We start from the raw sequence: 72,089 nt of genomic DNA, 5'->3' as shown, positions 1-72,089 counted from the left end.
TGTATGACATCCGTTGTTTACAGATCCATTGCAATTTTTAAATTTGTCTGGAAGGCTTGTCAACCATCCGGATATTTCAGGGCAGTCCATAAAAACAGGGCTCTTTTTTTGCCCTGTCTGTAAAAAAAAATGTTATGACGCACATTAATTTTTTGAAGCTTAAGAAACATATGCAGATAACTTTTACTGTAATTATCAACATTTTACAGTTTAGAGTGAATGCCACTGATGTTTTCATATCAGAATTATGGGCTGTAGACATGTATCGCTTATAATCATAATAATTATGATTTTCCAATGTTTTCTTAAAAAATGTTGGTCATCTGTGATTTTTTTTTTATAGGCTGTTTAGAAAAAATAAAAGTTAAGTTAGTAACCCTGGTGTCTGGCAAAAAGAAGTTATCACTAGCGATGAGCTAACATGATCAATGACAATTGGATATCACTAGAGTAGCTTAGTGTTTGGATGTGCTTGGCACTTGACAAGTATTAGCCGGTGTTCGATTTTGAAACTCTAATCTCTGCCCATGGCTCTTCTTATTCAGCCAATAAACATGTGAGGATTGCCTGTGAGTCACTCTTATGCTGTAACCATCTTAGTAGTCACATTACTGTGATTGGTTGACCCTATGACATCACCAAGGCTTATAAAAGGACAGGTGCAACCATGATCAGCAAATTGATGCCATTGCACAGCTCAGGGACAGTTCTTATTGGAGGGAGAGAGTGCTTGTTCAGCGCTGCATGTGCACAGATGAATGAATCAGAGTCCACTAGCGTTGTTACTGGTGCTAATTCTCAACCATCATACTAACAGCCCATGAAATGGCTATCTCTGTGCTTTACTGTTTGTTTCAGATACATTCTGAGTTTAGCCTAGAGAAGGACAGTTGTAGGAGCAGGGAGAGTGGTAGAATACAGTCTCTAGGGAGCTAATGGTTTGTAGTCCATTGTTAAATATAGATCTGCTGCACGTGACCACATGGAAAAGGGCGTGTGAAAAAATGAATTATATTTTCATCCAAAAAGTATTAAATGCTTTGTGGTACATTTTTGTGCTATACAGTCCTGCTCATCATTATTAGCAACCACGAAGTTTAACCCCTCTGTGACCTTAGACATACTATCCCGTCGAGGTGCCCTGGGCTTATCTGACCCTGGACGGGATAGTACGTCATAGCCGATCGGCCGCGCTCACGGGGGGAGCGCGGCCGATCGCGGCCGGGTGTCAGCTGCTTATCGCAGCTGACATCCGGCACTATGTGCCAGGAGCGGTCACGGACCGCCCCCGGCACATTAACCCCTGGCACACCGCGATCAAACATGATCGCGATGTGCCGGCGGTGCAGGGAAGCACCGCGCAGGGAGGGGGCTCCCTGCGGGCTTCCCTGAGCCCCCCGCAGCAACGCGATGTGATCGCGTTGCTGCGAGGGTCTCACCTCCCTCCCTGCTCCCTCCAGCTCCGGATCCAAGATGGCCGCGGATCCGGGTCCTGCAGGGAGGGAGGTGGCTTCACAGAGCCTGCTCAGAGCAGGCACTGTGAAGGCTGCAGCGCTGCATGTCAGATCAGTGATCTGACAGAGTGCTGTGCAAACTGTCAGATCACTGATCTGTGATGTCCCCCCCTGGGACAAAGTAAAAAAGTAAAAAAAAAAATTTCCAAATGTGTAAAAAAAAATAAAAAAAAATATTCCAAAATAATGAAAAAAAAAAAAAAATATTATTCCCATAAATACATTTCTTCATCTAAATAAAAAAAAAAACAATAAAAGTACACATATTTAGTATAGCCGCGTCCGTAACGACCCGACCTATAAAACTGTCCCACTAGTTAACCCCTTCAGTAAACACCGTAAGGAAAAAAAAAAAAAAACGAGGAAAAAACAACGCTTTATTATCATACCGCCGAACAAAAAGTGGAATAACACGCGATCAAAAGGACAGATATAAATAACCATGGTACCGCTGAAAGCGTCATATTGTCCCGCAAAAAACGAGCCGCCATACAGCATCATCAGCAAAAAAATAAAAAAATTATAGTCCTGAGAATAAAGCGATGCAAAAATAATTATTTTTTCTGTAAAATAGTTTTTATCGTATAAAAGCGCCAAACCATAAAAAAATGATATAAATGAGGTATCGCTGTAATCGTACTGACCCGAAGAATAAAACTGATTTATCAATTTTACCAAACGCGGAACGGTATAAACGCCTCCACCAATAGAAATTCATGAATAGCTGGTTTTTGGTCATTCTTCCTCACAAAAATCGGAATAAAAAGCGATCAAAAAATGTCACGTGCCCGAAAATGTTTTCAGTAAAAACGTCAACTCGTCCCGCAAAAAACAAGACCTCACATGACTCTGTGGACCAAAATATGGAAAAATTATAGCTCTCAAAATGTGGTATTGCAAAAAATATTTTTTGCAGTAAAAAGCGTCTTTCAGTGTGTGACGGCTGCCAATCATAAAAATCCGCTAAAAAACTCGCTATAAAAGTAAATCAAACCCCCCTTCATCACCCCCTTAGTTAGGGAAAAATAAAAAAAATGTATTTATTTCCATTTTCCCATTAGGGCTAGGGTTAGGGCTAGGGTTAGGGCTAGGGTTAGGGTTAGGGTTAGGGCTAGGGTTAGGGCTAGGGTTAGGGCTAGGGTTAGGGTTAGGGCTAGGGTTAGGGTTAGGGCTAGGGTTAGGGTTAGGGTTAGGGTTAGGGCTAGGGTTAGGGCTAGGGTTAGGGCTAGGGTTAGGGATAGGATTAGGGCTAGGGTTAGGGTTAGGGCTAGGGTTAGGGTTGGGGCTACAGTTAGGGTTGGGGCTAAAGTTAGGGTTAGGGTTTAGATTACATTTACAGTTGGGAATAGGGTTGGGATTAGGGTTAGGGGTGTGTCAGGGTTAGAGGTGTGGTTAGGGTTACCGTTGGAATTAGGGTTAGGGGTGTGTTTAGATTAGGGTTTCAGTTATAATTGGGGGGTTTCCACTGTTTCGGCACATCAGGGGCTCTGCAAACACAACATGGCGTCCGATCTCAATTCCAGCCAATTCTGCGTTGAAAAAGTAAAACAGTGCTCCTTCCCTTCCGAGCTCTCCCGTGTGCCCAAACAGGGGTTTACCCTCACATATGGGGTATCAGCGTACTCAGGACAAATTGGACAACAACTTTTGTGGACCAATTTCTCCTGTTACCCTTGGGAAAATACAAAACTGGGGGCTAAAAATAATTTTTGTGGGAAAACAAAAAGATTTTTTATTTTCACGGCTCTGCGTTATAAACTGTAGTGAAACACTTGGGGGTTCAAAGTTCTCACAACACATCTAGATAAGTTCATTGAGGGGTCTAGTTTTCAATATGGGGTCACTTGTGGGGGGTTTCTACTGTTTAGGTACATTAGGGGCTCTGCAAACGCAATGTGACGCCTGCAGACCAATCCATCTAAGTCTGCATTCCAAATGATGCTCCTTCCCTTCCGAGCCCTCCCATGCGCCCAAACGGTGGTTCCCCCCACATATCAGGTATCAGCGTACTCAGGAGAAATTGTACAACAACATTTAGGGTCCAATTTCTCCTGCTAACCTTGAAAAAATACAAAACTGGGGGCTAAAATATAATTTTTGTGGAAAAAAAAATATTTTTTATTTGCACGGCTCTGCGTTATAAACTGTAGTGAAATACTTGGGGGTTCAAAGCTCTCACAACACATCAAGATGAGATCCTTAGGGGGTCTACTTTCCAAAATGGTGTCACTTGTGGGGGGTTTCTACTGTTTAGGTACATTAGGGGCTCTGCAAACGCAATGTGACGCCTGCAGACCATTCCATCTAAGTCTGCATTCCAAATGGCGCTCCTTCCCTTCCAAGCCCTCCCATGCGCCCAAACGGTGGTTCCCCCTCACATATGGGGTATCAGCGTACTCAGGACAAATTGGACAACAACTTTTGGGGTCCAATTTCTCCTGTTACCCTAGGGAAAATACAAAACTGGGGGCTAAAAAATAATTTTTGTGGGAAAAAAATTTTGTTTTATTTTTATGGCTCTGCATTATAAACTTCTGTGAAGCCCTTGGTGGGTCAAAGTGCTCACCACACATCCAGATAAGTTCCTTAGGGGGTCTACTTTCCAAAATGGTGTCAATTGTGGGGGGTTTCAATGTTTAGGCACATCAGTGGCTCTCCAAACGCAACATGGCGTCCCATCTCAATTCCTGTCAATTTTGCATTGAAAAGTCAAACGGCGCTCCTTCCCTTCCGAGCTCTCCCATGCGCCCAAACAGTGGTTTACTGCCACATATGGGGTATCAATGTACTCAGGACAAATTGGAGAACAACTTTTGAGGTCCAATTTCTTCTCTTACTCTTGGAAAAATAAAAAATTGGGGGCAAAAATATAATTTTTGTGAAAAAATATGATTTTTTATTTTTACGGTTCTGCATTATAAACTTCTGTGAAGCACTTGGTGGGTCAAAGTGCTCACCACACATCCAGATAAGTTCCTTAGGGGGTCTACTTTCCAAAATGGTGTCACTTGTGGGGGGTTTCAATGTTTAGGCACATCAGTGGCTCTCCAAACGCAACATGGCGTCCCATCTCAATTCCTGTCAATTTTGCATTGAAAAGTCAAACGGCGCTCCTTCCCTTCCGAGCTCTCCCATGCGCCCAAACAGTGGTTTACTGCCACATATGGGGTATCAGCGTACTCAAGACAAATTGGACAACAACTTTTGGGGTCCATTTTCTCCTGTTACCCTTGGTAAAATAAAACAAATTGGAGCTGAAGTAAATTTTTTGTGTAAAAAAGTTAAATGTTCATTTTTATTTAAACATTCAAAAAATTCCTATTAAACACCTGAAGGGTTAATAAACTTCTTGAATGTGGTTTTGAGCACCTTGAGGGGTGCAGTTTTTAGAATGGTGTCACACTTGGGCATTTTCTATTATATAGGCCCCTCAAAATGACTTCAAATGAGACGTGGTCCCTAAAAAAAATGGTGTTGTAAAAATGAGAAATTGCTGGTCAACTTTTAACCCTTATAACCCTTAACCCTTTAACCCTTATAACCCTTGTGATATATCTCTGTGATTTAATTGCATAAAAATTCCGTTTTTTTCACAAATAAACGCAGGTACTATCAAAGAAATTTTACCACTATCATGAAGTACAATATGTCACGAGAAAACAATGTCAGAATCACCAGGATCCGTTGAAGCGTTTCGGAGTTATAACCTCATGAAGGGACAGTGGTCAGAATTGTAAAAATTGGCCTGGTCATTGACGTGCAAACCACCCTTGGGGGTAAAGGGGTTAAGTACATAATGTGGAATGTCTCCTGAAAAAAGGAATAAAGTTAAACAGGTTTTTTGGTATAGAGCACTTGTGTCAAATACAAATAATCAAATGATAAGCAATAATTTAACCCTGCTGTACTGTTCAGTCAAAAATGAACGTTTTTGAACTTTGATATTTTTTAAACAATTCATTATGTGGTTCTGAAACTTGTGGTTTACTTCTATTTTCCTAATTTGAGGGGTTCTTTCTAAGGGTCCTTTTTTTGGGGGGGGGGCGGGTTTAGTTTTTGCACCACATTTTTTTTACACTTGTACTGATCCCGGTCAAAAATGACCAAATAGCATTTTAGCTAATTTCAGCCGTTTTTTTTGTAAAACAAATGAATTATAATTTCTTTTGAGACTGCTTATTGCATCTACTATTGTTTATGAAGTAAACAGTTGCTTTAGGTGCAGATTTACACATGCAAACCATAAAATTAGCTAAAATGCTATTCGGTCATTTTTGACTGGGAACAGTACAAGTGTAAAAAAACAAACAAACCATATGTTAGGGCTAGCGGAATGCACCAAGTAAATATAGATGTTCGCAGCCCGGGGTCCACCATGCAGGAAAACCTGCTGCTAGCAAATGGCGTAACTATATGATGGTATGAACTAACTCTGTTATTTCACAGAGTAGCCGTGAAAGCAAAGCACTGCCCCCTGTTAGACTTCACAGAGGCACAGGCTAACTACCCAACTGAGAGCAGTCAGTGGTCATGCATGCACACAAAACTCCTCGCCGGAGGTGCCAGCATTCTAGGGGCTTTTTTCAGCCAGGTCCCTGAACACAAACTTACATGACCACACTGGCACAACGTACATAACATAGAAAGATACTAGCGCATGGCCGTGCGGCCATGCGAGCCTAAGTAGTTGCAGCACGTACAGGACCTTCCTAGAAGGACCAATGAGAGGCTGCCACAGAGCCTGAGCACCTACAGGACCTTCCTGAAGGACCAATGGCTTTAGCTGCAGTATCTGAACATGTGACCCTCGATCTCCAATGAGAGATCTTACTCTGGGCATGCTCAGAATGAGAAAAGCAGGACTTAGTCCCAGAAGCGTCTGCTCGCCGCTGCCCAGCACTGACTTCAATGGCAGAAGCAGGAAAAGCAGCAGTAAATCTTTGTACAGAGTCAGACTGAGCGAGACGCTGGGACTGATGTCTCCGCTGAGCAGGCTCCACTGCGGCAGGAGAAGAATGGGAGACCGCAGCGGAGATGGCCCGAGATTCCCCCTGTGCAGAGGTGGGAACTCGACTCCTAACACCATATTGGCTTTCAGTATAGTTCTGTGCAAACAAGCCTGAGCTTCCACAAGGTATTCTCAGCAAAAGAGGTGTACATAGTTCCATGTTTTATTTCACTCAAAACACGACGGTGGTTTCTTATGTTCCCAAAAAAAAAAACAAGTAATACTTATGAGCACAATGCACAATGATGATGCAATAAGCAATCGAGAAGATAGAATGCCGGACATGATAATGGACTAGGCAGACATGTGTATTATTGTTGTCCTGAATGTAAACAATAGAATTGTGTGAAAATTTTCTGGAAAAAAAAAACAGATTTTTTTATTTTTTTATTTTTTTTAATTATTTTTATGATTTTTTTTTCAAAATGTTTGCACGCAGTTAAATTTTATACTATAGTTTTAATTTTTATTTATAGTTATAGTTAGTTATAGTTGTTATAGTAGTAGTAGTAGTTGTTTTAGTTAGTTAGTTAGTTAAGCTCAAATTTGTAATTCATGTGCAGAATTCAATAAGCCCTTGTAACCTTTAGGCCGGCGTCACACACAGCGTAAAACAATACGGTCCGTATATTACGGCCATAATACGCTGAAAAGTCCCGAAAAAAGTGGTCCGTAGCTCCTCCGTAGGCAGGGTGTGTCAGCGTTTTTTGCGCATGGCATCCTCCGTATGTAATCCGTATGGCATCCGTACTGCGTGGTTTTCTCGCAGGCTAGCAAAACCAACATACCGCTATAGAAGTGATCCATGTGTCCCAAAAAGAAAAGAAAATATATATATACTGTCTATATATATATATATATATATATGTGTGTGTCAGTAGACACATATATTAGAGAGAAAAGCCGGTAATTCAGTGCGGTGTACAGTAAAATCACACTGACAGCTTACAGTAGAATAGGTAGAATAAATGTGTACACATAGAATAGGTATATATATATATATATATATATATATATATGTCAGTGAGACACATATATGTATATATATTAATATTTATTCCAGCGCTAGACAGCTTGAAAGCCGGTAATTCAATTACCGGCTTTTTCCTTCTCCTTCCTAAAACCCGACATGATTTGAGACATGGTTTACATACAGTAAACCATGTCTTCTCTCCATTTTTTTTGCAGATTCCACACTACTAATGTCAGTAGTGTGTATCTGCAAAATTTGGCCGTTCTAGCTCTTAAAATAAAGGGTTAAATGGCGGAAAAAATTGGCGTGGGCTCCCGCGCAATTTTCTCCGCCAGAGTAGTAAAGCCAGTGACTGAGGGCAGATATTAATAGCCTGGAGAGGGTCCACGGTTATTGGCCCCCCCCCTGGCTAAAAATATCTGCTCCCTGGCTTTCTAGGTAATTTCCCACGATTTATGAACAGCCAGCAGAGGGCGCCTCACCGCAAATGAAGCTAAATATAGATCATTGATCTATTTTTAGCCTCATTCCCTGGGGTTTTGCAGCGAGGAGCAGCGTGCATTAGCACAGCTCCTTGCTGCAAAATGTTTTAACCCCTTCAGAAGGATTTACATCGTTGGACGTTACAGATCTGCGGAGGGTAAGTATATTGTTGGTTTATTATGTTTTTTTACTCACAGAACGAGGGTCTTCAGTGACTGGATTGGGCGTTGAATAAAATACTGCAACAACCATTGTTTTTATTTCATTAAAATAATTTTAAAAAATGTGTTTGTGTTTTATTTAACCCTTTACTAGTATTGGATTAATAATGGATAGGTGTCATAATTGACGCCTCTCCATTATTAATTAGGCTTAATGTCACCTTACAATAGCAAGGTGGCATTAACCCTTCATTACCCCATATCCCACCGCTACACGGGAATGGGAAGAGAGTGGCCAAGTGCCAGAATAGGCGCATCTTCCAGATGTGCCTTTTCTGGGGTGGCTGGGGGCAGATATTTTTAGCCAGGGGGGGGGCCAATAACCGTGGACCCTCTCCAGGCTATTAATATCTGCCCTCAGTCACTGGCTTTACTACTCTGGCGGAGAAAATTGCGCGGGAGCCCACGCCAATTTTTTCCGCCATTTAACCCTTTATTTTAAGAGCTAGAACGGCCAAATTTTGCAGATACACACTACTGACATTAGTAGTGTGGAATCTGCAAAAAAAATGGAGAGAAGACATGGTTTACTGTATGTAAACCATGTCTCAAATCATGTCGGGTTTTAGGAAGGAGAAGGAAAAAGCCGGTAATTGAATTACCGGCTTTCAAGCTGTCTAGCGCTGGAATAAATATTAATATATATACATATATGTGTCTCACTGACATATATATATATATACCTATTCTATGTGTACACATTTATTCTACCTATTCTACTGTAAGCTGTCAGTGTGATTTTACTGTACACCGCACTGAATTACCGGCTTTTCTCTCTAACAGCGCTGCGTATTTCTCGCAAGTCACACTGCTTGTCCGTGTGTAATCCGTATTTTTCACGCTTCCATAGACTTTCATTGGCGTATTTCTTGCGCAGTACGGTGACAAACGCAGCATGCTGCGATTTTGTACGGCCGTAGAAAGCCGTATAATACTGATCAGTAAAATACGGCAAATAGGAGCAGGGGCATAGAGAATAATTGTGCCGTATTTTTTGCGAGTTTTACGGACGTAGATTCTGCGCTCTTACGTCCGTAAAACTCGCAAGTGTGACGCCGGCCTTATAAACATAAAATAAATAAAAAAAATGTAGTTTTTTACGTATTTTTTTTTTATAATGACCAAACATGCTCACATACAGTATAATAACGCAACAGGTATTCAATTTTTTTTTAAAGTAGCTAAAACAGCATTTTATTAGGTCCGGTCAAAAATGACTGGGGCAGTACAAGTGTATAGTGGAAACGAACAGAACAGCAGGGTTAAACCCTGCTGTTCTGTTCGGTCTGGGGAGACCTATTTTGAACTTTGGTATTTTTTGGGGTGTTCAAGATGCGGTTCTGAAACTTGTGGTTGATTGACTTAAATGAGGATGGGTCGGTCGGCCACGGGTTTCAGAGCCGCATCTTGAATATTTGAAAGAATATTGAAGTTCAAAGTCGGTCATTTTTGACCAACAGAACAGCAGGGTTTTAAAACAAAAAGCAATGGTAAGGAAAAATAGAAAAACCTATAACTTGCTGTGACACTGACATTGGCATCTTTTACATTAAATTAGTATGGATACACATTTTGACTTTGTTTATTCACAAATAAGAATCACCTGTGATTAACTGTCAGTACCCATTGTTAAGGACTGGCGGAACGCACCAAGTACAAGATGAAATGGAACTAGGTGCGTTCGCAGTCCGAGGTCCACCGTGCAGGTAAAAACCCTGCTGCTAGTAAAGACGGACTATATGGCGGTACTATAAGAATACACACATGGATTAACTTCACCCTGTGTGAAGGAAGCGACCCTGTTGCGTCACAGGACCGCGGTACCGCACATAGAGCGCAAGCAAGGAGTCAATAATCTCAAACCCGAGACTGAGGATTTGAGTTCAGAAGACCCCATGCGCTCGACACCGCAACTGGGGTGTCAGAGGAACATAAATAATAATATAAAGGCACAAGAGTGCGTGCGGTGCTGCACTGATTGACGCCACTAACCACCCAGGCTTGGGTCAGGAAGCGCAGAGCAAGCGCACGGCGCCGTACTGGCGGACACAGCAACTGGTAGCTGTAATGTGTGTTACGTGCTGTTGGATAAGTCGGGCACTAGATAGCAAACATACACCTTCCGCGAACAGTCATCCAATAGGGAGGGTTATTTAAAGAGCGACTTTCACTCACAACACACACACATATTTACAAGACAATACTAGCGCATGACCGTGCGGTCATGCGCAGTTTATATAGTTGCAGCACAGGAAGCTGCTACCGAAGTTTTGCCCTTTCAGGACCTTCCTGGAGGACCAATGGAATGTGCTGCAGTACCTGAGCATGTGACCCTCGATCTCCAACGGGAGATCTTGCCCTGGGCATGCTCAGTGTGTGAAAATAAGGACTTAGTCCCAGAGAAGCCTGCTCGCCGCAGATCAGTGCAGGGTACAACAGGAGAGCCAGAAAAGGCAGTAGTAACCCTCTGCACAGAATCAGTCCCAGCAAGACGCTGGGAGCGACGCCTCCGCTGAGCAGACCCCACTGCGGCCGATTCAGAATGGGAGACCGCAGCAGACACGGATCGAGATTCCTCCTGTGCAGCAGAGGAAACTCGACTCCTAACACCCATGTGACATGAGTTAACCAATGAATGATGACTTGTATTTTAAAAAGTCACATGGTAGGCCATGTTCCTCAGTCACAGTGGTGAAAACAAAGGAGCTTTCTGAGGACATCAGAACTGCTATTAGCAAACACAAGACTTTCAGAGGGTATAAGGACATCTCCAAAGACCTTGTTATCCCAGTTACAACAGAGTGCAATGTTATTAAGAGGTTTCCCAAGCATGGAATCATCAAGAACCTCCCTGGGCATAGGGGAAAAAGGAAACTTGGCAAGAGATGTCTTTGAATGTTGGTGCTAATGGTGGAAAAAACACCACTTCAAACATCCAAAAACCTGAAGGCCAATATGGAATAGTCTGGGGTCATGGTTTTAACAAGTACCATATGCCACACACTAAACCAAGCAGAGGTTTATGGACAAAGGCCAAGGAAAAATCCATTACTAAAGAAAAAACATAAAAAGGAAAGACTTATCTTTGCCAAAGAGTACTTTAACAAACCACAATCCTTATGTGAAAATGTTCTGTGGACAGATGAAACATAAATAGATCTTTTAGGCAATGCAAGTCAACAGCTTGATTTCAGACAGCGCAATGAAGCTTATAAGGAAATCAACACCCTACCCACAGTTAAGCATGGTGTTTTGCTGCATCCGGTACTGGAGGCCTTGACTGCATCACAGTAATCATGAAATCAGAAAATTATCAAGAGATTTTAGAGTGAAATGTACTACCCATTTTAAGAAATCTTGGTTTGAGTCAAAGACCATAGGTCTTCCAGCAAGACAATGACCCAAAGCACACATCCAAATTATACAGGAATGGTTGAAAAAAGAAAAACTGTACTGTTTTAAAAAGACAAGCAATGAATCTTGACCTCAATCCCATTGAAAATCTTTGGGGGTTAGCTGAACTCTGTCTTTGGGAAAAAGAACCCATGTAAACATTCAAGAGCTTGAACAAACTGCAAAGAAAGAGTGGGTGAAAATATCAGTTGAAAAGTGCAAGAAGCTTATGGATGAATTCAAGAAATGTTTGGATTCTGTCATCAATGTCGAAGGGTGTGCAGCCAATAATTAATTAGGGTGCCTTTATTGCTAAGCATGCTGTTTATTCTGTTTATTCTTTGAAATTGCAACATATAAGTTGAAAAACAGTATTTTATTGTCATATTACTTTGGAACACTAACAAATCCTGAGGATATAACTTTGGTATATTTTCATTTATTTCTGAAGATATTATACAGTTTATGAAATAAATGAAAGGGTGACAATAATAGTAAGAAGCACTGTATAACACTACAAAAAAGCGCTGACATTTTTTTTGGATTCAATTACTCATCCATACAGTGCTCTGTGGTACATTTTGATGGTATAAAACAATCCAAAAAACATTGAATTACTCACTTATAGAATATTACATGCAATATGGTAGATTATGGTGGTATATAACACTCAAAAAATAATTGTAAAATTGTTCTTGTTTCAATTACTCATGCATACAGTATTACATGATTTATGGTGTATAACACTCCAAAACAGTGTTGAAACATTTCTCTGGATTCAATTATCCATCCATACAGTATAATATGCTTAGTGGGCGACAAAGATGGCAGAATCATGCAAGACTCTCAAAGGAGAGAGCGGTGGAATATGGGATCATTACCAAGGTGGCAGGACAGCAGAGGTGGAAGGAGCTTGTGATCCAGAACCAGCCACATTTCCAGAACCACCAAGTTCTGAGCCTAGGCCTGAAACCAGGCCGCAGCCTTCACTACTGGGGTTCCTGCGGACTGGGGAAAGGAGAGCTATAATGCAGGACCTGAGGAGCAGACTGCGGGGCCTAGAATGGTTGGAAGAAATGAAGAGGAGAACCTGGACCAGGGCTGAAGAATGCTAGTGGGCCCTCTAGCTGCAAGGTGCAGAAAGTAGGCATCCCAGGGGAGGTTGTTACATACAACCGGCAGAGATGGCAGAAGACTGCAGTCCAGAACCAACTGCTTTCCCGGAGCCATCAAGACCTGAACCAAGGTCCTAACCCAGGCTGCAAGCTTCACTACTGGGTTATTGCGGACTTGGGACAGGAGAACCACAATAAAGGAACTACTAAGAAGACTGCAAGGCTTAGGCTGGTCAGAAGAGATGAGGAGGAGAGCATGGACCAGGGTTGGAGAAATGCTAATGAGCCATCTAGCCACAAGGTACCAATATTTGGCATCCTTGGCGGAGGTCGTTAAGTATGACTGACTGCTGGGGGTCTACTGAAGAGTTTGGGACCAGTCATCACATCTCATTCAATCAGCGGGCACTAGAGACATAACAGAAACATTTGCCAGCCTTGAAGGTTCCATGGCTGGAACTGGGATCACACTTCCTCAAAATCGAGGGGCAACATCGCTGGTATAAGGTGGGTGTGATCCCAGAAGGAAAGGCGCAAGATGAACCCTTCTTGAGGAATATACGAGCCTGGGATAGGCTCCTCAAGGTGGCTCGAGATGGGGCTACTACCATCCATGAAATATTGGACTGTCCATGGGGTTTCCCACCTCCTATGCAGGGGCAGGCAATGGTGCAGGTGACAAAGCATTGCCTGAAGCCAGGTCACTTACAGTTCAGGCACCTGGGAATTGGCCTCCAAGTTGCAGGTGAAGCCAATCCCCCTAGCCTCCCAAAGAAGGTAAAGAAGAAGCGGACAGCTTAAAAGGATTACTCTATTACCATCCTTATACTTGTTTCCTTGATTTGCATTCTTTGCAAAGCCTTTATGAGTGTAGGAGTACATAAACTACACTTTATTAATATTTGAATGAGGCCCAACAGTTGTTCCCTTTCTGAGGTCTATGGATGACCTCCTAAATATTTTTTAGTGGCTTTGCACTTTCTGAAAAGACTTTGAGTGTACGAGTACAGGAATTACACTTTAAAAATATTTGAATGAGGCCTGCCAGTTGTTGCCTTTCAAGGGTACATGGTTGACACTCCTTATAATTTTTTCCTGCCTTTGCACTTTTTGCAAAGCCTTCATGAGTGCAGGAGTACACAACTAAATTTTAAAAATATTTATTTAAAAAAAAAAAGTCTGCATTAGTGATCCATACAGTTTAACCCCTTAACGACCGCCTTTTCACTGTGGCAATTAAGGGTACTTAAACCACAGCACTGTTAATTAACGATGCTGTGGAAAAAGTGTATAGTGCCCCCTAGAGTTGACATTTCTCTGGGGTCTCTGCTACCAGGGTAGCTGAGACCCCAGAGAACATGATTTGGGTTGGTTTTTATGGACCCGGGTGTTGCGATCACCGTTATTAATGGTATAATGGCGACTGAAAAAAAAGTCAGATTTTCCATTTGATTTCTCTCTCCTCTGATGTGATCACAGATCAGAGGAGAGAAATAGGGTCCCCCAAGTCCCCCAATTGCCCCCCTGACCCCTGAAGTCCATGAATCCCCCTGTGATGTCCCCTGGCATCTTCTTCTGGGAGAAAATGGCGGGCGCATGCGCAGTGCGCCCGCTGAGATCTGCCAGCTGGCATCCGGCAGCAATAGGAAAAATTTACCTGTTGGTTAATTTTTATCACTGCAACAGACACTATCATAGTGATCAAAACAAAAACAAAAGCAAATAAAACCCCCTTTATCACCCCCTTAGATATGGATAAATAAGGAAGTAAATAAAATAAATGTATTTCCATTTTTCCATTAGGGTTAGAGTTGGGCTAAAGTGAGCTGGGTTAGGGTTAGAGCTGGGGTTAGGATTAAGGTTAGAGTTATGATTGGGATTAGGGTTAGGGGTGTGTTAGGGTTAGGTTTGTGTTAGGTTTGCTAATGACAGGTGTTATGAAGGCAATCCAGAAACACAGTGTGCTTAGCGATCAGAGCGCACACAGTGATCTGACAAATACCCAAAAATACAAGAACGAGCTCTGAGACGTGGAAACTCTGTAGACTGCACACCTGATCCTATCCTAAACACAACTAAAAGCGGCTGTGGATTGCGCCTAACAACTACCTAGGCAACTCGGCACAGCCTAAGAAACTAGCTAGCCTGAAGATAGAAAAATAGGCCTGACTTGCCCCAGAGAAATTCCCCAAAGGAAAAGGCAGCCCCCCACATATAATGACTGTGAGTAAGATGAAAAGACAAAACGTAGGGATGAAATAGATTCAGCAAAGTAGGGCCCGATATTCTAGGACAGAGCGAGGACAGTAAAGCGAACCTTGCAGTCTACAAAAAACCCTAAAGCAAAACCACGCAAAGGGGGCAAAAAAAAACCCACTGTGCCGAACTAACGGCACGGCGGTACACCCTTTGCGTCTCAGAGCTTCCAGCAAAACAAAAGACAAGCTGGACAGAAAAAAAGCAACAAAAAAGCAAAAATCACTTAGCTATACAGAGCAGCAGGTCACAGGAACAATCAGGAGAAGCTCAGATCCAACACTGAAACATTGACAAGGAGCAAGGATAGCAGCATCAGGCGGAGTTAAGTAATGAAGCAGTTAACGAGCTCACCAGAACACCTGAGGGAGGAAGCTCAGAAGCTGCAGTACCACTTGTGACCACAGGAGTGAATTCAGCCACAGAATTCACAACAGGTTTGTCATTAGGGTTATGGTTAAGGTTGGAATTAATGTTAGGGGTGTGTTGGGGTTAGATTTGTGGTTAAGGTTACGGTTAGGGTTGGGATTAGAGTAAGGGGTGTATTGTGGTTAGGGTTGTAGCTAGAGTCAGGATGAGGTTTCGTTGTGTGTTGTGGTTAGGGTTGTGTTTAGGGTTGAGATTAGGGTTAGGGATGTGTTGGGGTTAGGGTTGTGGTTACAGTTGGGATTAGGGTTATGGGTGTGTTGCGGATAGGGTTGTGTTTAGGGTTGGGATTAGGGTCAGGGGTGTGCTGGGGATAGGGTTGGAGTTAGAATTGGGGGTTTCAACTGTTTAGGTACATCAGGGGATCTCCAAATGTGACATGGCGCCATCATTGATTCCAGCCAATTTTGCCTTCAAAAAGTTAAATGGTGCTCCCTCCCTTCTGAGCCATGCCATGCACGCAAACAGTGACTTTCCCCCACATATGGTGTATTGGCATAATCAGGAGAAATTGCACAACATATGTTGTGGTCCATTTTCTCCTGATACCCTTGAGAACATAAAAAAATGAGTTGCAATGTAATTTTTTTGTGAAAAAAGTAAAATGTAAATTTTTTCCTTCGATATTACTTTTGTTCTTGTGAAGCACCTGAAGGGCTAATAAACTTCTTGAATGTGGTTTTGCGCATCATGAAGGGTGTAATTTTTAGAATGGTGTCACTTTTGGGTATTTTCAGTTATATTGGCCCCCCAAAGTCACTTCAAATGTGTGGTGGTCCCTAAAAAAATAGTTTTGTATATTTGGTTGGAAAAATGAGAAATCGCTGGTCAACTTTGCACCATTATAACGTCCTAACAAAAAAAAAAATTGTTTCCAAAATTGTTCTGATGTAAAGTAGTGGGAAATGTTATTTATTAAGTATTTTCAAAATTTTCGCCGCTTTTTTGCTTTTTTCATAAATAAACTCAAGTCACATCGAAGAAATTTTACAACTTATATGAATTACACTATGTCACGAAAAAACATTCTCAGAATAAGTGGGATCCATTGGAGCGTTCCAGAGTTATAACCACATAAAGTGACAGTATTCAGAATTGTAAATATTGGCTTGATCATCAAGCAGCAAATTGGCTTTGTCACTAAAGGGTTAATGTGGTTCTTGTTACATTATGATGGTATACAACACTCCAAAAACACATTGAAAATTTGTATGTATTCAGTTAGGCTAAGTTCACATTAGCGTATCTGTGCGCAGCGTATCATCTGCATGCGCAAAAACATGCCAAAATGCATTTAAATGCATGCTTACGGTGCGTTTTTTATGTGCATCATCTTACGCATGAAGCCAAAAAAAAGCTGCATGTACTTGCGTTTGCATGCATTTTGCCTGCGCTTGCGTTGTTTATGCACATGCATTTGATATTTCCAGGAAAATTTGTGTATGTGGACAATGTTTTCCAGTAGAATTTCCTTGACATAAGCCACACACAATGGGCGTGCCTCCTGTGATTTTTATATGTAGACCCTGCACAGATGAAATCTTCTTTTGCTGCTGTATCCAGCTGCAAGATGAATCTTAGCGTGGAGAGGAGAGCATTAATTTTAATCATGTTTTGTCATTGAAATTGGCTTTTGAATTTGCTGTGGCTTGTGAAGAAGAAAGAAGAGAAAGATGGAGAAGACGTCGTCGTCGCTATTGGCAGCACCCCATTGTTGAATTACAAGAGAGCTGTGGAGCCTGCCACTCGTTATACACCGAGCTGCGTAAAAACATGCAAAAGTTTTTCGACTACACAAGGATGTCAGAACAGAGCTTCAATGACTTGCTGCAACGTGTCCGAGGATCCATCACCAGACAGGACACACCACTACGTCGAGCAACTCCTTCTGTGGAACGTCTGTTGGTGACCCTGAGGTGCGTAATTTTGAAAAAGAAACACATGTCATTAGTATGGTTTTAATTTATTGTTGTACTGATTTTTTTTCCATTTTCTGTTTGGCAGATTCCTGGCTACCAGAGAGACCTTAAGATCTCTACATTTTCAATTCGAAATTGGAGTGCCTATCCTTTCTGGGATAGTTGCAGACACCTGCCGTACTTTATGTGACATTTTGCGTGAAGAATTCCTCCCCCAACCCACAAGTGATCTCTGGATGAAAAATGCTGCAAAATTCCAGGACATTTGTAATTTTCCAAACTGTTTGGGGGCTGTGGAAGGCAAACACATTCGGATTATGAAACCTGCTGAAAGTGGATCAGAGTATTTCAATTACAAAAAAATATTTTTCGATGGTTCTCAAAAGGATTTACAACTACCGACTGACAAGGACACGAAGAACTGTGGAGTGTGCCTTTGGTTTGCTGGCATCTAAATGGTGCATTTTGGGAACAACCATCAATCTAAAAACTGAGAGAATTGATAAGGTTGTCAAAGCGTTTGTTGTTCTGTGCAATTACATCCTGGCAAAAGAGTGACAAAACTTAGAACTTGAGGAACCTGTTGCTAGCACATTGCAGGATTACCAAGACCGCCCTCTGAGGACAACAGTGGAAGTTGTCCAATTTTTTTTATAATTTTTGAAAAAACTTAATACTGAGTAGACCATGGCTAGCAGACAGAACAATGCAATGTATGCCTGCAAAGCGAAGATTTTTACACCACAGATACACCAGGCATCTGACGGAAATAACCGACTGTATACATTTTTTTTATTTTTTTTGTAATTTTTGAAAAACTAAATACGGAGTAGACCAAGGCTAGCAGACAGAACAATGCAATGTATGCCAGCGAAGCAAAGATTTTTACACCACAGATACACCAAGTGTCTGACAAAGATAACAGACTGCATACATTTAAAAAAAAGTTTTGTAATAATTGAAAAAAATAAATACGGAGCAGACAAAGGCTAGCAGACAGAACAATGCAACGTATGCCTGAGAAGAGAAAAATTTTACACTACAGACACACCAGGCGTCTGACAGAGATAACAGACTGTATTAATTTTTTTAATGTTTTTTGTAATTTTTGAAAAAAAAAATACTGAGCAGACCAAGGCTAGCAGACAGAACAATGCAACGTATGCATGCAATGCACGGATTTTGACACCACTGATACACAAGGCATCAGCCAGAGATAACAGACTGACCAAAATGTGGCCTTGATTTTTTGGGGCACACCAAAATTGTGTCAATAAGTTGGCTATGACACAAAAAAATTGGAGTACTAAAATTTTAAGATATTTAGCGCAATGATATGCGATGCGTGTGGTGTACAACTCACAGTGATAAATATAAAACCTGTAACTAAATATATTTGGGCCAGGTACAGTTTTTTGGGGCAGCAAACTGATGTCCAATAATGTTTTAAGACACTACAAAATATTAGATAGTACTGAAAAAAGGACAGATTATTTGGTGCACTCACATCTGATGCCTGGGACAAAAAAAAAATTTTGTTTAAAAATTAGAGTTGCACACTCTTGTATTGCAATGACCTGGCTGTAGTCTGCAGCGTGACCAAGCAAGTAAATGTAGAAGAAATGGAGCTATGGATTGCTTTATAATAAAATGAGCAGGTATAAGCTAAAAAAACTTCAGCTAGGTATATGGAAAATAAGCATCAGCAGACAGTAATGGAGCTTTTTGAAGTATGCAGTGAGATCTATGTACTCAAATACAGTGCCTGCAGGCCTTGCACTGATGTGGATAAAACACAAATGATACTAGCGCATGGCCCTGCAGCCATGCAAACCTTTTATAGCTGCAGCAACTTCAGGACCTTCCTATAGGACCAATGGGAGCAGCTACAGGACCTAAGCATGTGACCCCCGACCTCCAATGAGAGGTCTTCCCTTAGGCATGCTCAGAAGGGGAAAAGCAGGACTTAGTCCCAGAGACGTCTGCTCGCTGCTGACCAGTACTGGCTACAATGGCTGAGCCTGGAAGAGCAGCAGTAACCAAGCGCAGAGTATCTGCCTGAGCCAGACGCTGGGACTGACGTCTCCGCTGAGCAGACTCCACTGCGGCTGTAGAAGAATGGGAGACTGCAGCGGAGGTGGTTCAAGATTCCCCCTGTGCAGCGGTGGGAACTCGACACCTAACACTGACCCTATCTCGTCAGCAGCTCTCCCTACACTAGCTGAGTCTGGAGTAGAATGCGGCGAGTAGGGCGGCACCAGGTCTCTTGTAGACCTGATGACGCTGTGCGGCCAGCCAATTACTGTAATACCACAACAAAGATGGCTGTGGAAATACTGTGCATGGTAGACAATCCCTGCATGGTCATTGGTGCTTTAAAGAGTACTAAAGTTGCAGGGTGGAGACCCAAGCTCCCGCTAAATAATCCCAGAAATACCTGGTGCTCGCTGAGTTCACCGAGCATAGAGATACTGAGTAGTGGCGAGCATGTTCACTCCTCACTAATTACTAAAAAAAAATTGTTTATATAGTAAAAACATTACACATGGCCATGCATACAGTTTATAGCAATAAAACACAAAAGATACTCACGTTCGCCGAGCAACCGCAGGCCTCAGGAAAGACAACATGCGATGGTATTTGTATTTTGATATCTTTGGAGCAGCACCACTTTGAACCTAAATCTCCTCTCTCATATCCTTACTGAAGTGAACCTTCATCGAACGCCAATGAACTTTTACTCTCCTCACTGTGAAGGGGGAAGAAAAAAATAAGGAAAGAAATTGTAAAATAAGGCACCTACATTTACAGGTTCACTGACGCATCAGAGCACATTGCAATACTTACGAAAATCCTTTATGTCTTGTGGGGTGGCATGGTCCCAATCAGCCAACAGCAATTTCTCCACTTCTTCCTAGAGTCGTCGAATCAATCGTGAGTCAGAATGATTATGATCACAAGTATCCCACAATGCTATTCGCTCTTGCACAAGAGGAATCAGTTGGTCATTGTCAATTAAGGGTTTGTCCTCTTCATGTTGTGGAACCTATACATCAAAGAAACCAAAAAATAAAGCAAAAAATAAATTATAAGTCATATATTTTTAAAACTACAAAACTTAAACCAAATTCAATTACAACTCTGATAATGAAAAGACTACTTACACTTTGTCTTTCCTCCTCACAAACTTGATCCCGACGACCCTGGGAAGAATAATTTCCACTCGACTGCTCCTGCTCTTTTGCAGTGGAAGGTTCCTGTAAATACATGATTTACTATTTGTAGTATTGACAGTCAATACATATACTCAGCAAATCAAATCTGAGCAGTTTGCTCTAGATTACTCTGACTAGTACAGTCATACAATCACCATCTAGCATAGCCAGCTTCTAAATTTGATAAAACTTATATGATAAAAAGACAATTAACAGACAAAAAATTATAAAGTGCTCAATAATACCAGTGCACGTAATAAAATGGTATAATCTCCCCCAATTGTTGTTTCCTGTTTTTCCACCATTCATAGAGGATTAGAATAGGTAAAATCGAAGTAAAGAGAGGAAAAATAAGGGAGGGGGGGGGGGGCCTTGGGGTATGACTTCCCTGTCGTGCCCTCTGCAAAAAGACTCCCGCCCTGACAAGGGCAGTACCCAAGTATGGATCTACTTTGTGGTGCCCATGACAAATATAGTCCCCCTGAGTAGTATGTCTTCCTTTGCACTGGTATTATTGATCACTTCATACTTTTTTGTCTGTTAATTGTCTTTTTATCATATAAATTAAAGGTTAAGATTTATCAAATTTAGAAACTGACTATGCTAGATGGTGGGGGGACAGTCAATACATACAGGGGTGGATTAAGGGTAGCCAGGGCCCGAGATGTTCAGACATTGTGGGCCCCCCCCGGTCATGTGACAGGGGTCATGTGATGGGGGGTCATGTGACGGGGGATCATGTGACGGGGGGTCATGTAACGGGGGATCATGTGACGGGGGATCATGTGACGGGGGGATCATGTGACGGGGGGTCATGTGATGGGGGGGTCATGTGACGGGGGGTCATGTTATACCTGAACCTGATTATTCAAGAAAAATAGTTGCTGTGTGAAACTATAACCTGTCAAACAACCACAGTGATCAAATTATATCACATACAAGGAACAAATGCCAGACCACATATTACCACCAGTGACCAAATAATATCACATACAAGGAACAAATACCGCTACAACATGTCAAGACCACATATTACCACCACTTGGTGACCAAATAGCACATACAAGGGACAAATACCGCAACACCATTTCCAGACCACATATTACCACCACATAGTGACTGAATACTACAATACTGACAGTAATAAAAAAATAAAAAACAAAATACTGTCACCATAACTGCCAGTATTCACAGGAGATCTGTAATTAGTATGCAGTGTCTGTGTAGAGGTTATACAGCGATCACTGGCGACATTATACACAGGAGATCTGTATATAGTTTACGGTGTATAGTGTCAGTGTATAGATAACACTGACTCACCAGTGACATCTCTAGGTGAAGTCCTTCATCTTTCATCCATCACAGACCGCCATCATTTCTTCCAGCCAGGGCTCGTTTGTCGTTTCTGCAGGAATTAACACAGTTATCTCATGGTCCGCTTGCAGAACACATTACTTAATTTTTCCCAATTTCAAAATTACACCACATGAAAAAAAAGGCAATATAGTGTCACTCTGCACAGTAACAGGACTGCCCCTCCATTTAAAACAGTATACTCAAAAAATAAATAAATACATCACTGCAGTAATAATATCCCTTAATTAGCCCCTACGGAAATAATATTCCCCATCCTGGCCCCGTGTATCTCATTCCTAGCTCCTGCAATATGTTCTCGCATCCTGCCCTCTTGAGTATCCATTCTACCCCATATGATCTCCCCACCTTGCCCCATGACAGTGTGTTCAACAATCTGCCCCAGTGTGTCCAGCATATTATCCCCAGTGTGTCCAGCATATTATCCCCAGTGTGTCCAGCATATTACCCCCAGTGTGTCCAGCATATTACCTGTTATGATCTGGTGGCCTAGGAGCAGCATGAGACGGACTCTGGAGAAGATGGTCCCTGTACTGACCGCAAACCCTGAACCTAGCAGCGCAACTAGAAGTAGCCGTGGGGGGTACCTAACACTCCCTAGACCCCTCGGCACAGCCTAAGATCTAACAACCCCGAAAGACAGAAACAGGAAACCTATCTTGCCTCAGAGAAAATCCCCAAAGGATACATAGCCCCCCACAAATATTGACTGTGAGAGGAGAGGGAAATAACATATTCAGATATGAAATCAGATTTTAGCATAGGAGGCCATACTAGCTAAAAAGAAAGAATAGAACAGAGTACTATGCGGTCAGTATTAAAACACTAGAAAATATCCACCACAGAAAATACGAATCACCACATCTGACTAAAGACATGGGGGGTATATCTGCATCTCCAGAGAAATAGCTAGGCTGCAAAAAATCCTTCACAGACTAAGCTGGACAAGACAAAAACATGATAATGCACAGAACTATAAGGTCCACAGCAGGTGGACAGCAAAAACAAAGCCAGGACTTATCTTTGTAGAAAAACACAGCAAACTGGAGAGACCAGCAGGGAAGTGAATCCTTCAAGAACAATGGACAACTGGCACTGACTAAAGGATCCTGCAAAGCTATATACCCCAGTCAGTTTTGCAATTAGTAGATACACCTGTCCACTCCTGCAGTCCAGACACAACTGCATTACCCTCTACAACCACCGGAGGGAGCCCAAAAGCTGAATTCACAACAGTACCCCCCCCTTGAGGAGGGGTCACCGAACCCTCACATAAGCCCCCAGGCCGATCAGGATGAGCCCGATGAAAGGCACGAACCAAATCAACGGCATGGACATCAGAGGCAGAAACCCAAGAATTATCCTCCTGGCCATAACCCTTCCACTTGAAAAGGTACTGAAGCTTCCGCCTCAAAAAACGGGAATCCAAAATCTTCTCAACAACATATTCCAACTCCCCATCGACCAATACAGGGGCCGGAGGATCAACAGAGGGAACAACGGGCTCCACATATTTCCGCAACAAAGATCTATGGAAGACATTATGAATAGCAAAAGAGGCCGGAAGCGCCAGGCGAAAGGAGACCGGATTAATAATCTCAGAAATCCTATAAGGACCAATAAATCGAGGCTTAAACTTAGGGGAAGAAACCTTCATAGGAACATGACGGGAAGATAACCAAACCAGATCACCAACCCGAAGCCGGGAACCAACACACCGACGACGGATAGCAAAACGCTGAGCCTCCTCCTGAGACAGCACCAAATTGTCCACCACATAAGCCCAAATCTGCTGCAACCTGTCGACCACAAAATCCACACCAGGAAGGTCAGAAGGCTCAACTTGCCTAGAAGAAAAACGAGGATGAAAACCAAAATTACAAAAAAAAGGCAAAACCAAAGTAGCCGAACTAGCCCGATTATTAAGGGCAAACTCGGCCAATGGCAAAAAAGCCACCCAATCATCCTGATCAGCAGACACAAAGCATCTCAAATAGGTCTCCAAGGTCTGATTAGTTCGTTCAGTCTGGCCATTTGTCTGAAGATGAAATGCAGAGGAAAAAGACAAATCAATGCCCAGCTTGGCACAAAAGGCCCGCCAAAACCTAGAAACAAACTGGGAACCTCTGTCGGACACAATATTCTCCGGAATACCATGCAAACGTACCACATGCTGAAAAAACAACGGAACCAAATCAGAAGAAGAAGGCAATTTAGGCAAAGGCACCAAATGAACCATCTTAGAAAATCGGTCAAAGACAACCCAGATAACCGACATTCTTTGGGAAACAGGAAGATCGGAAATAAAATCCATAGAAATATGCGTCCAAGGTCTCTCAGGGACCGGCAATGGCAAAAGCAACCCACTAGCGCGGGAACAGCAAGGCTTAGCCCGCGCACAAATCCCACAGGACTGCACAAAAGAACGCACATCCCGTGACAAAGAAGGCCACCAAAAGGACCTACTAACCAAATCTCTGGTACCAAAAATCCCAGGATGGCCAGCCAACACAGAACAATGAACCTCTGAAATCACTTTACTAGTCCATCTATCAGGAACAAACAGTTTCCCCACAGGACAGCTGTCAGGCTTATCAACCTGAAATTCCTGAAGAACCCATCGCAAATCAGGGGAGATGGCAGAAAGAATCACCCCTTCCTTCAAAATGCCAACCGGCTCAAGAACCCCAGGGGAATCAGGAAAAAAACTCCTAGAGAGGGCATCCGCCTTAACATTCTTAGTACCAGGAATGTACGAGACCACAAAATCAAAACGGGAGAAAAACAGGGACCATCGAGCCTGTCTAGGATTCAGCCGTTTGGCAGACTCGAGGTAAATCAGATTCTTATGATCGGTCAGGACCACAATACGGTGCTTGGCCCCCTCAAGCCAATGTCGCCACTCCTCAAATGCCCACTTCATAGCCAACAACTCCCGATTGCCGACATCATAATTGCGTTCTGCAGGCGAAAACTTCCGAGAAAAGAAGGCACACGGTTTCATCAAGGAACCATCAGAATTCCTCTGAGACAAAACGGCCCCTGCCCCAATCTCAGACGCGTCAACCTAAACCTGAAATGGAAGAGAAATATCTGGCTGACGCAACACAGGGGCAGATGTAAATCGGCGTTTAAGCTCCTGAAAGGCAGAAACAGCCGCGGAGGACCAATTCGTCACATCAGCACCTTTCTTGGTCAAATCGGTTAGAGGTTTAACCACACTGGAGAAGTTGGCAATGAAACGACGATAAAAATTAGCAAAGCCCAAGAATTTCTGAAGGCTCTTCACAGATGTGGGCTGAATCCAATCATGAATGGCCTGAACCTTAACCGGATCCATTTCTATAGATGAAGGGGAAAAAAATGAAACCCAAAAAAGAAACCTTCTGCACTCCAAAGAGGCACTTTGACCCCTTCACAAATAAAGCATTATTATGGAGGATCTGAAATACCAACCTGACCTGTTTCACATGAGACTCCCAATCATTGGAAAAAATCAAAATATCATCCAAATATACAACCATGAATTTATCAAGATAACTCCGAAAGATATCATGCATGAAGGATTGGAACACAGATGGGGCATTAGAGAGTCAGAATGGCATCACAAGGTATTCAAAATGGCCTTTGGGCGTATTAAATGCAGTTTTCCATTCGTCACCCTGCTTGATACGAATAAGATTATATGCCCCTCGAAGGTCAATCTTAGTAAACCAGCTAGACCCCCTAATCCTAGCAAACAAATCAGTAAGCAAAGGCAAGGGGTATTGAAATTTAAACGTGATCTTATTCAAGAGGCGATAATCAATACAGGGTCTCAAGGAGCCATCCTTCTTGGCAACAAAAAAGAACCCCGCTCCCAACGGTGAAGAAGATGGCCGAATATGCCCTTTCTCTAAAGACTCCTTAATATAGCTCCGCATGGCGGTATGTTCAGGCACAGACAGGTTGAAAAGTCGGCCCTTAGGAAACTTACAACCTGGAATCAAGTCAATAGCACAATCACAGTCCTATGTGGTGGAAGGGAACTGGATTTGGGCTCATCGAATACATCCTGGAAGTCAGACAAGAACTCAGGAACTTCAGAAGAGGGGGAAGAGGAAATTGACATCAAAGGAACCTGATCATGAACCCCCTGACAACCCCAACTAGTCACAGACATGGATTTCCAATCTAACACTGGATTATGTAGCTGCAACCATGGAAAACCCAGCACAATATCATCATGCAAATTATGCAACACTAGAAAACGACAATCTTGCTGATGGGCTGGCGCCATGCGCTTGGTCAGCTGTGTCCAAAACTGAGGTTAATTTATAGCCAACGGTGTAGCATCAATGCCCCTCAAAGGAATAGGGTTCCGCAAAGGCTGCAAGGGAAAACCACAACGTCTAGCAAATTCTAAGTCCATTAAGTTCAGAGCGGCGCCTGAATCCACAAATGCCTTGACAGAAAATGATGATAATGAGCAGATCAAGGTCACAGATAACAGAAATTTAGGTTGTATAGTACTGATGGCAACAGAACTAGCGATTCTCTTAGTACGCTTAGGGCAATCAGAAATAACATGAGCAGAATTGCCGCAGTAAAAACACAACCTATTCTGACGCCTGAATGTTTGACGTTCAGCTCTAGACAAAATCCTATCACACTGCATAGGCTCAGGGCTCCGCTCAGAGGACAACGCCACAGTGTGCACAACTCTGCGCTCGCGCAAGCGCCGATCAATCTGAATGGCCAGAGACATAGAATCACTCAGACCAGCAGGCGTGGGGAACCCCACCATAACATCTTTAACGGATTCAGAAAGACCCTTTCTGAAAATTGCCGCCAAGGCATCCTCATTCCATTTAGTCAGTACAGACCATTTTCTAAATTTCTGGCAATACAATTCTGCCGCTTCTTGACCTTGACACAGGGCTAATAAGAATTTCTCAGCCTGATCCACAGAATTAAGGAAAAAGGGCAGCACACTGCAGCGCCAAAACATGCAAACTTGAAAACACGAAATTTGAACTGCATTACTGCACTAGAAATATGAAAAATGAGAGCTTTTAGCGCATAAAAATGGCCATATTTATGTGTACCTCGTAGCCACTTTACGGCATCTCTCTTATATGAGGTCCTACGCTTGACCTACCTCACCGAGAATAAACGTCTCCATCTGAATGGGTACATGTGAAACCTCTTCTTGGACTCAAATTCTCTCTTTCTGTGGAGGGGTATTGGACCTACTATAATTAAAACACCTGTGGCTAGGAGGCGGGGAGTGCACGATCAGAAGGCCAAAGAATACATTTCAAAAACCTGACCTGCACATCCAAACATAGACTGAGTGTGAACAGGTGCTGAACCCAGAGTCGCCAACTCTGACGTTTATTCTCGGTGAGGTAGGTCAAGCGTAGGCCCTCGTATAAGAGAGATGCCGTAAAGTGGCTACGAGGTACACATAAATATGGCCATTTTTATGCGCTAAAAGCTCTCATTTTTCATATTTCTAGTGCAGTAATGCAGTTCAAATTTCGTGTTTTCAAGTTTGCATGTTTTGGCGCTGCAGTGTGCTGCCCTTTTTACTTAACTATATACGAGTTGGCGACTCTGGGTTCAGCACCTGTTCACACTCAGTCTATGTTTGGATGTGCAGGTCAGGTTTTTGAAATGTATTCTTTGGCCTTCTGATCGTGCACTCCCCGCCTCCTAGCCACAGGTGTTTTAATTATAGTAGGTCCAATACCCCTCCACAGAAAGAGAGAATTTGAGTCCAAGAAGAGGTTTCACATGTACCCATTCAGATGGAGACGTTTATTCTCGGTGAGGTAGGTCAAGCGTAGGACCTCGTATAAGAGAGATGCCGTAAAGTGGCTACGAGGTACACATAAATATGGCCACTTTTATGCGCTAAATGCTCTCATTTTTCATATTTCTAGTGCAGTAATGCAGTTCAAATTTCGTGTTTTCAAGTTTGCATGTTTTGGCGCTGCAGTGTGCTGCCCTTTTTACTTAACTATATACGAGTTGGCGACTCTGGGTTCAGCACCTGTTCACACTCAGTCTATGTTTGGATGTGCAGGTCAGGTTTTTGAAATGTATTCTTTGGCCTTCTGATCGTGCACTCCCCGCCTCCTAGCCACAGGTGTTTTAATTATAGTAGGTCCAATACCCCTCCACAGAAAGAGAGAATTTGAGTCCAAGAAGAGGTTTCACATGTACCAATTCAGATGGAGACGTTTATTCTCGGTGAGGTAGGTCAAGCGTAGGACCTCGTATAAGAGAGATGCCGTAAAGTGGCTACGAGGTACACATAAATATGGCCATTTTTATGCGCTAAAAGCTCTCATTTTTCATATTTCTAGTGCAGTAATGCAGTTCAAATTTCGTGTTTTCAAGTTTGCATGTTTTGGCGCTGCAGTGTGCTGCCCTTTTTACTTAACTATATACGAGTTGGCGACTCTGGGTTCAGCACCTGTTCACACTCAGTCTATGTTTGGATGTGCAGGTCAGGTTTTTGAAATGTATTCTTTGGCCTTCTGATCGTGCACTCCCCGCCTCCTAGCCACAGGTGTTTTAATTATAGTAGGTCCAATACCCCTCCACAGAAAGAGAGAATTTGAGTCCAAGAAGAGGTTTCACATGTACCCATTCAGATGGAGACGTTTATTCTCGGTGAGGTAGGTCAAGCGTAGGACCTCATATAAGAGAGATGCCGTAAAGTGGCTACGAGGTACACATAAATATGGCCATTTTTATGCGCTAAAAGCTCTCATTTTTCATATTTCTAGTGCAGTAATGCAGTTCAAATTTCCTGTTTTCAAGTTTGCATGTTTTGGCGCTGCAGTGTGCTGCCCTTTTTACTTAACTATATACGAGTTGGCGACTCTGGGTTCAGCACCTGTTCACATTCAGTCTATGTTTGGATGTGCAGGTCAGGTTTTTGAAATGATCCACAGAATTAGGCTCATCATACAACAACCCCAATGCCTGAAAGAACGAATCAACATTAAGCAAAGCAGAATTGCCAGATTCCAGGGAAAATGCCCAATCCTGTGGGTCACCACGCAGCAGAGATATGATGATTTTAACCTGCTGAATAGGATCACCAGAAGACCGGGGTCTTAATGCAAAAAACAGTTTACAGTTATTTTTGAAACTCAAAAATTTGGATCTGTCACCAAAGAATAAATCAGGAGTGGGAATCTTAGGTTCTAAGGCAGGAGTCTGAACAATGAAATCTGAAGTACCCTGTACCCTAGCAGCAAGCTGATCCACCCGAGAAACTAACTCCTGAACATTCATGTTAATAGTAGACTCCGTAGCCACCCAGAGGTAAAGAGGAAAGGAAAGACACAACAGACTACAGAAAAAAAAATGGCTCAGCTCTTTCCTTCCCTTCTTCTGAGATGCGTTTAACTCATTGTTGGCCAGTTGTACTGTTATGATCTGGTGGCCTAGGAGCAGCATGAGACGGACTCTGGAGAAGGTGGTCCCTGTACTGACCGCAAACCCTGAACCTAGCAGCGCAACTAGAAGTAGCCGTGGGGGGTACCTAACACTCCCTAGACCCCTCGGCACAGCCTAAGATCTAACAACCCCTAAAGACAGAAACAGGAAACCTATCTTGCCTCTGAGAAAATCCCCAAAGGATAGATAGCCCCCCACAAATATTGACTGTGAGAGGAGAGGGAAATAACATACGCAGATATGAAATCAGATTTTAGCATAGGAGGCCATACTAGCTAAAAAGAAAGAATAGAACACTATGTACTATGCGGTCAGTATTTAAACACTAGAAAATATCCACTGCAAAAAATACGAATCACCACATCTGACTAAAGACATGGGGGGTATATCTGCATCTCCAGAGAAATAGCTAGGCTGCAAAAAATCCTTCACAGACTAAGCTGGACAAGACAAAAACATGAAAATGCACAGAACTATAAGGTCCACAGCAGGTGGACAGCAAAAACAAAGCCAGGACTTATCTTTGTAGAAAACACAGCAAACTGGAGAGACCAGCAGGGAAGTGAATCCTTCAAGAACAATGGACAACTGGCACTGACTAAAGGATCCTGCAAAGCTATATACCCCAGTCAGTTTTGCAATTAGTAGATACACCTGTCCACTCCTGCAGTCCAGGCACAACTGCATTACCGTCTACAACCACCGGAGGGAGCCCAAAAGCTGAATTCACAACAATTACCCCCACACAGTGTGTCCAGCAATCTGCCTCAGTATGTCCAGCATATTACCAGCAGTGTTTCCAGCAATCTTCCCCAGTATGTCCAGCATTGCCCCCAGTCTGTCCTGTCCAGCAATATGCCCCAGTGTGTCCAATTGTCCAGCATTGCCCACAGTTTGTCCAGCAATCTGCCCCAGTGTGTCCAGCAATCATCTGCCCCAGACTGTGTCCTCCAGCATTGCCCCAGTGTCTCCTGCATTGCCCCAGTGTGTACAGCAATCATCTGCCCCAGACTGTGTCCTCCAGCATTGCCCCAGTGTCTCCAGCATTGTCCCAGTGTGTCCAGCAATCATCTCATCTGCCCCAGACTGTGTCCTCCAGCATTACCCCAGTGTCTCCTGCATTGCCCCAGTGTGTCCAGCAATCATCTGCCCCAGTCCCCAGACTGTGTCCTCCAGCATCATTGCCCCAGTGTGTCCAGCAATCAGACTGCCCCAGACTGTGTCATGCTCCCAGCATTGCCCCCCGGTGTGTACAGCAATCTGCCCCAGTGTCCGACTCCTCCACCGTTAGGTTATCAAAAAAAACATTTTCCTCACCTTACCAGCGATCCAGACAATGACGTCAGATGCCGGCAACGTGTGCGCTGCGCCTGCGGCCGACTTCGGCTGCCAGCCTCCAATTGGCTGGCGGCTGTTGATAACTATTGCCGGACGTGCGCCGGCACGGCAATAGGAAACCGCCACAGGCAGCGCCGGTAGGGGCCCGGTGAGCAGATGAGACGGGCCCGATGCGGGCTCCCTCTCTCTGCCCACCGGGTCCGGGGGGGGGGTGCCCGGCATGGCACGGCAGGGCACATCACATAAGTTTGATGATAGGTAACTCTGTAACGCGTCGCCACTAGTGTTGAGCATTCCGATACGGCAAGTATCGGGTATCGGCCGATATTTGCTGTATCAGAATTCCGATACCGAGTTCCGATATTTTTGTGATATTGGAAATCGGAATCTGAAGTGTTCCCAGTCATCTTCGGCGTGTGCGGTGCGTATGGTTCCCAGGGTCTGGAGGAGAGGAGACTCTCTTTCAGGCCCTGGGATCCATATTCATGTAAAAAATAAAGAAACAAATAAAAAATATGGATATACTCACCCCTCCGGCGAACCCTGGCTGTCACCGCTGCAAGCGTCTGCCTCCGTTCCTGAGTATACCAATTATACGAAAGAAAACACATACCAGCGCCTATAATCAATATTCAAAGATCATAAATCGTAGAGTTCAGGCACTGGAAAAGGACTTATAGTGGACAGACTGCAATTCAGAATACAATAAAAAAACACAATAACAAAAGCAGTCCAAAAAGTCCAATTATATGCAAAATATCAAAAATGTTTATTAAGAATATAGGTGAACAGACAGCAGGGAATGGATTCCCCATGATAGCCTCAACACATCTAGAAAGGGCACAGATAGGTGTGCAGCAGAATATCCCATACAAGGCATAATATACAGCCCATTCAGAAAGCACATATAACAGTCAAGTGACATGCATCGCTATAAAGCATAAACATATGAATGGTACATACCCGTAGATAAAGATAGTGGTCACTGCGCACACCTAATCGCGCCCACCCCAACGCGCGTTTCGGCGGATGCCTTTCTCAAGGGGTCCGTTCCTGAGTATGCAGAGTGTGAAGGACCTTCGATGACGTCGCGGTCATGTGAGCGGTCAGGTGACCGGTCATCTGATCGCGACGTCATCGAAGGTCCTTAACTCACTGCATTCTTGGGGACGGAGGCAGACGCTCGCAGCGGTGACAGCCAGGGTTCGTCGGAGGGGTGAGTATATCCAGATTTTTTATTTTTATTCTTTATTTTTTACATGAATATGGATCCCAGGGCCTGAAAGAGAGTCTCCTCTCTTCCAGACCCTGGGAACCATACGCACCGCACATGCCTGAAGGAGAGTTTCCTCTGGGATTTGGGAGGTGCTGAAATCAGTTCCTGGACATGCTCTGTCTGAAGTACGCATGCACATCGAACGCATACATACGCATGCCCTTGTGTACCAATGCATTCCCATAGACAGTCATGCGTTGTTTTGATGCACTCATCCGCATGTGCATGCCTGTGCATAAATGACAGCACAAAAAATGCAACATGTTGCAGTTGGCGGGAACCGTAAAACGACGCACTGGTACGCATTCGCATACAAACTGATGCCAATGCATGTCCCTGCATACACAATGTTAAACATATGTACGCAAGATACATGCAGATCTTAGGAAAGGACTACGCAGGCCTACTTGGCGCACAGATACGCTAATGTGAACCCGGCCTTAGTCATCCATAGAGTATTAGGTTCTTTCTGCAACAGTAGGGTGGCATATATGACTGCAAAAGAGCATGAACAAATCTATCTGGATTCACTCAGTCATACAGAATATCAGGTGCTTTTTGTTACATTTGTCTGGATGCAATTAGTCATCCATAGAGCATTAGGTGCTTTCTGTGATATTAGGTAGTATATAACACTCCACAATAGTGTTGAAAAATGTTTCTAGATTCAAATAGACATCCATACAGCATTACATGCTTTGTGTTAAATTTTAGTGGTAAATAACACTAAAATAAACCTTAATTTTTGTATGGATTCAATTAGTCATGCATACAGTTTAACGCGATTTTTGTTACTTTACAATGGTATAAAAAACTATAAAAATGTTAAAAAAATTTTATGGATTCAATTAGTCATCCATACAGTTTAACACGGTTCTTGTTACACTACAGTGGTATATAAAACTCTAAAAAGCCCTTCAAAAAATCTTATGGATTCATTTAGTTATCCATGCTGTTTAACAAGGTTATTGTTAGATTATGGTGGTATATGAAACTAAAAAAAAATCAAACATTTTTTAAGGATTCAACTAAGCATTCATACTGTTTAATGCGGTTCTTATTACATTATGGTGGTATATAAAACTAAAAAAAATCTTTCAAGCATTTTTATAGACTCAATTATTGATCCATACAGTTTAACATGCTTTGTGTAACGCATGTTTCACACTTCCGTCTTTTAGCTCCTGACGAAATCCGTCGATTTTTTTAAAAAACAGGATACAGCAAGTTTTTAGGCTGGATCCTGTTGTTTCCCATAGACTTGTATTAGCGACGGAATGTGACGGATGGCCATCCGTTTCATCCATCGTGCACTGGATCCATCGGAAAATTGCTGTCTATCAGGCGAAGAAAACATTCAGAGGAACGTTTTTTGTGCACATCAGAAAATCGCTCAGCGAGTGGTCCTGCGCAGCCCGTCGTCTGCTATAATGGAAGCCTATGGACGCAGGATCCGTCGCTGACCGCCAAAAGCAGGAATACATTAATGTATCCCGTTTTTGTATTTTGAGCATGCCTGGAAGGATTTTCTAGTCAGGGGTCTCTCTCCCTCTCTCTCTCTCTTTCTCTCATTCAGGCAGCGCCTAATTTGACGCATCCATCAGGAAACTGGATGTGTTATATCCGTTTTTCACTATTTTTAAGACATCCGTCGATACGTCGCATCGACACATTCTGACAGCCACCTGCCAAAGGAAGTGTGAAAGAAGCCTAAGGCCCCTTTCTCACTTCTGTCTTCTGGCGTCAGTCTCAGTACGTCGTTGAGACTGAGCGACGGATCCGTCAAAAATAGTGGAAAACGGATACAATGGATCCAGTTATTTTACAGATCCACTAGATGGATCTGTCGGAAAACAGGATCTGTTGCATACGTCAATCCGTTTTTTCCATCCGTTTCATCTGTTTTTTTGGCAGATCCATTTTTCATACCAAACCTCCAAATGGGAGGCTCTCAAATGTGATTGGCTACTGGAAAATAATGGAAACCTATTTATTGAGTGTTTTAACACCCCATGTTTGAGAGGTTTTAGAGCAAGTGGAAGAAATGTAAGGAGTTATAGCAAATATTGTGACCATCTATGCGGATTTTGCTTTTGAGGCCATTAGGTTGGCAGTGATTGTTTTTGAAAAGGAGGAAACAAGTGCATCATTCGTCAGCGACATCGCCGACGCCTTTGGATCCATCCGATCTCTGCACAGCGATTGACCCGTGGTGTCTATTCAATGTTGTACATGGAATTGAGAAAAAAATACGAAGAAGTTCTTCAATTATGTATGCATGAGACCTGAAAACTTTGATGTTTGGTGGAAGGGGTTGGAGAACTAATCCTAAGAATAGAGGCAGAGTCGAATAGCAGTATAACATGGTTTGATATGTTTTATGTTTTTATATAATGTATGCTTGGATTACCAAACTTATTGCTGAAGTCACACTTCTGATTTTATACCTGCTGAAGTCACACTTCTGATTTTATACTTGCTGAAGTCACACTTGTGATTACACCAAGTTTTATACCTTTCAGTAAAGTTGTGTATGTTTTTTTGTAAAACAACCTTTTTTTACTTTTACAATTGTTTTGTACCTTTTATACCAAATTTTATATAAATACATTTGACAATAAATGCTTTTCGAAACCAAAGATGTTTTTATTAACTATTTTACAGATTAGTAAACAGTTGGGTGGAGATAGTATCGGAGGGGCTGGCAGGGTGGACCACGTCGATAGTAGGGGAAAGGTGACCGGGTTGAGATTGATCAGAAGTGGAAGGGGGGAGAAAACATGAGGTTGAGCAGGGAGGACAGGTTGGGCGGGGGTTGGGTTGGTGTAGGTGGGAAATTCTAAGGTACAGGAAGCTGGGTCGGGGAAGGAATATATAACTGGGAAGGAAACTGTGGGGAAGGCATTTGGAACTGGGACGGATTTTGGAACTGGGACTAGTGATGAGCGAGTGTACTTGTTGCTGGGGTTTTCCCGAGCACGTTCGGTTGACTTCTGAGTATTTATGACTGCTCGGAGATTTAGTTTTGATCACAGCAACTGAATGATTTACAGCTACTGGCTAGGCTGAGTACATGTGGGGGTTGCCTGGTTGCTAGCGAATCCCACATGTAATCAAGCAGACTAGTAGCTGTAAATCATTCAGCTGCCATGATGAAAACTAAATCTCCGAAAATTAACAAACACTCGGAGGTCACCCGAGCTTGCTCGGGAAAACCCAAGCAATGAGTACACTCGCTCATCACTAACCGGGACGGATTTTGGAACTGGAACGGATTTTGGAACTGAGACGGATTTTGGAACTGGGACCTATTTTTGAAACAGCAAGGGTTTGTGTACTGGGAAGGATTTTGGTACTGGGAAGGATTTTGGTACTGGAAAGGATAGGTAGCAGAGACAGTGGCTGGGGGGAGGTGTGGAAGCAACTACTGGGGTAGGTGGAGGGGCTTGGGAGGTGGCCTGCGCTAGAGCAGCATGGCAGCCTTGCGTTACATGCATCTGCTGGTCAGGTGTTAGGTTTTCCATGGGCACGAGTACTGACTGAAAAAAATATTATTGGGTGACGTACTTGCATCTGAATGCATCCTATCCAGACGACTGCTGAGTTAAAGGATGCTTTTATTCAACATGTTGAACCCAGCAGTCATTTGCTCGGCCAAAAGCTTGAACGAGTTCTGGAAGGCTGCATTCAGATGCAAGAACTCGGGCACATAGCTCCTTTCCTGACCCCTCGAGAACTGCCGCCCAGAACCTAAAGGTGTTCTAGAGGTGGCAGCATCAGAGGGGTGGGGTAAAGGGAAAGCTAACTCATCACCAGCAACTTCATGGGATGAAGTCTGAGATGATGCTCCAGCGCTGGTGGATGGGGCCGAGGGACCAGAAGTGAGGGAAGGGTCAGATGAAAGGTCAGAGGGTTGGGGTCTATTAACATGGTCCCTGGTGGCAGACTCCTGTGGGTTCGCTCCATAGGGGTCCAAGGCAGCAGCAGGCTCCTGAGTCCTGCAGATGGTGCTGTGAAAGAAAAGAAAAACTAAAATTAATGTATTGATATAATATAGCCCTGGCTGAAACAAAAAAGTAAGGTTAACAGGTAAACATTGTGATTTCATAAATGGGCTGTGGAATATTTACAGTACCTTCTGCTCACCATCATCGACCAGAAGAACGACAGGGCCCTGCCGTACTTGTATTGGCTCAGGTCCTCCCGATCCACTTGGGGCCTGCATCTCCTTGTTGAACTCCCTCTTTAAGTGATCTCTGAGTGACCGCCACCGCTCAATTACCTTTTCACCTGTAAAGTGAAAAAAAAAATTGGTTTACAACACATTCCGTCCTGCAACTGAAATTACTGAAATGTGAATACTTACACGCTTGAGTCTGCTGTCTAGGTTCAAGGTCCTCCCAGTTGTCCACAACAATGAAGCATACTTGCTCCGAGAGCCGACGGGTGATAAATTGATCAGCATGGCTGTGGCCAGCCATGTTCCACAGCGGCTCCCACTCGCGTACCTCTTAGATGAGGTGGTCCACATCAATGCCCCCTCTTCACCATCCGAGTCGGGAGCATGCTGTGAAGACTGTTAAAAAATAAGCAAAAAAAATTATTAAACTGAAATCCACATCTAATATATATATATATATATATATATATATATATATATATATATATATATATATATATATAAAAATTGTACTTACTAGAGGCTGACCACAGCAGCGATCATGACTCCGACCCTGGGAGCTGCTGGGAGGACCATGACGGCGTTGGCCAGAACGTGCAGCAGACTAGAAAAAAATTATGTTTGATGTAGGCATATGTTGTGTGTACTATGATGTATGATGCTCTGTTTTTATGTGTTGGGTGCACTGTGTTGTCTGTAGGAACTGTTTCTGCACAACTTACACTCTGCGCGTCTGCTTCGGGCATTTCTCCACCCACCCGGTCTCCTTCTGGGAGGCCCTCTGCTGCTTCAGCTCCCTGTGAAAAAATAATGAATGTATAGAGTATTAACCCAAAATTTTAACAAGAACAAAAAGAAAAAAATTAATTTTTAAATTACCTCAATACGCCAACGCTGTGAAGGAGGGCTTCCAGAAGAAGACATGTTTTTTTGGGGGGATCTGCAAGTATAAAGACACTTGTTAGATACTATACAAATTATATGCAAAGCTTTGTGTTGTTTAATACTTACATCAGGAAATCTACTTGCTGGCCTGGTTGGTCCCTGCTGGCTTGTTGGTCCCTGATGTTTGGTATGGCCTGGTACTGCAAGTATAACGACAGTTATTAGCTACTATCCAAATTATATGCAAAGCTTTGTGTTCTTTAACATTTACATCAGGAAATCTGCTTGTTGGCCTGGTTGGTCCCTGCTGGCTTGTTGGTCCTGGATATTTGGTATGGCCTGGTACTGCAAGTATAAAGACACTTGTTAGCTACTATACAAATTATATGCAAAGTTTTGTGTTCTTTAACATTTACATCAGGAAATCTGATTGTTGGCCTGGTTGGTCCCTGCTGGCTTGTTGGTCCCTGATTTTTGGTATGGCCTGGTACTTCAAGTATAAAGACAGTTATAAAATTATGTGTAGGCAGCTGAATTATAAGAGAAGGAACATAAACCAGCTCACCCGTGATGCATAAGCTGAGTTTCGGGAGCATGGACCCGAATCCATGAAAAAAAGGTTTCTTTATTCACAAACTTAAACATGGAGGATACAAACTTCAGCACAAACCATATGGGTAACAATCTCAACGCGTTTCTGGAGAATAAAGCTACCATTGAGGAATGAAACCACATGGCAGGTTTATATAGAGTCCCTGTCATGATCCGTTCCAGGGTTTATAAGTGTCTGCTCTTTTTTCTGGGCGGATCATGTTGGGGGTTGGCTTTGCTCTGCCTCGTTCTGGGTTCGGGTTTGATATTTGGCTCCCATGAATCTTGCTGGCAGTGTCAGCTATAGTTCTGCCTTCGGCATGTTAACCTGACCCTGCTGGTAGCTCTTGATTTGCCCTGCTGTGAACCCTGACTTGTCCTGTGTCTGTTAACTCCCTCTGTCTGCCCTTTTCCCATTATTTCTCTGTCTGTTTGTCTGCTTGATTCTCCGGTTCTGATCTCCTGGCTTGGTCATTTACTTCTTTGCTGTTTGTACCTATTGTACCGTATATTGCCTGTTCTGGTTTACTAATCTCTGGCTACGCGCTGACTATCCATCTGTCTAATCCTATTATACTGTCGTGCTATCTCGTGCTTTTGACTCAGTTTGTCTGACCACTCTCTCGCCACTTGGTGGTGTCTGTTCTGCTGTCCTGTTTGTGCAGTCTCAATTTCCTCTCAAGCTCCCCCTGGTGGAGGTTGTGTTGTACTGCACTGCAGCAGCCTGACATTATAGCTGACCCATACATTTAAAGGGGTTTCTGCATTTTTTTCCCTCTGCTCTGTTTGCTATGGATCCGCTCCATAGCTTGGCAGATCAAATGGACAGTTTGACGATTATGATACAAGACCTGTTTGTGGAACAGAGGGCCTTGTCCTCATCTCATAACCACCTGCAAAGGGAGCTTTCTGACACAGTTAAATTGTTGCAGACTGACTGTAAGCACTCTGACCCTGTTGATGTCTCTTTGCTCTCTCCTGAACCTACTGTCAAGCTCCCAGATACCTTCTGTAGGGAGAGGGAGAGATTTCATACTTTTAAGGAGAGTTGCAAGCTTTTTTTTTCTCTTAGACCTCGATCTTCTAGAGATGAGAGTCAGCGGGTGGGGATAATTATTTCCTTACTGCGGGAGGGACCTCAATCATGGGCTTTCTCTTTACCTGCTTCTGCCCCTGAACGTGTGTCTGTGGATAGATTCTTTGAGGCTCTGGGACTTATTTATGATGAACCGGACCGGGTCAGGGTTGCAGAGGACATGATCATGAGTCTCTCCCAGAATTAACTCACTGCTGAACAGTATTTTTCTGAGTTTAGGCGGTGGTCCGTTGAGGTGTCTTGGGGTGACTCTGCTCTGAGGCGCCTGTTTGAGAGAGGACTTTCTGATCATCTCAAGGATGCGCTGGCCCTTCACACGCCTCTCAGTTCCCTGGTGGAGGCCATGACTCAGGCCATTCATATGGACCAGAGATTACAGGAGAGAATTATGCAGCGTGAGATTCCTGTTTTGCCTGCCAAGTCTGAGGTGATGTCATTCAAGGAGACTATGGAAGTTGGTACCATCAATTTCAAGGAGAAGGAGAGGAAACGGCGACGTGATGGGAAATTATGTTTTTATTGTGGAGATCCGGGACATTGGAAGAAGGACTGCCCCTCTTGTCCATCGAGTAACAAGCTGCTGAGTCTAGGTGATGGTCTAGGAAATCATCCAGACTCACAGGTACCATTTTCGTCATTTCAAAAAGTTTTGTTAGAGGTGGAACTGTGTTATAGAGGTGTTTTTGCATCCACTTCAGCGTTTGTGGACTGTGGATCTTCTTTGTGTCCGCCATTAGTCCTGAGGGTATTCCGAAGTACCTAAAAGACTTTAGTGATGTGTTCTCCGAAAAAGAGACTGAGGTCTTACCACCCCATCGTCCTTATGATTGTACCATCAACCTTATTCCGGGTTCTAAATTGCCCAAAGCCCGTTTGTACAATCTTTCTGGCCCAGAAAGTACTACTATGAAAAACTATATCTCTGATAGTCTACGCAAAGGTCACATCCGTCCCTCTGTCTCACCTGTGGCCGCGGGATTTTTTTTGTCAAGAAAAAAGATGGTGGTTTACGCTCATGCCTCAATTTCTGGGAACTAAATAAAATTACGGTGAGAAATACCTACCCTCTCCCACTCATTCCTGATCTCTATAACCAATTGTCTGGGGCTAAGTGGTTTTCCAAACTCGATCTTAAGGGAGCATATAACATTATCCGCATTCAGGAAGGGGATGAGTGGAAAATGGCATTTCTCACCTCCGAGGGCCTGTTTGAAAATTTGGTCATGCCCTTTGGTCTCACAAATGTGCCCGCGGTGTTTCAGAACTTCATGAATAATGTTTTTTCTGATTTTATCGGGCACTTTATGGTTGTATCACTGAATGATATCCTTGTTTTCTCGCCTGATAAGGAATCTCACATTGGTCATTTACGTGCTGTTCTTCACCGGTTACGGGGAAATTCTTTGTTTGCTAAATCAGAAAAATGTTTGTTTTGTGTCCAGGAGCTTTCTTTTCTGGGGATCATCCTTTCTGCAAATGGGTATCGGATGGATCCCGGAAAGGTACAGGCCATTGTTGATTGGGTGCAACCCAGAGACCTCAAGGGGTTGCAGCATTTTCTGGGTTTTGCCAAAATATTACCGGAAATTCATCAAAGGGTTTCAGGTAGTCAAGCCACTCACCGATCTAACTTGCAAGGGGGCTGATCTCAAAGTTTGGTCATCCTTGGCAGTTGAAGCATTTATTGCATTAAAAAAGTTTTATGTCTGCTCCTGTATTAGTTCAGCCCGATCCATCTAAACCATTCATTGTAGAGGTGGACGCATCAGAGGTGGGAGTAGGGGTGGTGTTGTCTCAGGGACCCGTTACTTTGACCAACTTAAGACCATGTGCCTTTTTCTCCCATACGTTTTCTTCTGCTGAGAGGAACTATGATGTTGGGAACTGGGAGTTATTGGCCATAAAATTGGCTTTTGAAGAATGGAGGCATTTTTGGAGGGGGGCGGTTCATCGGATCACGGTGATTACTGACCACAAGAACTTGTCTTATATTGAAACCGCCATACTGTTAACTTCTAGACAGGCTAGGTGGTCGCTATTTTTCTCTCGTTTTCATTTTTCAATCACTTTTAGGCCTGGTTCCAAGAATGTCAAGGCTGATGCCTTATCTCGCAGTTTTGATCCGATATCACCCCCCCAACCTCCTTCCTCCATTCTTCAGCACGGGGTAGTTGTTGCAGGGGTATCCTCTGAATTGGAGCAGGAGATTCAAAAGGCTCAGTCTGTTGCTCCTCCCTCTTTGCCTGACAATAAGCTTTTTGTCCCAGTTCAGTACCGATTGAGGATTCTCCGGGAGTTCCACGATTCTGCTCTTAGTGGTCACCCGGGGATCTCTGCCACCCGGAAAGCTATTGCTAGGCTGTTTTGGTGGCCCTCCATGAACTCTGATATCATTATGTTTGTGTCTGCTTGTGATACCTGTGCCCGTGCTAAGAGCTCCCATAACCGGCCGGCAAGGGAATTGATACCATTGCAAATTCCAGATAGACCTTGGACTCATTTGTCCATGGATTTTATCACTGATCTCCCGCCTTCCAATGGCAAAACTGTAATCTGGGTAGTGGTTGACAGATTCAGTAAGCAAGTGCATTTTGTACCTCTGGCAGGATTGCCTAATGCTGAGACACTATCTAGATTGTTTGTTGATCATGTTGTATGGCTGCATGGTGTGCCTTTGAGTGTGGTTTCTGATAGAGGAGTACAATTTGTGTCCAAATTTTGGAGGGCATTTTGTAAAAGATTGGGTATTTGTTTGACCTTCTCCTCTGCTTACCATCCTGAGACCAACAGGCAGACAGAGAGGGCCAATCAGTCACTTGAACAGATTTTGAGGTGTCTTGCTACATCTCAGTAGGATGATTGATGTTCTTCGTTGCCCGTGGCTGAATTTGCATTTAATAACCGGATTATCCAGTCCACAGGCACCTCTCCATTCTTCTGTAACTACGGTTTTCACCCCCATTTTGGTGAATTTTCTAGGCTGGATTCAGGATGTCCAGGGGCTGATACGGCAGGGCAACGGTTGGGGGAGGTGTGGAGGGAGGTCCGGAAGAACATTGGGAAGGCTCAGGGCAAACAAAAACTTTTTGCTGATAAGCTACAGTCTGTAGGACCTATATTCCTGGTAGGAGATAAAGTGTGATTGTCTACCAAGATCATTCGTCTAAAGATTCCTTCTGCTAAGCTTGGTCCCAGGTTTATTGGTCCTTACGAGATCATTGAGGTGGTCAATCCAGTTGCCTTTCGTTTACGCCTTTTTCAGTCCCCTTAGATCCCCAATGTGTTCCATAAATCCCTTCTTAAGTCCTTTGTACCATCTTCCACTGGGCCTCCATCCCCTCCGCCTCCTGTCTCTGTGGATGGTCAGACCGAGTTTGAAGTAGAATGAATCATGGAATCTCGCATGGTCCATAGTTCTCTTCAGTATTTGGTCCATTGGAAGGGTTATGGTCCTGAGGATCGATCTTGGGTCCCGACGCGATCTGTCCATGCTGATCGATTGGTGTGAGCATTTCATGCACGTTATCCTGGGAAACCTTGGGTCCAGTTGCCCCCTCTTGAGAGGAGGGTACTGTCATGATCAGTTCCAGGGTTTATTAGTGTCTGCCCTTTTTTCTGGGCGGATCATGTCGGGGGTTGTCTTTGCTCTGCCTCGTTCTGGGTTCGGGTTTGCTGTTTGGCTCCCATGAATCTTGCTGGCAGTGTCAGCTATAGTTCTGCCTTTGGCGTGTTAACCTGACCCTGCTGGTAGCTCTTGATTTGCCCTGCTGTGAACTCAGACTTGTCCTGTGTCTGTTAACTCCCTCTGTCTGCCCTTTTCGCAGTATTTCTCTGTCTGTCTGCTTGATTCTCCAGTTCTGATCTCCTGGCTTGGTTATTTACTTCGTTTCTGTTTGTCCCTGTTGTACTGTATATTGCCCGTTCTGGTTTACTGATCTCTGGCTACGTTCTGACTATCCATCTGTCTAATCCTATTATACTGTCGTGCTATCTCGTGCTTTTGACTCGGCTTGTCTGACCACTCTCTCGCCACTTGGTGGCATCTGTTCTGCTGTCCTGTGTGTGCAGTCTCACTTTCCTCTCAAGCTCCCCCTGGTGGAGGTTGCACTGTACTGCACTGCAGCAGCCTGACAGTCCCACCCTGGCATGGCACATGTGCTACCAATGCCAGGGATTGAAGCCGTTACTTCTATCAGGATTTCCTCTATCTCCTACATAATTTCCTGCACCCCCTCCTGCTCCTCCTCATCCTCCATATCTGACATGTTATCTCAGAGCACTCATCAGCTGGAATTACTGCAGCACTGCCTCAGCAAAGTGACAACTGGCTCTGCTGAAGCTAATTTGTCTTGGAGACCAACCACACACCACGGCACATTTATTGAAAGGAATAACAGATCAGACAGATCTGGCTCTCGCTGCTGACCCTACGACCTGGCATAGTCATGTGTGATAATGGCCATAATCTGTTGGCGGCAGTGAAGCTTGGCAAGCACATGTACCATGCCTGGCCCACATGCTCAACATTTTAGTTCAGTGGTTTCTGAAAATCTACCTAGACTTGCCAGAGCTTCTGGTTAAGGTGTGCCACGTCAGTGTCCATTTTTGCAAGTCGGCTACAGCTGCTGCCACTCTGGCAGTGCTGCAGCAGCTCATGCAAGTACCAGCTCACCGACTGGTGTGCGACTTGACAACATGCTGGAACTCCACACTGCACATGCTGGCAAAGGTTTGTGAGCAGCAGAAGCCAATTGTGGAATACCAGCTCCAACACACCTGTAAATATTCTGGCCAGCCTCCGCAAATAACAACTGAAAAGTGGGTATGGATTTCTGACATTTGTGCTGTTCTCTAAGACTTTATGGACTCCACAAAGATAAGGAGTGGGAATGATGCCATCATCAGCGCAACGATCCCACTTCTGTGCCTACTTAAACACTCGCTGCTGACTACTAAATATGAAGCTTTGCATGCAGACCAGGTGGAGGAGGAAGATATGAGACAGGGAAATGCTACCCAGCTCAGCCTTATTTCATCTGCATGGCACAGTTTGGGTAACAATAAGGATGTGAAGGCTGAGGAGGAGGAACAGGAGCTGGCTGAGAGAGGCTAGTACCCACACAAGCTTTGTCCCATCTCTACTACATGTATGGGCTGAGGAGGAAGAGATGGAGGAAAAGGATGAGATGTAGCATAGTCATCATGGTGTAAAGAGGGAAGTATTGGCACATATGTCAGACTTTATGTACTGCTGCTTTTCCTGTAACCCACACATTACATTCATCTTGACCAAAAAAAGAGTAATGGTTGTTCACCCTTCTAGACCCACGCTACAAGGAGAACCTTGCAATTCTCCTTCCTGAGGCGTAGCGGTCTTCTAAAATGGTGCTATAGTAGAAGGCCATTGTGGAAGCTATGTTGAAAAAATTGTCATCAGACAACTCTAGTGGCAGGAGCAAGCTTCCTTGCCCAAATGAGGAGAGGCAAGACAGGGGTACACTGGCAAAGGCCTGGGCAAATTTCATGACACGATCACAGCATCCAGGCCCTGATGACCAGGTATTGTTGACAGAGAGGGAAACATTTTTAGTGATGGTCAAGCAATACCTGGCTGACAAAACCAGAGTACTCCCTAATACAAACTTTTCCACACCACCAGATGACAGCAGCATATGGTGTTTTTAATCTTCAGTATTTGAATGTGGTATGCCAGTTGTTGCATTCTATGGACGACTGGATGATCTTACTTATAATTTTTTGTGGCTATGTGGAAAGCCTTTATTAGTGTAGGAGTAGTACAAATACTGTTTTTTCACAATATTTGAATGTGGTACTACAGCAGTTCCTTTAATGGTGTATGGCTGACCCTGTGTTATGTAGGCAATCCAGTGACACAGTGTGCCAGCAATCAGAGCACATACAGTGATTTGATAATAACCCAAAAACAATAGAACGAGCTCTGAGACGTGGAATCTCTGTAGACCGCAATACCTGAACCTATCCTAAACACAACTAAAGGCAGCTGTGGATTGCGCCTGTCACTACCTATGCAACTCGGCACAGCCTGAGGAGCTGACTAGCCTGAAGATAGAAAAACAAGCCTGACTTGCCTCAGAGAAATACCCCAAAGGAAAAGGCAGCCCCCCACATATAATGACTGTTAGCAAGACGAAAAGACAAACGTAGGGATGAAATAGATTCAGCAAAGTGAGGCCCGATATTCTAGATAGAGCGAGGATAGCAAAGAGAACTTTGCAGTCTACAAAAAACCCTAAAGCAAAAAACCACGCAAAGGGGGCAAAAAGACCCACCGTGCCGAACTAACGGCACGGCGGTGCACCCTTTGCGTCTCAGAGCTTCCAGCAAAAACGAATAGACAAGCTGGACAGAAAAAGTAGCAACAAAAGCAAAGAAACACTTATCTAAGCAAAGCAGCAGGCCACAGGAAAGATCCAGAAGCTCAGGTCCAACACTGGAACATTGACAAGGAGCAAGGAAGACAGAATCAGGTGGAGTTAAATAACACAGCAGCCAACGAGCTCACCAGAACACCTGAGGGAGGAAGCTCAGAAGCTGCAGTACCACTTGTGACCACAGGAGTGAATTCAGCCACAGAATTCACAACACCCTGTTTGTAATTTTTGCCAGGCTTTGCACTATGTAGAACTATTATCAGTGTAGTAAGACAACAGCCATACTTTCTTTAGTATATTTGAATGAGGTACTACAGTTGGTGCCTTCAAGGGTGCATGGATGACCCTGTGTTAGGGTTGGCGGAACACACCAAATATATTTATTAGCAGTAATAGGTGCGTTCGCAACTTGGGATCCACCGTGCAGGAAAGAACCTGCTGCTAAGTAAGGCAGTGAAGTATATTAGTATAAACGAACTCTGTTACTTCACAGAGTCCATTAGCAAAGAGAACGCTGTGCCCTGTTTAGCTCACAGGGGAACACAGCTACTTAGTAGAGCCAACAGTGGTCATGCAGTCAAATGCAAATACGCAACTCCTCTCCGGTGGAGCCAGAATTCTAATGGCTATTTGCCAGCCCTGAATCCACACACATGAAACTCCTCACCGGAGGTGCCAGCATTCTAGAGGCTTATTTCAGCCAGGTCCCTGAATGTACACACAAGAAACTCCTCGCCGAAGGTGCCAGCATTCTAGGGGCTTATTTCAGCCGGGTCCCTGACTGCACACACACGACCACACTGGCGCTGAGCACATACATAGATTATACTAGCGCCTGGCCGTGCGGACCTGCAAACGTTTTATAGTTGCAGCTCTACAGGACCTTCCAGGAGGACCAATGGGAGCTGCCTGAGCGTGCGACCCTCGACCTCCAATGAGAGGTCCTCCCGTGGGCATGCTCAGTGTGTGCAAAGCAGAACTTAGTCCCAGAAAAGCCTGCTTGCTGCAGACCAGTAAAGGGTACAGTAGCAGGGCCTTAAAAAGCAGCAGTAACCCTTTGCACAATACCAGACTGAGTGAGACGCTGGGACCGACGTCTCCGCTGAGTAGGCTCCACTGCGGCTGATGCAGAATGGGAAACCGCAGCGGACATGGTTCGAGATTCCTCCTGTGCAGTGATGGGAACTTGACTCCTAACACCATGCTTGTAATTTTTGGCAGGCTTTATGAGTCTAATAGTACCAGTACATGACAATTTTAACAAAATGTGTATGAGGCCCTCCTTTACATCTTATACATGGTGTAGCTGAGTCCCTCTTCCTTGACAATTTGGAAGTTCTTGCTTTCTTTATAAATTATGCTGTAATTTTATAATAAAAATTTCAATTTTAGTTTACTTACATTACTATTATTTTTAAATCCCTTTTCAATGTTGCCCTATATACAAGTAATTTTACAGGAAATAAGCTATCATAACTTTTTTTTTCTGTAAATTCAAATTTCTCGTCGATTTTGAATATTTTATTGTCAGTCATTAAAGTGGAGAAAATGTGTGACACCATTGTTCTCAGTAGCGATCTGGGAGTCATAGATGCTTTCAGGGGTCATCCCCATGCTGTTACACTTCCATTCAGCACTTTTTACATACATTTCAATATTTTCACTGTCCCCCAGACCTAGGGTCAGCTGGAAAAATGCTCAAGTTTCCCATTGACTCCCAATTTACTCGTCACCCGAAACAAGCATCCGAACATTAAGGTACCTTCACACATAACGATATTGTTAACGATATCGTTGCTTTTTGTGACGTAGCAACGATATCGTTAAGGATATCGTTATGTGTGACAGCGACCAACGATCAGGCCCCTGCTGGGAGATCGTTGGTCGCTGAATAAAGTCCAGAACTTTATTTCGTCGCTGGATCTCCCGTGGACATCGATGGATCGGCGTGTGTGACATCGATCCAGCGATGTCTTCACTGGTAACCAGGGTAAACATCGGGTAACTAAGCGCAGGGCCGCGCTTAGTAACCCGATGTTTACCCTGGTTACCATCCTAAAAGTAAAAAAAAAACAAACGCTACATACTTACCTACAGCCATCTGTCCTCCAGCGCTGTGCTCTGCTCTCCTCCTGTACTGGCTGTGAGCGTCGGTCAGCCGGAAAGCAGAGCGGTGACGTCACCGCTCTGCTTTCCAGCCGCTGTGCTCACACAGACAGTACAGGAGGAGTGCAGAGCACAGCGCTGGAGGACAGACGGCTGTAGGTAAGTATGTAGCGTTTGTTTTTTTTTTACTTTTAGGATGGTAACCAGGGTAAACATCGGGTTACTAAGCGCGGCCCTGCGCTTAGTTACCCGATGTTTACCCTGGTTACCGGCATCGTTGGTCGCTGGAGAGCGGTCTGTGTGACAGCTCTCCAGCGACCAAACAGCGACGCTGCAGCGATCCGGATCGTTGTCGGTATCGCTGCAGCGTCGCTTAATGTGAAGGTACCTTTAGGCATTGCTTGTTCGAGTAACAAGCATCAAAGCATTTTAGTGCTTGCTAATCTCTAATTATCACCTATCCATCAGATAGGTGGAAACTTGTTAATTGGTTGGGGTCTGATTGCTGGGACCTTCACAAATTGGCAGAATGGTGAAGTGGGCCTGGTTGACTACAATCTATTGCATTCTCTACAAGGCTGCTGAGTGCTGCATCTGTCTTTTCTATAATCTGACCTTGCCATTCCATTTTGTAACAAAAATAAAAGTTCTGTGCTGGGGATAAAAAAAAATTGCTATTCCGCTAAATTGTGCAGGTCCCAGAAGTCAAATAGCAACCGAACATCAAATTATCATGTATCCTGTGAATAGAAAACTGTATTTAGACAATTATTAGATTTAAATTTTTTGATGTATAAAAAGGATGCCATACCGATGTAAAAAATTCAAATGTAGATAATAATACAGATGGAAAATCTTTTTGTTTTCTAATAGATATAATTAGTCCAGCTGTCATAAAAAAGTAGTTATGTCACTAATAGCTTTGAAATGGAATACGTTTTTCATTACCACTTTGTCCATAGCTTCCCTTATTTGCACAATGTACTTCTATAATTGCTTCAGAAATGAAAAAAATATATAGATAATAATAATAATATTCCATAACAGGGTTTTCAAAAAAATAATTTATTAACTGATATACCTTGCAGAGGTTAAAAAAATAACAAACTTTTACTCGCTGCTCCAATGTTGGCTTTCTGCGCTGCCCTTATTGTTAGTTGACAGGCATCACTTGACTTTACAACTAAAGTGCACAAGACCACTGCAGCTAATCACTCGGTTAAGACGTTTTGGAATGAGTACATCAGCATCACTTCAGAGGAAGTGAGTGACTGGAGGGGTTACATGTACAGCTATTTAATGTGTATGTCAAATTATGAATGTAAAATGATATGATGCAGTATAAGTCTTAGTTGTGGGTCACATGTAGCTGTCATTGTGGCAGAGAAATTGCTTATTAAATGTTGCAACGACATTCTACTGAATTGTCAGGAATAGCTACTAATGAATTATCTATTGTTAATGAGAAATTATTATTGTAGAAATACAGGATATAAAAAAGAAAAATAAACTAAAATGCATTTTAAAAGCATCATAAAAGCTGTTCAAAGTACAAGCATGTTTACATACATTTTTTAAAGCAAATAGAAAAAATTCTGTTTGAACATTTTTAGAAACTTGTTTGCCGGTAATAGAAAAGATTAAAGTGTGACATATTAGATGCATATTTCCCAGCAACAGAGTCGTTACAACATATTCTTTATGGATTCAGGTCTTACAGAGACCAATAAAACATTTTATGTATGTGCTGTGAGTAGACAACACAGGATAGGCACTGATCGCATTCATAAAATCAGTAAACCTTTACAAAACTATATGCTCATGAAATGGATTGTTAGTCTTTCAATTTCTACCTTTTACAGTTATTTTACTAAACGCACTCACTGCAGGCTGCAGTAACTGATTATAAGACTGCAGTCACCCTGTATTAAGGGGGTTTGTTCTTCATTGCATCAAAATGGTAGATGGATCCCAGAGTAAGGTAGAAGAGAAATATTCTTTAACCTCTTCAACCTCAGGCAATTTTCCGCTTTTCAGGGGTTTCTTTCCCCTTCTTTCAAGAGTCATCACTTTTTTATTTTTCCAGTCATATGGCCATATAAGGGCTTACTTTTTGTACGACGGGTCGTGCTTTTGAATAACACCATTCATTTTGCCACATAGTGTACTGAAAAATGGGAAAAAATTAAGTGCGTTAAAATTGCCAAAAACAAAAATGTTTAACTTTTCTCACCATTTTCCGAGGCGTTCTCATTTTTTGGGACTAAGGGCTCATACATGTGAGAAACTCGGACGAGTCTCGCACGTCAATACCAGGCACTGCCACCAGCACTTGGGAGCGGAGCATGCGGCTGCAAGTATTTCTATTTTGCTGCACGCTCCACTCCCGAGTGCCGGCGGCAGTGCCGGGTATTGACGTGTGAGAAGTGTTCGAGTTTCTCGCATGTGAGTATGAGCCCCAAGGGCTATGTGAGGGCTTAATTGTTGCACTCTAAGCTGACATTTTAGAGTAGATACAATATTCTGATTGCATTTTATTGCAGTGTTGTGGTGACCAAAAAATGTAATTCTGGCATTTTGATTTTTTTACGCCGTTTACCAATCAGATTAATTTATTTGATATTTTGATAGACAAGACATTTCAGAATGCAATAATTCTAAATATGTGTATATATAGTTTTTTGTTTTGGTTTTATTTTTAATTGGGCAAAAGGGGGGTGATTTGAACTTTTTTATAGCTTTTTAAAACTTTTTTTTACTTTTAACAGTAGTTGATACTCCTCGATCTCCTGTGCTATACATAGCAGCGCTTCACCATGCTTTGTATAGCAAAAATACAACCTACTATGAACATCGGGCACAGAACGGCATTCAGAGAATGATCATGATGACAAGTACGGGAGTCTTCAGCAGATCCCTTTCTGTCATGACAGCCCATCGGCGCCCCACAATCACGTGACAGATGCACCGATGGGCGGGATCAATGACGCACTTCCTGTCTGTGTCTATTAAATGCCGCTGTCAGTAATCTTACACTTAACTAGGAAACAGAGAAAAAGCGCAAGAGGGTTTTATCCAATTAAAAATTAAATAATTTAAAAAAAGTTATGCTAACCTGATTAGGTTGTGATCACACAACACTGAAAAAAGCACAGAAGCTAGCTGCTGCAGGTCCATGAGTCATAAGACCAGAGAAATTACAGGAAAGGATAGCTGTGGAAGTTCAGCACTGCTGGTGGTAGAGTTGATCAATCCAGGTTCAAACAAATAGATTTCCATTTTTTTAGTTTGTCTATTTCATCAGTGATTGACAGTGGCATTTAACTGATTAACCCCTTCCCGATCCATGACGCCACGTAGGCGTCATTAAAGTCGGTGCCAATCCGACCTGTAACGCCTATGTGGCATCATGGAAAGATCATGTCCCTGCAGATCGGGTGAAAGGGTTAACTCCAATTTCACCCGATCTGCAGGGAAAGGGGGAGTGGAGGTACAGGCCAGGGGGGGTGGCTTCACCCCCTGTGGCTACGATCACTCTGATTGGCTGTTGAAAGTGAAACTGCCAATCAGAGCGATTTGTAATATTTCACTCATTAAAACTGGTGAAATATTACATTCCAGCCATGGCCGATGCTGCAATATCATCGGCCATGGCTGGAAACACTGGTCTGCCCCCCCCCCGCCACCGATCTCCCCCAGTCCTCCGATCAGTCCGGTACACTGCTCCGCTCCCCTCCGTCCTCCTGTCCGCTCACCCGTGCTCCAATCCCACCCCCGTGCTCCAATCCAACCCCCCTGCACTCCGATCCACCCCCTGTGCTCCAATCCACCTCCCGTGCTCCAATCCACCCCTCCATGCTCCGATCCACCCCCCACGCTCCGATCCACCCCCCCATGCTCCGATCCACCCCCCCCATGCTCCCCCTTACCCCATCATACTTACCGAGCCTCCCGGGTCCGTCCGTCTTCTCCATGGGCGCTGCCATCTGCCGGCAGGCAGATTCATTCCAATGTGCATTTTAATCACTGTGATAAAACCTATCACAGTGATCAAAATAAAAAAAAATTGTAAATGACCCCCCCCCCTTTGTCACCCCCATAGGTAGGGACAATAATAAAATAAAGAAATTTTTTTTTCCACTAAGGTTGGGGTTAGAACTAGGGTTAGGGTTAGGGTTAGGGTTTCGATATGTGCACACGTATTCTGGTCCTCTGCAGATTTTTCCGCAGCGGAATTAATAAATCCACAGTGCTAAACCGCTGCAGATTTATGGCGGATTTACCGCGGTTTTTCTGCGCATTTCACTGCGGTTTTACAACTGCGATTTTCTATTGGAGCACTTGTAAAACCGCTGCGGAATCCGCAGAAAGAAGTGACATGCTGCGGAATGTAAACCGCTGCGTTTCCGTGCAGTTTTTCTGCAGCATGTGTACAGCGATTTTTGTTTCCCATAGGTTTACATTGAACTGTAAACTCATGGGAAACTGCTGCAGCGTTTTCCGCAGCGTGTGCACATACCTTTAGAATTAGGCTATGTGCACACAGTGCGGATTTGGCTGCGGATTGGCCGCTGCGGATTCGCAGCAGTGTTCCATCAGGTTTACAGTTCCATGTAAACCTATGGAAAACCAAATCCGCTGTGCCCATAGTGCGGAAAATACCGCGCGGAAACGCTGCATTGTATTTTCTGCAGCATGTCAATTCTTTGTGCGAATTCCGCAGCGTTTTACACCTGTTCCACAATAGGAATCCGCAGGTGAAATCCGCACAAAAAACACTGGAAATCCGCAGTAAATCTGCAGGTAAAATGCGGTGCCTTTTACCCACGGATTTTTCAAAAATGGTGCTGAAAAATCTCACACGAATCCGCAACGTGGGCACATAGCCTTAGGGTTAGGGTTGGAATTAGGGTTGTGGTTAGGGTTGTGATTAGGGTTATGGCTACAGTTGGGATTAGGGTTAGGGGTGTGTTGGGGTTAGTGTTGGAGTTAGAATTGAGGGGTTTCCACTGTTTAGGCACATCAGGGGTCTCCAAACGCAACATAGCGCCACCATTGATTCCAGCCAATCTTGTATTCAAAAAGTCAAATGGTGCTCACTCACTTCCGAGCCCTGACGTGCGCCCAAACAGTGGTTTACCCCCACATATGGGGTACCAGCATACTCACGACAAACTGCTCAACAATTACTTGGGTCCAGTTTCTCCTGTTATCCTTGTGAAAATAAAAAATTGCTTGCTAAAACATCATTTTTGAGGAAAGAAAAATGATTTTTTATTTTCACGGCTCTGCGTTGTAAACGTCTGCGAAGCACTTGGGGGTTCAATGTACTCACCACATATCTAGATAAGTTTCTTAGGGGGTCTAGTTTCCAAAATGGGGTCACTTGTGGGGGATTCTACTGTTTAGGCACACCAGGGGCTCTGCAAACGCAACGTGACGCCGCAGACCATTCCATCAAAGTCGGCATTTCAAAAGTCAGTACTTCCATTCTGAACCCCGATGTGTGCCCAAACAGTAGTTTACCCCCACACATGGGGTATCAATGTGCTCAGGAGAAACTGGACAACAACTTTTGGGGTCCAATTTCTCCTGTAACCCTTGGGAAAATAAAAAATTCTGGGCTAAAAAATTATTTTTGAGGAAAGAAAAAGTATTATTTTCACGGCTCTGCGTTATAAACTTCTGTGAAGCACTTGGGGGTTCAAAGTGCTCACCACATATCTAGGTAAGTTCCTTTTGGGCATAAATAGAGAAAGAAATGAAGAGACTGGATCAAGGGTAAATGTAACCATAAAAACAATCTATTTATTAATTAACAACAAGATAAAAACAGCTTTACATAACACCAATAATAAAGTGAGAAACAGTCACATGAATGGAGTCACTACAGAGCCAGAGACTGAAATAACCTCCCCCTAGTACAAATATCTGCCAATCAAGGCATGGCTAGCCTAACTGTATATGCACGGCATACTATAGGAGAACACCATAGATCTAATCACATAGATAGTAACATCAAATATATAGGTAATCTAAACCTTGCTAGGTATATATGCTCATCCTACATCAGTCAGATGCCGGTTAAATAGCCAAGGCTACACATGCGGTAAAGGTGAAAATGGTTATAATACCTGCAGTCATGTTGTACAGCCGAAAAAGAGGGGGGTCACACAGCCCAGAGTGCACCTCGACGCGCGTTTCACCGGGCAACCGGCTTCGTCAGGAGGTGGAGTCTAAGTGCTGCCTCGGTCTTTATATAGTGGACCTATCTACCTAGATCCCCGGCATGTGTGGAAAGCGGCGCAGCGACGTCATGATGGGCCGCCGCTGAGAGAGACGGCGCTCAGTGCGCGCGTCATCCATTCACATGCCCGGGTCACATGACCCGGCTTGTAACCAAGACGACGCGTCGCAACTATAGAGCGCCTCCCCACAGTGGGGGCGCAGCGCATGCGCGTCGTGCGCCCACACACAGACCGGCAGGATGTGAGTATCAAAGCGTTACCGTCTATATTGCCACAATTATGGCATATCCACCGCTCAGAAATAAGGGGCAGATATAAGAACACCCCAATAAATATAATATACAACAATATCCCAAATATATTACTAAAAATTACACAGCCCACCAAAAAACCAAAATACAAAAAGAAACATATAACAATGTGGGATTCCTAGGTAACAGCAACCTCTCATAGGTATAAAGAGGTGTGTACATACTGCAGAATATAATAACAACAGAAAAGAACATGTTTGGTTTCTGTCCAGTATGCATACGTCTGGTGGTCATAGGTATATCTTCATCATTGTTGCACGTGTAGAGATGATTAAAGTGTTCACCTCCAGAAGAGTACTATAGCTGATGAAGTAAGCATCATCCACCAGATATGCCAATAGTCGCTGTTACAATACTAGGATAGAATGCAGATGATAATTAGCAAACATTAAACAACCCACATGGACATGATAAAAATGGTAAAAACACCAAAAAAGGTAAAGCATAAACAAACAACAATATATACAAAAAAGACAGCCTAAAATTCGCGCTACCCTAAAAAGGATTTGAAACTAACATACTCATTGAGACCCTTGGGGGCAACCGTATCCAGATCTACCATCCATCTGGTTTCTCTTTTTAGTAGCTCTTTTTTGTAGTTGCCACCTCTGATCCCCAGCTGGACACGATCTATGCCTCTAACCTTGAGCCATTTGGGATTACTGTTATGGTGTATTCTGAAATGTTTTGGTATTGTTTTTAACATGTTTATGTCTACCACTTGAGCTCCATTTTTTATATCTCGTACGTGTTCAAGAACACGCACACGTAATTCCCGTGTCGTCATTCCAATGTAGATTAAGCCGCATGCACATTTAGCATAATATACTACATTCTCAGTTTTGCAGTTGATATGATGTGTGATAGAAAAGGTTTTAGTGGAATCACTATTTTCAAATGAGAAAGTTCTTTCCATAAACTTGCACGCAGAACATCCTCCACATTGGAATGACCCCCATTTTGGACCTGCCGATGCCGAAAAAATTGGCCTGTGAGGAGCCACATAATGGCTTCTGGTCAGCAGATCTTTAAGGTTTTTAGATTTACGCCAGGTAATTGACGGATGGTGAGAGATGTGTGGTTCAACATCCTCATCTGCCAAAAGCACAGGCCAATATTTCTTTAAGATGCCTGATATCTCCTTCCATTCTGAATTAAACGTGGTTATGAACCGCACGGGCTGATTCATGGGGCTTTTTTTAGGCAACTCGTGTCTGGACTGGGCCAGAAGTGTTTCTCTTGCTGTAAATTTAGCCCTCCTATAGCCAGCGCGTATGGTTCTATGATTATAGCCCCTCTGCTGAAGATTACTTTTCAATATTTTAGCTTGCTGTTCGAAAGTCTCATCATCTGAGCAGATGCATCTAATGCGGAGGAATTGGCTAATGGGCACGGAACGAAAAGTTTGGGGGTGATGTGATGACTTAGCATGTAATAATGCATTAGTAGCAGTAGACTTACGAAAAACGTTGGTAGTGACAAATCCTCTGTCATCTTTGTTAAGAGTAACATCCAAAAACTCGACTGTATATTTGCTATATTTCCATGTCAGATTGATATTCAGTTGGTTATCATTTAACCTATTGAGAAACGAAATAAGGGAAGACTCAGACCCCTGCCATATAAACAAAACATCATCTATATAGCGAGACCATGAGACCACGGCGTCAATACCCTCAGTGTTGTGGACAACCTCCCTCTCCCACAGCCCCAGGAAAAGATTCGCGTATGAGGGTGCACAAGTCGCTCCCATCGCTGTTCCCTGGAGCTGTAGGAAATAACGGTCCTTAAAAACAAAAAAATTGTGTGTTAAAGAAAAATGTAACAGTTCTAAAATAAAAGAACCCAAATCCTCATCCAAATTAGCCATACTCAAAAAGAAACTACACGCCGTGATCCCATGGTCATGCCCTATAGATGTGTATAGGGACTCAACATCACGTTACAAGATACATGTTGTCCTCTAGTTGTACACCATTCAGGCGGTTCAAAATATCAGTCGTGTCGCAGATAAATGAAGGTAGTGTCTCGACACATTGTTGAAGGTAAAAGTCGATAAATCTACATACACCTTCAGTCAAACTGCCTATCCCCGACACGATAGGCCGACCTGATGGATTGTTGGCGTTTTTATGTATCTTGGGTGTCAAGTAAAATGTAGGGATCACTGGAAATTCGACTGTAAGACCATCTAGCATTTTTGTTGAGATGACACCTCTGTCTCTTGCCGATGTTAACAGGCTATCTAGCTCTCTTTTGAAACGTTCAAGTGGATTGCTTTCTAGACGCTTATAACATTGTGGAACATTAAGCTGTCTAAATGCCTCGCGTTCGTACATCTCTGCTGGCCAAACCACAACATTTCCCCCCTTGTCAGCAGACTTTATTACTACGTCTTGCATATTTTTAAGTTCTTTTATAGCTCGATTTTGTGCTGCTGACAGATTATAATGCTTAGGCCTCTTTGAAATTTCAGCCATATCTCTTTTCACTAGTTTGACAAAAATGTCAACATTAGGGCACACGCCACCAGGGGGCAAATGTTGTGATACGCCATGCAAAAACGTAGGAACTCCCATCTGTACCTGAGTATCTTGTTCAACCAGCAAATCTTCCAGATCAGTCAGTGCTCTGGCTTCAATGTCACAAGGTGACATATTTTTAGCCTGATTAGCAAAAAACTTTTTGAAATTCAATTTCCTGGCAAAAAGCTCCAAGTCTTTCACCAGGGTAAAAGAGTTGAAGGTGGCCACGGGTGCAAAAGTCAATCCCTTCTCTAGTACTTGTATTTGTGTGGATGTAAGTACTCTATCTGAAAGGTTAATTACCTTCAAAACCGACGTGGTCTCCTGTCTCTTCTTGCTGTATTCCTGGTACGCATTGGAGGGAGCGGGGTACCGGATGTGTGGGGCAGTTGATCTAAATTTCTTCCCTCGCCTCCCCCACTCCGCTTTTCTAAAAAAGACTCTCCACATGATTCCTCTGATAGACTGGAAGCAACAGATGATGATCATGATACTATTGTCCGGTCTCGCTTTTTACTGTTGTATTGCCACCTGTAAATTCTTTTCTGCTCATAATCTTGCTGGTCTCTATGGAACTTGCGTATCTTTTGACTCTGTATCTCTTTTTCCCATTTAGCCAATTCTGTCTCTACCTCCTTATCAAATTGGCTGCACTCATCTGCCGTCAGAGAGGTTTGTATTTTACTTTTTAGCGCATCTATTTCTCCTTCCACATGTTCCAGCTTTTTCTTATCAGCACCAATAAGGAGTTCCAAAAGAGTCCGGGAGCATTTAGACAAAGTATCTTCCCACTTATTAGTAAACAGAGGATCACACTCAGCTGTTGGGTAGATCTGGATCCTGAGCCCCCTTGGGATAATGTATCTCTGTAGATAGGTTTCAAGTGAAACCTTATTCCACCAAACTTTTGTGCGTTTTTTGAGTAAGTTTTTAATGTTAGCTTTCAAATCCTTAACCTCTCCAGCTTCTGTGCTAGACCCCGACTTCTCACCAAAAAGGACCCCTAACTGGTTAATCCAGGTTTTGTCGCGTTTACGGAAGTCCATATATTCAGTTGTTGAGGCATCTGTTAACACAGACAAACAATATAGATAGTACATACAAATATCCTCATAATGTCAATAAGACCCCTCCATCAATATATAATGGGCATAAATAGAGAAAGAAATGAAGAGACTGGATCAAGGGTAAATGTAACCATAAAAACAATCTATTTATTAATTAACAACAAGATAAAAACAGCTTTACATAACACCAATAATAAAGTGAGAAACATGGTGTTCTCCTATAGTATGCCGTGCATATACAGTTAGGCTAGCCGTGCCTTGATTGGCAGATATTTGTACTAGGGGGAGGTTATTTCAGTCTCTGGCTCTGTAGTGACTCCGTTCATGTGACTGTTTCTCACTTTATTATTGGCGAAACGCGCGTCGAGGTGCACTCTGGGCTGTGTGACCCCCCTCTTTTTCGGCTGTACAACATGACTGCAGGTATTATAACCATTTTCACCTTTAATGATTGTAGCTAATTTTCCATTTAAAAAGCCAAATGGTGTGCCTTCCCTTCTGAGCCCTGCCGTGCGCCCAAACAGTGGTTTACCTACCCCCACATATGCAGTATCAGCGTACTCAGGACAAACTGGACAACACCATTTGGGGTCCAATTTCTCCTATTACCCTTGGCAAAATAGGAAATTCCAGTCTAAAGAATTATTTTTGAGGAAAGAAAAAATATTTTTTATTTTCATGGCTCTGCGTTATAAACTTCTGTGAAGCACCTGGGGGTTTAAAGTGCTTAATATGCATCTAGATAAGTTTCTTAGGGGGTCTAGTTTCCAAAATGGGGTCAATTGTGGGGGAACTCCAATGTTTAGGCACACAGGGGCTCTCCAAATGCGACATGGTCTCCGCCAGGGCCGCCATCAGGGCATTACAGCCGTGACTGGCGTAAGGGGCCCGGTGAGCAGAGGGGGCCCGCATTGGGCCCCCTCTTACCTGCTCACCGGGCCCCTACCGGCAGCCGCAGGCTGAACCGGGCCCTTAGCGGCGGCCGGCGCTGCAGCTGTACGCTATTGACATGCGGGCCCGGGCCCGCGCCCGCACGTCAATAGTTAACAGCCGCCAGCCGCAGCGTGCAGGTTGCCGGCGTCTGACGTCATTGTCAGTCGCCGGCGAGTGCACAGTGCAGCTGCGTGGAGAGATCAGGAGCGTGGCAGGTATGTAGAACTTTTTTTTTTTCTATTAAGAGCGGAGAGCGGAGAGCGGCGATCGGGGGGGGGGGGGTTGGGCAGAAGTCTGGACACAGAGGGGGCAGAAGGCAGCTGGACACAGGGGGGCAGAAGGCCGCTGGACACAGGGGGGCAGTAAAGCTGGACACAGAGGGGGCAGAAGGCAGCTGGACACAGGGGGGCAGAAGGCAGCTGGACACAGAGGGGGCAGAAGGCAGCTGGACACAGGGGGGCAGAAGGCCGCTGGACACAGGGGGGCAGAAGGCCGCTGGACACAGGGGGGCAGTAAAGCTGGACACAGAGGGGGCAGAAGGCAGCTGGACACAGAGGGGGCAGAAGGCAGCTGGACACAGGGGGGCAGAAGGCAGCTGGACACAGAGGGGGCAGAAGGCAGCTGGACACAGAGGGGGCAGAAGGCAGCTGGACACGGGGGCAGAAGGCCGCTGGACACGGGGGCAGAAGGCCTCTGGACACAGGGGGGCAGAAGGTCGCTGGACACAGGGGGGCAGTAAAGCTGGACACAGAGGGGGCAGAAGGCAGCTGGACACAGGGGGGCAGAAGGCAGCTGGACACAGAGGGGGCAGAAGGCAGCTGGACACGGGGGCAGAAGGCCGCTGGACACGGGGGCAGAAGGCCTCTGGACACAGGGGGGCAGAAGGCCGCTGGACACAGAGGGGGCAGTAAAGCTGGACACAGAGGGGGCAGTAAAGCTGGACACGGGGGGGGCAGAAAGCTGGACACGGGGGGGGCAGAAAGCTGGACACGGGGGGGGGGCAGAAAGCTGGACACGGGGGGGGCAGAAAGCTGGACGGGGGGGCGGGGCAGAAAGCTGGACATGGGGGGGGGCAGAAAGCTGGACACATGGGGGGCAGAAAGCTGGACACATGGGGGGCAGAAAGCTGGACACGGGGCAGAGTGCTGGACAGAGATGGGGCAGAGTGCTGGACAGAGATGGGGCAGAGTGCTGGACAGAGATGGGGCAGAGTGCTGGACAGAGATGGGGCAGAGTGCTGGACAGAGATGGGGCAGAGTGCTGGGCAGAGTGCTGGACAGAGATGGGGCAGAGTGCTGGACAGAGATGGGGCAGAGTGCTGGACAGAGATGGGGCAGAGTGCTGGGCAGAGTGCTGGACAGAGATGGGGCAGAGTGCTGGACAGAGATGGGGCAGAGTGCTGGACAGAGATGGGGCAGAGTGCTGGACAGAGATGGGGCAGAGTGCTGGACAGAGATGGGGCAGAGTGCTGGACAGAGATGGGGCAGAGTGCTGGACAGAGATGGTGCAGGATTGGAAACAGATGGGGCAGGATGGATACGATGGAGACAGATGGGGCAGGATGGGGAGATCATATGGGGTAGAATGGATACTCATGAGGGCAGGATGGGAGAACATATGGCTGGAGCCTGGAATGAGACACACGGTGGCCAGGATGGCGAATATTACCATAGGGGCTAATTAAGGGATATTATTATTGCAGTGATGTATTTATTTTATTTTTTGAGTATACTGTTTTAAATGGGGGGCGGTCCTGTTACTGTGTAGAGTGATACTATGTTGCCTTCTTCATGTGGTGTAATGTAGAAGTTGGGAAAATTAAGTAATGTGTTCTACAAGCGGAACTCGAGATAACTGTTTTATTTCCTGCAGAGACGAGTCCTGGCTGGATAAAGTGATGGTGGTCTGTGCTGGATGAAAGATGAAGGACTTCACCTAGAGACGTCACTGGTGAGTCAGTGTTACCTATACACTTACACTATACACTGTATACTATATACAGAGGTCCTGTGTACAATGTCACCAGTGATCACTGTATTATCTATACATTATATACAGAGCTCCTGTGTGTAATGTCACCAGTGATCACTGTATTACCTGTACACAGACACTGCTTACTAATTACAGATCTCCTGTGCATAATGGCACTGATGGTGATAGTATTGTGGGTTTTTTTGTATTACTGATCAGTATTGTAGTATTCAGTCATTGTTGGTAATATGTGGTCTGGTCATGATGTGGAGGTAATATGTGGTCTGGTCATGGTGTAGCGGTATTTGTTCCTTGTATTTTATATTATTCGATCACTGTGGTGGTAATATGTCATCTGGTCATAGTGTTGTGGTATTTGTTCCTTGTATGTAGTATTATAGGTCATTTTAAAAATTGAAAAATAAATAAAAATATACCTAAATTGTATTGCATATTTTAACAAATATTTAGTAGGTTACAGTAGAGTAGGGCCCGGCCAAAAGTGTCTACCTTGTTGTGGTGGCGGCTTAAAAAATCTTTTGGCCAAAACAAAAGCTGCCAGCTATATGTGTGATCTGGTGATGGGAACTGTTAATGTGTGATAGGTGAGAAGTGGAGATTTTCCAAGAGAGAGTGGTGGGACTGTGGACAGATCGTGGGGTGGAGCCTGGAGGCGGGGCTGGGGTGGAGCCTGGGCGGAGTTTCAAGGGGGCCCCGAAAATTTTGCCAGTATGGGGCCCCGAAATTTCTAGTGGCAGCCCTGGTCTCCGCTAACAATTGGAGCTAATTTTCCATTCAAAAAGTCAAATGGCGCGCCTTCCCTTCCGAGCCCTGCCGTGTGCCCAAACAGTGGTTTACCCCCACATATGAGGTATTTATGTACTCGGGAGAAATTGCCCAACAATTTTTATGATCCATTTTATCCTATTGCCCATGTGAAAATGAAAAAAATGAGGCAAAAAAATTTTTTTGTGAAAAAAAAGTACTTTTTCATTTTTATGGATCAATTTGTGAAGCACCTGAGGGTTTAAAGTGCTCACTAGGCATCTAGATAAGTTCCTTGGGGGGTCCAGTTTCCAAAATGGGGTCACTTGTGGGGGAGCTCCAATGTTTAGGCACACAGGGGCTCTCCAAACGCAACATGGTGTCCGCTAACGATGGAGATAATTTTTCATTCAAAAAGTCAAATGGTGCTCCTTCCCTTCCGAGCCTTACGATGTGCCCAAGCAGTGGTTTACCCCCACAAGTGAGGTATCGGTGTACTCAGGAGAAATTTCCCAACAAATTTTAGGATCCATTTTATCCTGTTCCACATGTGAAAATGAAAAAATTGAGGCTAAAAGATTTTTTTTGTGAAAAAAAGTACTTTTTCATTTTTACGGATCAATTTGTGAAGCACCTGGGGGTTTAAAGTGCTCACTATGCATCTAGATAAGTTCCTTGGGGCATCTAGTTTCCAAAATGGGGTCACTTGTGGGGGAGCTCCAATTTTTAGGCACACGGGGGCTCTCCAAATGTGACATGGTGTCCGCTAAAGAGTGGAGCCAATTTGTCATTCAAAAAGTCAAATGGCGCTCCTTCCCTTCCAAGACCTGCCGTGCACCCAAACAGTGGTTTACCCCCACATATGAAGTATCATCGTACTCAGGACAAATTGCTCAACAACTATCGTGGTTCAATTTCTCCATTTACCATTGGGAAATTTAAAAAATTGTTGCTAAAAGATCATTTTTGTGACTAAAAAGTTAAATGTTCATTTTTTCCTTCCATGTTGCTTCTGCTGCTGTAAAGCACCTGAAGGGTTAATAAACTTCTTGAAAGTGGATTTGTGCACCTTGAGGGGTGCAGTTTTTAGAATGGTGTCACTTTTGGGTATTTTCAGCCATATAGACCCCTCAAACTGACTTCAAATGTGAGGTGGTCCCTAAAAAAAATGGTTTTGTAAATTTCGTTGCAAAAATGAGAAATCGCTGGTCAACCCTTATAACTTCCTAGCAAAAAAAAATTTTGTTTCCAAAATTGTGCTGATGTAAAGTATACATGTGGGAAATGTTATTTATTAACTATTTTGTGCCACATATCTCTCTGGTTTAACAGAATAAAAATTAAAAATGTGAAAATTGCGAAATTTTCAAAATTTTCGCCAAATTTCCGTTTTTATCACAAATAAACACAGAATTTATTGACCTAAATTTACCAATAACATGAAGCCCAATATGTCACGAAAAAACATTCTCAGAACCGCTAAGATCCGTTGAAGTGTTCCTGAGTTATTACCTCATAAAGGGACACTGGTCAGAATTGCAAAAAACGGCCAGGTCATTAAGGTCAAAATAGGCTGGGTCATGAAGGGGTTAAATCAGCCATCAAAGACAGGGACATGGCCAATGACATACATGTATATCATTTTTTGTGAAGGAGTAATGAGGTAATGAAAATAAAAATGTATGAAAATAATGTGTATAATACATCAACATTTTTTTATACGGTACTTACTAATGATGGGTGAACATGCTCAGATAAGGTGTTATCCAAGTATGTTCGGGTGCTAACCGAGTGTCTTCGGCATGCTCGAATAATATGCTCGAATCCCCGCACCTGCATGTCTAGCAACTCTTCGACAGCTGTAACACTAGTGGCAGCAATGAGACATGCAGTTGCGGGCATTCGATCATATTTTTAGAGCATGCCGAAAACACTCGGTCAGCACATGAGCATGCTTGGATAACACCTTATCCGAGTACATTCGCTCATCACTAATACTTACTCTAATGGATTTTTCAGTTGCAAGTGATTTAAATTTCAAGCAACTGCTTATATTTATTCATGCTTCAAGACACATCACAAAACCTCAGCGACCTATCATAGTGACATGCAAAAGGTGCTAAATCAACTGCCAACTGCTTAAGGTAGCTGTGATAGAAATGATGTTTGTTGTAGTATGTTAGGTTCCCAAAAATGTTTTATAATCACACAAAACCTTATAATGGAACATACATTTTTAAAATTTGTTTAAAAATTCTGCTACGTTTTAAAAGTTTACATACATAAAGTAAGGAATGAATCCTTCTATGAGATAGAAGCAATACTCTGTACTGGAATTTCCTAATGCTTCAGCACTGACACTCTGATGGTTTCATAGAATCATAGAATGTTAGAGTTAGAAGGGACCTCAAGGGTCATCATGTCCAACCCCCTGCTCAATGCAGGATTCACTAAACCATCTCAGACAGATGTCCTTCCATCCTCTGTTTGAAGACTTCCATTGAATGAGAACTCACCACCTCATGGCAGCCTGTTCCACTCATTGATCACCCTCACTGTCAAAAAGTTTTCTTCTAATATTTAATCTGTATCTTCTCCCTTTCAGTTTCATTCCATTGCTTCTCGTGTTTCCATGTGCAAATGAGAGTAATGATGATCCCTCTACACTGTGACATCCCTTCAGATATTTGTAAACCGCTATTAAGTCTCCTTTTAGCCTTCTTTTTTGCAAGCTAAACATTCCCAGAACTTTTAACCTTTCCTCGTAGGACCTACTTTGCAGTCTGCTTACCATCCTGGAGCTCTTCTCTGAACTTGCTCCAGTTTTTCAATGTCTTTTTTAAAATGTGGTGCCCAGAAACGGATACATTATTACAGATGAAGCCTGACCAAGGAGTGGTAGAGGAGAATAATTACTTGAAGTGATCTAGACTCTATGCTTCTTTTAATACATCCTAGAGCTGTGTTTGCGGTTTTTGACGCTGCATCACACTGTTGACTCATGCGCAGTCTGTGATCTATTAGTATACCTAAGTCTTTTTCACAGGTGCTGTTGCTTAGTTTCTTACAGTACCAGAAGTGATGATTTATCATTCATTAATAACCTGATCACTGCATCCAATTAAGTTACTGGTAGTCAACATTAGTGTTGCTAGTGTCAAAGGTAAAGGGCTCTGACCCCAAAGTTGTACTGGTGCCAGTGACCACCACACTCAACTGAGCCAGTTCCAATAAGATGCCAACACTGTTAAAACTCAAGGTAAAACAATCTCCCTCTCCTATCATTCTTGGCCTTGTAGGACTTCAGCTGCAAGTCACCAGCATATTGGCACAGGCAGCACAATGATGTCCTTACTTGGCATTACCTGTGCCAACCCATTGTTTATACAACTCAGAAGACAAGGAAGGATTTGGTCAGTTTAAGCTTATTTATTCATATTATATTTCAAAGCACTCATGGGTATTACTTGTTCTGTTGGTAATACTTAGTAGAGCTTTACATAAGGGCATATGAAGCTCGTATTGGGGCACTTGGGGGGAATTGTGACTTTTTAAAGAGTTACTCAGGGCATTATTACTTTTTTAAAGAGCTTTTAGGACATTATTACTTCTTAAGGGGTCACTTTCAGTATCTAACATGGGTAGTTGTTTCATGAAGGGAGCACTTGGGGCATTATAACATTTAAAGGAGCACATGAAGAATTATTACTGTCTGGGAGCAAAGGTGGACTTTATTACTTTCTAGGTAGTACAGGGAGGGCATGATTATTTTCTATGGGACACTATTATTGCTAGGGCCACTATCTAACATCTAACTGGCAAAATGTCTATAGAGCATTTTTCCATTTTTGGGGAGTGGGGGTAATTATAGTAATGACACAATATTTGAAGCATTGGTATCATTGTTCCACACAAGAAATGCAGGCATAGAATTTAGGATAGCAGCTAGATATGTAGGATTAGAATAGGTAGGGATGAAGCTAGACATTTAAGAAGTTAAATGAGTAGTACTAATTAACTGCAGAGTCATGTCTGGAAAAAGTTGAGATGTCTGTCTGGGACACATGGAAAAGACAAGAAAAGGGAACGATCCCAATCAGAAATAATGTATGGTTTGCATGACTAGTTTTTACCATTATATGGTCACTTTACGGTGGTAATATCAGTCTTTTTAAAATATATATATTTTTTCTACTGTAGTAAAAATTTGGTGGTACAAATTAGTCATTACATAGGTATATAGTGGTATTATTTGTCCAGTGTGTGGTTCTGTAAAGATATGGTAACAATATTTATTCGCAATGTAGTGGTAACAGTAGTGGTCATCGTGTAATGGCATTATTTGGTCCTTATTTAGTGGTAATTTGTTTAATATTGGTCACAGTGGTGTTTTATAATTATGCATGTATACATTTTGTTTTTAGCAGTGGTGGGGAGGGCATATTGGGAAACAAACTTTGGTGCTTAGCCCCCTTATCTTTTAGGACCCAAACAATACCTTGGTGATTGGAGTATCTTTACGTTTACTCCTGGTAGAAACTATAGGAGGAGCAATAACCTTTTTAAACCATCAATAAATGTTACCCACTTTGTATTGAAAGGAATAGAACTTTTTCTGACTGGTTGACTACGACAATGAATTCTAGCTGTCAGAATAGGTGTCATTTCAGTTCAGAAGTTAACAGACAAAATATTATTTGCATGATTTCTCGAGTGACAACTGTATTTTATGGTGTTCGGGACTGGTGGGCAAAGAAGAGGAATTTTATGTTATATATTTTATGAGGTGTTGAATCTCCCTGTTTTTAATCTCCATTTATCGCCCGGAATGTTGTCATTTCAATAAATCACTCCTCTTCTATTGCAAGACGGAAATCAAATATATCAAACAGCATACTGACCAATATGAATAAGCAAGTAGTGTTTGTGTTTGCTACCAGCACTACTATGCAGTTACAAGACGTCTCAAATTTATAGACTAATGTTAATGTTATACTCCTCTGCAGAGACTTTTTGCAGCACTTTTTTTCCACACCTTTGTCCCATATCAATAAATCTGGCTAAGTGATATAGCATCATATGTCTTCTATTCTAAAGGTTACTGATTGCTCATAATAGTATAAAAAGTACATGTTCATATTCGCTTATTTTCTCAAAATTATATAAAAAATTGACGCACTTTTTTCGTTTCTTTCTAGATCATTCACTCTTTATTATCTTTTGTATCTGAGACACTTTATTGATTATATATTTTGCTTGTTTTTTTTAACTATACCTTACAGGATTCCAATGTCACTTCTCATTAATATAGTAATATATCTTTATAAGGACTGGAGCTTTATTTCTATTACCAATTTCCAAATTGCCTGCGTAGACGCAGAGTTTATTAAGCTTTTTTGCTGGGTGGAGATAAAGATGATGTCTCATGATTATTATTATTTTACTCTTCTAGATTTATTTATTTATTTAAAAAGCTTTTATGTATAGATAATATTGCTACATACTTATTATGTTGCCACCAGTGTTCTTTTAATTTCTCTATACATGTCTTTTAGGGTATGTGCACATGTTGCAGATTTGCCTGTGGAATTTTCTGTGCGGATTTGGCATCTCTTGGCAGAAAACGCTGGTCAAAATCTGTGCCGATTTTTTTTGCGGATTTGTGCATTTTGTTGTGGATTTACTGCGGATTCTGTGCGGATTACATGCATTTTTACTCCTGCGGATTTCTATTATGGAATGGGTGCAGAAACGCTGCAGATCCGCACAAAAAATTTACATGCTTTTTTAATCCGCTGCATTTTCGGTGCAGATTTTTCCGCACCATCAGCACAGCATTTTTTTTTGCCATTGATTTACATTGTATAGTAAATCACTTGCAGATCTACAACGTTTCTGCACGGAAAAAACGCTGCGGACCGCAGGAAATCTGCAACGTGTGCACATACCCTAACTCACACGTCCTGTAGCTCTGCCCCACTAGTCTTTGTACAAAGCAGTTTATAAGAGTCAACATCTCAACAGCACTGGACACATTGGTTTCTTTTTTTTAAACAAACTTTATTTGATGGGATAAATTGTACCTATAAATCAGAATATGGTCATAGAATTTCCATAACACTTTTCATTTGCAACCAGTATAATAGTTCTCATCAGCATAAATGATTTTCAATCTCAACCCATCATATTCTCTTTTTCCTGACCCAACAATAATTTTAACAGAATAAATGTTAAACTTAACATGTCAAACATATAACAAATAATAAATAATGAAAACTGTTGGAGGAAAATAGCGCAATAGGGTTTTATCCAAGATTGAGCAGTCAATGCAAGGTAAAAGCAATCACCAGACATAGCTTAAGACAAGCACTGGAAAGATGCGCTGCTGCAGATCCACGAGGGACCGGCCGTTGAGAATACAATGTAGGAGAATGTGGTCAAATTCTGCGCTGCTGAATCATGTAGTCCAAAGGTATTATTAAAAGTGGTCTTTATTCAACGCATTTCTGAGTTTCAAAGAACTCCTTCATCAGGATATACCACATAAGAATCACATAAGTATTTCCTGATGAAGGAGTTCTTTGAAACTCAGAAACGCGTTGAATAAAGACGACTTTTAATAATACCTTTGGACTACATGATTCAGCAGCGCAGAAGTTGACCACATTCTCCTACAAAATAATAAACAATATAACACACCTCTATTTCAAACCATAAGTAAGTAGCCTAGATTGAGTGAACCAATTCACAGGTCTACAAACAAATATTTAGTGTAATCATCGCAGGTGACTTTGCACTTTTCTGAACCATCTTTTTTTCCTGATTTCAAAAATGTATATAGTTTTTCTGCAGCACATATACTTTCCATGGAGCATCATCATTATTATAAGATATTGGAAATATACTGTCAACATTCAGAAAACAGTCATCTACATATCAGAAAAAAATGATTCACCTTTCAAAACAGTTTTTATTGAACCAAAATAATTTCAAATGCAAAATAGAAACCAAAATATGAGCAAAAATTAAAAGTGCTTGACATTAGACTGTCGTTGATACAATTTTTCAGGGTTGTCCCTATATAACATCCAACAGTAATCTACCATCATTGAGTCATTCCAAAAACACTGGTAGCGATGTTCCATTACTTAAGTGCATTTTCAGAGACATGCGACTTCCAAGACACTGGTATGCATTAAGCAGTTCCTCAACATCTTCAACATATTCTGGAGATTTTTTTTTTCCTAAGAAGTTTTCATAGATCCACGTGGAGCTTTTCCAAGATCTCAATTCCTTATCATTTAGAGTTCCTTCAAACACATTATCTCTCATAAGCTCTCTGATCTGAGGACCAACAAATACCCCTTCTTTCAGTTTTGCTGGTGAAATGCTGGAGGATTTTTATGAAATGCACTGGAACCATTGTGAATTTGTCTTTGCCATGGCTTTCACAAAGTTTTTAATCAATCCCAACTTTATATGTAATGGAGGAAGAAAGAGTTTAGTTTAAGCAACTAAAGGATTACACTTGAACATTGTCTCTACCTGGAGCATAGATGTTTGGTAACGTTCACACTAGCGTTATGCTAGTTTGCGTCGGGCGACGCAGCGGCGACGCATGCGTCATGCGCCCCTATATTTAACATGGGGGACGCATGCGGTTTTTTTTGTTGCGTTGTGCGACGCATGCGTCTTTTTTGCCGCTAGCGTCGGACCAAGAAAACGCAACAAGTTGCATTTTTCTTGCGTCCAAATTTCGGCAAAAACCTACGCATGCGTCGCAAAACGCAGCGTTTTTGCGTGCATTTTGCTGTGTTTTTGCGTGCGTTGCGTCGCTGACGCAGCGGCGCACAACGCTAGTGTGAACGTAGCCTTTCTCTGTCCCAATCACGATGAACATAATGCTTTACTGTATTTCTACTGTCCCATAAACACAAGAAGCAACAATATTTTGTGAAAATTCCTTGCATTCCCATTAGCAGACCAATCACATTCAAATCTCTACAGATATTCCATTGATGATGCTTATATTGTATAGCATCCAAAACAACTGACTGATTTTCATAACTTTCCTATAGATGACATGAGTGAGCAATAGAGATTGATGGTTTCATATTTCAATTGTGAAGCAACACTACTTTCAAACTTCTCTGGGATGAGTCAGTAAACAATTGCCAATATGCAACAAAATACTCTTGATTCAGTTCTTCAAAGAGGCCATTCACATTGTTACAGTACACTATTAGTCCATCAACTGAGAAAATTTGTGTTAAAGTGTTACTTCTGTTTCAGTAATAACCAGTGGCGTAACTACAAAGTGAGGGTCCCCGATGCGAACTTTCAAATGGGGCCCCCCGCGCCAAAATATTTCCCACCGAAATTCACATTTTCCTATTCATTTCGCACACTATAGTTGTGTTGCAATGTTGTATAGTCTGACCTAATACTGCCCTGTACTCGCTGAGAAAAATGATTTTATAACTAACATGTCCCTACAGTAATATGTCCTCCCTCGCTCTAATTCCAAGCGCACTCCCGGTGTTTGAAATCTGTGTGCTGTTCAGAGGCGTAGCTAGAGCTTTTGCCGCCCGGGGCTGTTCCCGAGTTTGGCGCCCCCCCCCTCCCCCGGCTCAATACACACAAAGGTTACCAAAAATGGTTTTCCTGTTTTGTAGAACTTAAACTGGGCCTAATGGTGTCACCCCCACATGCCAAACCTGTGACGTAATACCACCACACCATGACCAGACCACATAGTGACCGAATAATACTACATACAAGGGACAAATACCACAACACCATTTCCAGACCACATATTACCACCACATAGTGACTGAATACTACAATACTGATCAGTAATAAAAAAAAAACCACAATACTATCACCATAAGTGCCAGTATTCACAGGAGATCTGTACTTAGTATGCAGTGTCTGTGTAGATGTAATACAGAGATCACTGGTGGTATTATACACAGGAGCTCTGTATATAATGTATAGATAATACAGTGATCACTGGTGACATTGTACACAGGACCTCTGTATATAGTATACAGTGTATAGTGTCAGTGTATAGGTAACACTGACTCACCAGTGACGTCTCTAGGTGAAGTCCTTCATCTTTCATCCAGCATAGACCGCCATCATTCCTTCCAGCCAGGACTCGTTTCTGCAGGAAATAACACAGTTATCTCGAGCTCCGCTTGTAGAACACATTACTTAACTTTTCACAACTTCTACATTACATCACATGAAGAAAAAAAGGCGATATAGTGTCATTCTGCATAGTAACAGGACCGCCCCCCCATTTAAAACAGTATACTCAAAAAATAAAATAAATACATCACTGCAGTAATAATATCCCTTAATTAGCCCCTATGGTAATAATATTCCCCACCCTGGCCCCGTGTGTCTCATTCCTGGCTCCAGCCATATGTTCTCGCATCCTGCCCTCATGAGTATCCATTCTACCCCATATGATCTCCACATCCTGCCCCATATGTCTCCATCGTATCCTTCCTGCCCCATGATCCAATCCTGCCCCGTGTCTCCAATCATGCCCCGTATCTACATTCTGCCCATGCCTCAAGTCCTGCCCCCAGTGTGTCCAGCAATCTGCCCCACTGTGTCCAGCATATTACCCCCAGTGTGTCCAGCAATCTGCCCCAGTATGTCCAGCACTGCCCCCAGTGTGTCCAGCAATCTGCCCCAGTGTTCAGCATTGCCCCAGTGTGTCCAGCAGTCTGCCCCAGTGTGTCCAGCATATTACCCCCAGTGTGTCCAGCATATTACCCCCAGTGTCCAGCATTGCCCCAGTGTGTCCAGCATATTACCCCCAGTGTCCAGCATTGCCCCAGTGTGTCCAGCATATTACCCCCAGTGTGTCCAGCATATTACCCCCAGTGTCCAGCATTGCCCCAGTGTGTCCAGCATATTACCCCCAGTGTCCAGCATTGCCCCAGTGTGTCCAGCAGTCTGCCCCAGTGTGTCCAGCATATTACCCCCAGTGTGTCCAGCATATTACCCCCAGTGTCCAGCATTGCCCCAGTGTGTCCAGCATATTACCCCCAGTGTGTCCAGCATATTACCCCCAGTGTCCCCAGCATATTACCCCCAGTGTCCAGCATTGCCCCAGTGTGTCCAGCATATTACCCCCAGTGTGTCCAGCAATCTGCCCCAGTGTCCAGCATTGCCCCAGTGTGTCCAGAAATCTGCCCCAGGGTCTCCAGCATTGCCTCAATGTGTCCAAAAATCTGCCCCAGTGTCCAGCATTGCCCCAGTGTGTCCAGAAGTCTGCCCCAGGGTCTCCAGCATTGCCCCAGTATGTCCAGAAATCTGCCCCAGTGTGTCCAGAAATCTGCCCCAGGGTCTCCAGTATTGCCCCAGTGTCCAGCAATCTGCCCCATGGTCAAAGGTATTGCCCCAGTGTGTCCAGCATTCTGCCCCATGGTCTCCAGTATTGCCCCAGTGTGTCCAGCAATCTGCCCCATGGTCTCCAGCATTGCCCCCAGACAGAGTCAGAGATAAAGAAAAAAAAAAAAAGTAAAATCCTCACCTTTCCCGTTCCTAGCGCAGGTCCGGAGGGAAGGTCCAGGGAAGGTGCAGGGAAGAAGCAGGGTAGGTCCAGGGAAGGAGCAGGGAAGGTCCAGGGAAGGTCCCAGGGAAGGTGCAGGGAAGGTGCCAGGAAGGTGCCAGGGAAGGAGCAGGGAAGGTGCCAGGGAAGGTCCCAGGGAAGGTGCAGGGAAGGTGCCAGGGAAGGAGCAGGGAAGGTGCCAGGGAAGGAGCAGGTAGTGCCAGGGAAGGAGCAGGGAAGGTCCAGGGAAGGTCCCAGGGAAGGTGCAGGGAAGGTGCCAGGGAAGGAGCAGGGAAGGTGCCAGGGAAGGAGCAGGTAGTGCCAGGGAAGGAACAGGGAAGGTCCCAGGGAAGAAGCAGGGAAGGTGCCAGGGAAGAAGCAGGGAAGGTCCCAGGGAAGGTGCAGGGAAGGTGCCAGGGAAGGTGAAGGGAAGAAGCAGGGAACGTGCCAGGGAAGGTC

The sequence above is a fragment of the Ranitomeya imitator genome, chromosome 1 (genome assembly GCF_032444005.1).
Source record: "Ranitomeya imitator isolate aRanImi1 chromosome 1, aRanImi1.pri, whole genome shotgun sequence".
Lineage (NCBI taxonomy): Eukaryota > Metazoa > Chordata > Amphibia > Anura > Dendrobatidae > Ranitomeya > Ranitomeya imitator.
This window is presented reverse-complemented; position numbering follows the sequence as displayed.